Source organism: Triturus cristatus, chromosome 1_1 (assembly GCF_964204655.1).
Source record: "Triturus cristatus chromosome 1_1, aTriCri1.1, whole genome shotgun sequence".
In the NCBI taxonomy this organism is placed as follows: Eukaryota; Metazoa; Chordata; class Amphibia; order Caudata; family Salamandridae; genus Triturus; species Triturus cristatus.
The window spans coordinates 1,104,684,066-1,104,756,154 of record NC_140579.1 but is presented as its reverse complement, the minus strand read 5'-3'; positions in this window follow the sequence as shown (position 1 = coordinate 1,104,756,154).

Genomic DNA, 72,089 nt, shown 5'->3' with positions numbered 1-72,089 from the left:
GTAAATCGGTTGTGTTCAGATCTGACTCAATCAGATGTGTTCAGAGCTGACTCAATCTGTTGTGTTCAAATTTGACTCCATCAGATGTGTTCAGAGCTGACTCAATCTGTTGTGTTCAGATCTGACTCAATCTGTTGTGTTCAGATTTTACTCAATCGGATGTCTTCATAGCTGACTCAGTCTGCTGTGTTCAGATCTGACTCAACCTGCTGTGTTCAGATCTAACTCAATCAGATGTGTGCAGATTTGACTCAATCAGATGTGTTCAGAGCTGACTCAATCTGTTGTGTTCAGATCTGACTCAATCTGTTGTGTTCATATTTTAATCAATCAGATGTCTTCAGAGCTGACTCAGTCTATTGTGTTCAGAACTGACTCAATCTGCTGTGTTCAGATCTAACTCAATCAGATGTTTTCAGATCTGACTCATTCAGATGTGTTCAGAGCTGACTCACTCTGCTGTTTTCAGATCTGACTCAATCAGATGTGTTCAGAGCTGACTCAATCGGTTGTGTTCAGATCTGACTCAATGGGATGTGTTCAGAGGTGACTCAATCTGTTGTGTTCAGAACTGACTCAGTCTGTTGTGTTCAGAGCTGCCTCTGTCTGTTGTGTTCACATCTGACTCAATCTGTTGTATTCAGAACTGACTCCGTCTGTTGTGTTCAGAGCTGCATATGTCTGTTGTGTTCAAATCTGACTCAGTCTGTTGTGTTCAGGACTGACTCAATATGTTGTGTTCAGAGGTGACTCAATCTGTTGTGTTCAGAACTGCCTCAACCTGTTGTCTTCATAACTGACTCAACCTGTTGTGTCCAGATCTGACTTAATCAGATGTGTTCAGAACAGACTCAACCTGTTGTGTCCAGATCTGACTCAATCAGATGTGTTCAGAACTGACTCAACATGTTGTGTTCAGATCTGACTCAATCTGTTGTGTTCAGAACTGACTCAATCTGTTGTGTTTAGATTTGACTCAATCAGATGTGTTCAGAGCTGACTCAATCGGTTGTGTTCAGATCTGACTCAATCTGATGTGTTCAGAGCTGACCCAATCTGTTGTGTTCAGAACTGACTCAATCTGTTGTATTCACATCTGTCTTAGTCTGTTGTGTTCAGAACTGACTCAGTCTGTTGTGTTCAGAGGTGACTCAATCTGTTGTGTTCAGATCTGACTCAATCAGATGATCAGATGTGTTCAGAGGTGACTCAATCTGTTGTGTTCAGAACTGACTCAGTCTGTTGTGTTCAGGGCTGCCTCCGTCGGTAGTGTTCATATCTGACTCAATCTGTTGTGTTCAGATCTGACTCAATCTGCTGTGTTCAGATTCTAACTCAATCAGATGTGTTCAGATTTGACTCAATCAGATGTGTTCAGAGCTGACTCAATCTGTTGTGTTCAGATCTGACTCAATCTGTTGTGTTCAGATTTTACTCAATCAGATGTCTTCAGAGCTGACTCAGTCTGCTGTGTTCAGATCTGACTCAGTCTGCTGTGTTCAGATCTAACTCAATCAGATGTGTTCAGATGTGACTCAATCAGATGTGTTCAGAGCTGACTCAATCTGTTGTGTTCAGATCTGACTCAATCTGTTGTGTTCAGATTTTACTCAATCAGATGTCTTCAGAGCTGACTCAGTCTGCTGTGTTCAGAACTGACTCAATCTGCTGTGTTCAGATCTAACTCAATCAGATGTTTTCAGATCTGACTCATTCAGATGTGTTCAGAGCTGACTCACTCTGCTGTTTTCAGATCTGACTCAATCAGATGTGTTCAGAGCTGACTCAATCGGTTGCGTTCAGAGCTGCCTCTGTCTGTTGTGTCCAAATCTGACTCAATCTGTTGTATTCAGAACTGACTCAGTCTGTTGTGTTCAGAGCTGCATCTGTCTGTTATGTTGAAATCTGACTCAGTCTGTTGTGTTCAGAACTGACTCAATATGTTGTGTTCAGATCTGACTCAATCAGATGTGTTCAGAGCTGACTCAATCTGTTGTGTTTAGAACTGACTCAATCTGTTGTGTTCAAACCTGACTCAATCTGTTGTGTTTAGATCTGACTCACTCTGTTTTGTACAGATCAGACTCATTCAGATGTGTTCAGAGCTGACTCAATCGGTTGTGTTCAGATCTGACTCAATCTGTTGTGTTCAGATTTTACTCAATCGGATGTCTTCATAGCTGACTCAGTCTGCTGTGTTCAGATCTGACTCAATCTGCTGTGTCCAGATCTAACTCAATCAGATGTGTTCAGATGTGACTCAATCAGATGTGTTCAGAGCTGACTCAATCTGTTGTGTTCAGATCTGATTCAATCTGTTGTGTTCAGATTTTACTCAATCAGATGTCTTCAGAGCTGACTCAATCTGTTGTGTTCAGAACCGACTCAATCTATTGTGTTCAGAGCTGACTCAATCTGTTGTGTTCAAAGCTGACTCAATCTGCTGTGTTCAGATCTAACTCAATCAGATGTGTTCAGATTTTACTCAATCAGATGTGTTCAGAGCTGACTCAATCTGTTGTGTTCAGATCTGACTCAATCTGTTGTAATCAGATCTGACTCAATCAGATGTGTTCAGAGCAGACTCAATCTGTTGTGTTCAGAACCGACTCAATCTGTTGTGTTCAAAGCTGACTCAATTTGTTGTGTTTAGATGTGACTCACTCTGTTTTGAACAGCTCTGACGCGTTCAGATGTGTTCAGAGCTGACTCAATCGGTTGTGTTCAGATCTGACTCAATCGGATGTGTTCAGATGTGACTCAATCTGTTGTGTTCAGAACTGACTCAGTCTGTTGTGTTCAGAGCTGCCTCTGTCTGTTGAGTTCAAATCTGACTCAATCTGTTGTATTCAGAACCGACTCAGTCGGTTGTGTTCAAAGCTGCATCTGTCTGTTGTGTTCAAATCTGACTCAGTCTGTTGTGTTCAGAACTGACTCAATATTTTGTGTTCAGAGGTGACTCAATCTGTTGTGTTCAGAACTGCCTCAACCTGTTGTGTTCATAACTGACTCAACCTGTTGTGTCCATATCTGACTCAATCAGATGTGTTCAGAACTGACTCAACATGTTGTGTTCAGATCAGACTCAATCTGTTGTGTTCAGAACTGACTCAATCTGTTGTGTTCAGATTTGACTCAATCAGATGTGTTCAGAGCTGACTCAATCTGTTGTGTTCAGATCTGACTCAATCCGATGTGTTCAGAGCTGACCCAATCTGTTGTGTTCAGAACTGACTCAATCTGTTGTGTTCACATCTGTCTTAGTCTGTTGTGTTCAGAACTGACTCAGTCTGTTGTGTTCAGAGGTGACTCAATCTGTTGTGTTCAGATCTGACTCAATCAGATGATCAGATGTGTTCAGAGTTGACTCAATCTGTTGTGTTCAGAACTGACTCAGTCTGTTGTGTTCAGGGCTGCCTCCGTCGGTAGTGTTCAAATCTGACTCAATCTGTTGTGTTCAGATCTGACTCAATCTGCTGTGTTCAGATTCTAACTCAATCAGATGTGTTCAGATTTGACTCAATCAGATGTGTTCAGAGCTGACTCAATCTGTTGTGTTCAGATCTGACTCAATCTGTTGTGTTCAGATTTTACTCAATCAGATGTCTTCAGAGCTGACTCAGTCTGCTGTGTTCAGATCTGACTCAGTCTGCTGTGTTCAGATCTAACTCAATCAGATGTGTTCAGATGTGACTCAATCAGATGTGTTTAGAGCTGACTCAATCTGTTGTGTTCAGATCTGACTCAATCTGTTGTGTTCAGATTTTACTCAATCAGATGTCTTCAGAGCTGACTCAGTCTGCTGTGTTCAGAACTGACTCAATCTGCTGTGTTGAGATCTAACTCAATCAGATGTTTTCAGATCTGACTCATTCAGATGTGTTCAGAGCTGACTCACTCTGCTGTTTTCAGATCTGACTCAATCAGATGTGTTCAGAGCTGACTCAATCGGTTGCGTTCAGAACTGACTCAGTCTGTTGTGTTCAGAGCTGCCTCTGTCTGTTGTGTCCAAATCTGACTCAATCTGTTGTATTCAGAACTGACTCAGTCTGTTGTGTTCAGAGCTGCATCTGTCTGTTATGTTGAAATCTGACTCAGTCTGTTGTGTTCAGAACTGACTCAATATTTTGTGTTCAGAGGTGACTCAATCTGTTGTGTTCAGAACTGCCTCAACCTGTGTTCAGGTCTGACTCAATATGTTGTGGTGTTCAGAGCTGACTCAATCAGTTGTGTTTAGAACTGACTCAATCTGTTGTGTTCAAACCTAACTCAATCTGTTGTGTTTAGATCTGACTCACTCTGTTTTGTACAGATCTGACTCATTCAGATGTGTTCAGAGCTGACTCAATCGGTTGTGTTCAGATCTGACTCAATCTGTTGTGTTCAGATTTTACTCAATCGGATGTCTTCATAGCTGACTCAGTCTGCTGTGTTCAGATCTGACTCAATCTGCTGTGTCCAGATCTAACTCAATCAGATGTGTTCAGATGTGACTCAATCAGATATGTTCAGAGCTGACTCAATCTGTTGTGTTCAGATCTGATTCAATCTGTTGTGTTCAGATTTTACTCAATCAGATGTCTTCAGAGCTGACTCAGTCTGCTGTGTTCAGAACTGACTCAATCTGCTGTGTTCAGATCTAACTCAATCAGATGTTTTCAGATCTGACTCATTCAGATGTGTTCAGAGCTGACTCACTCTGCTGTTTTCAGATCTGACTCAATCAGATGTGTTCAGAGCTGACTCAATCGGTTATGTTCAGAACTGACTCAGTCTGTTGGGTTCAGAGTTGCCTCTGTCTGTTGTGTCCAAATCTGACTCAATCTGTTGTATTCAGAACTGACTCAGTCTGTTGTGTTCAGAGCTGCATCTGTCTGTTATGTTGAAATCTGACTCAGTCTGTTGTGTTCAGAACTGACTCAATATGTTGTGTTCAGATCTGACTCAATCTGATGTGTTCAGATCTGACCCAATCTGTTGTGTTCAGAACTGACTCAATCTGTTGTGTTCAAATCTGACTCAGTCTGTTGTGTTCAGAACTGACTCAGTCTGTTGTGTTCAGAGGTGACTCAATCTGTTGTGTTCAGATCTGACTCAATCAGATGATCAGATGTTTTCAGAGGTGACTCAATCTGTTGTGTTCAGAACTGACTCAGTCTGTTGTGTTCAGGGCTGCCTCTGTCTGATGTGTTCAAATCTGACTCAATCTGTTGTTCAGAACTGACTCAGTCTGTTGTGTTCAGAGCTGCCTCCGTCGGTAGTGTTCAAATCTGACTCAATCTGTTGTGTTCAGAACTGACTCAATCTGTTTTGTTCAGAGCTCACTCAATCTGTTGTGTTCAGATCTGACTCAATCTGTTGTGTTCAGAGCTGACTCAATCTGTTGAGTTCAAAGCTGAGTCAATCTGTTGTGTTTAGATTTGACTCAATCAGATGTGTTCAGAGCTGAGTAAATCGGGTGTGTTAAGATCTGACTCAATCAGATGTGTTCAGAGCTGACTCAATCTGTTGTGCTCAGATTTGACTCAATCAGATGTGTTCAGAGCTGACTCAATCTGTTGTGTTCAGATCTGACTCAATCTGTTGGGTTCAGACTTTTCTCAATCAGATGTCTTCAGAGCTGACTCAGTCTGCTTTGTTCAGATCTGACTCAATCTGCTGTGTTCAGATCTAACTCAATCAGATGTGTTCAGATCTGACTCAATCAGATGTGTTCAGAGCTGACTCAATCTGTTGTGTTCAGATCTGACTCAATCTGATGTGTTCAGAGCTGACCCAATCTGTTGTGTTCAGAACTGACTCAATCTGTTGTGTTCACATCTGTCGTAGTCTGTTGTGTTCAGAACTGACTCAGTCTGTTGTGTTCAGAGGTGACTCAATCTGTTGTGTTCAGATCTGACTCAATCAGATGATCAGATGTGTTCAGAGGTGACTCAATCTGTTGTGTTCAGAACTGACTCAGTCTGTTGTGTTCAGGGCTGCCTCCGTCGGTAGTGTTCAAATCTGACTCAATCTGTTGTGTTCAGATCTGACTCAATCTGCTGTGTTCAGATTCTAACTCAATCAGATGTGTTCAGATTTGACTCAATCAGATGTGTTCAGAGCTGACTCAATCTGTTGTGTTCAGATCTGACTCAATCTGTTGTGTTCATATTTTAATCAATCAGATGTCTTCAGAGCTGACTCAGTCTATTGTGTTCAGAACTGACTCAATCTGCTGTGTTCAGATCTAACTCATTCAGATGTGTTCAGAGCTGACTCACTCTGCTGTTTTCAGATCTGACTCAATCAGATGTGTTCAGAGCTGACTCAATCGGTTGTGTTCAGATCTGACTCAATGGGATGTGTTCAGAGGTGACTCAATCTGTTGTGTTCAGAACTGACTCAGTCTGTTGTGTTCAGAGCTGCCTCTGTCTGTTGTGTTCAAATCTGACTCAATCTGTTGTATTCAGAACTGACTCAGTCTGTTGTGTTCAGAGCTGCATATGTCTGTTGTGTTCAAATCTGACTCAGTCTGTTGTGTTCAGGACTGACTCAATATGTTGTGTTCAGAGGTGACTCAATCTGTTGTGTTCAGAACTGCCTCAACCTGTTGTGTTCATAACTGACTCAACCTGTTGTGTCCAGATCTGACTTAATCAGATGTGTTCAGAACAGACTCAACCTGTTGTGTCCAGATCTGACTCAATCAGATGTGTTCAGAACTGACTCAACATGTTGTGTTCAGATCTGACTCAATCTGTTGTGTTCAGAACTGACTCAATCTGTTGTGTTTAGATTTGACTCAATCAGATTTGTTCAGAGCTGACTCAATCGGATGTGTTCAGAGCTACCTCTGTCTGTTGTGTTCAGAGCTACCTCTGTCTGCTGTGTTCAAATGTGACTCAGTCTGTTGTGTTCAGAGGTGACTCAATCTGTTGTATTCAGAAATGGCTCAATCTGTTGTGTTCAGACCTGACTCAATCTGTTATGTTCAGATCTGACTCAATGAGATGATCAGATGTGTTCAGAACTAACTCAATCTGTTGTGTTCAGAACTGACTCAGTCTGTTGTGTTCAGAGCTGCCTCTGTCCATTGTGTTCAAATCTGACTCAGTCTGTTGTGTTCAGAACTGACTTAATCTGTTGTGTTCAGAGGTGACACAATCTGTTGTGTTCAGAACTGACTCAACCTGTTGTGTTCATAACTGACTCAACCTTTTGTGTCCAGATCTGACTCAATCAGATGTGTTCAAAACTGACTCAACATGTTGTGTTCAGAACTGACTCAATCTGTTTTGTTCAGAGCTCACTCAATCTGTTGTGTTCGGATCTGACTCAATCTATTGTGTTCAGAGCTGACTCAATCTGTTGTGTTCAAAGCTGACTCAATCTGCTGTGTTCAGATCTAACTCAATCAGATGTGTTCAGATTTTACTCAATCAGATGTGTTCAGAGCTGACTCAATCTGTTGTGTTCGGATCTGACTCAATCTGTTGTAATCAGATCTGACTCAATCAGATGTGTTCAGAGCTGACTCAATCTGTTGTGTTCATATCTGACTCAATCTGATGTGTTCAGAGCTGACCCAATCTGTTGTGTTCAGAACTGACTCAATCTGTTGTGTTCACATCTGTCTTAGTCTGTTGTGTTCAGGGCTGCCTCTGTCTGTTGTGTTCAAATCTGACTCAAACTGTTGTTCAGAACTGACCCACTCTGCTGTTTTCAGATCTGACTCAATCAGATGTGTTCAGAGCTGACTCAATCGGTTGTGTTCAGATCTGACTCAATGGGATGTGTTCAGAGGTGACTCAATCTGTTGTGTTCAGAACTGACTCAGTCTGTTGTGTTCAGAGCTGCCTCTGTCTGTTGTGTTCAAATCTGACTCAATCTGTTGTATTCAGAACTGACTCAGTCTGTTGTGTTCAGAGCTGCATATGTCTGTTGTGTTCAAATCTGACTCAGTCTGTTGTGTTCAGGACTGACTCAATATGTTGTGTTCAGAGGTGACTCAATCTGTTGTGTTCAGAACTGCCTCAACCTGTTGTGTTCATAACTGACTCAACCTGTTGTGTCCAGATCTGACTTAATCAGATGTGTTCAGAACAGACTCAACCTGTTGTGTCCAGATCTGACTCAATCAGATGTGTTCAGAACTGACTCAACATGTTGTGTTCAGATCTGACTCAATCTGCTGTGTTCAGAACTGACTCAATCTGTTGTGTTTAGATTTGACTCAATCAGATGTGTTCAGAGCTGACTCAATCGGATGTGTTCAGAGCTACCTCTGTCTGTTGTGTTCAGAGCTACCTCTGTCTGCTGTGTTCAAATGTGACTCAGTCTGTTGTGTTCAGAGGTGACTCAATCTGTTGTATTCAGAAATGGCTCAATCTGTTGTGTTCAGACCTGACTCAATCTGTTATGTTCAGATCTGACTCAATGAGATGATCAGATGTGTTCAGAACTAACTCAATCTGTTGTGTTCAGAACTGACTCAGTCTGTTGTGTTCAGAGCTGCCTCTGTCCATTGTGTTCAAATCTGACTCAGTCTGTTGTGTTCAGAACTGACTTAATCTGTTGTGTTCAGAGGTGACACAATCTGTTGTGTTCAGAACTGACTCAACCTGTTGTGTTCATAACTGACTCAACCTGTTGTGTCCAGATCTGACTCAATCAGATGTGTTCAAAACTGACTCAACATGTTGTGTTCAGAACTGACTCAATCTGTTTTGTTCAGAGCTCACTCAATCTGTTGTGTTCGGATCTGACTCAATCTATTGTGTTCAGAGCTGACTCAATCTGTTGTGTTCAAAGCTGACTCAATCTGCTGTGTTCAGATCTAACTCAATCAGATGTGTTCAGATTTTACTCAATCAGATATGTTCAGAGCTGACTCAATCTGTTGTGTTCAGATCTGACTCAATCTGTTGTAATCAGATCTGACTCAATCAGATGTGTTTAGAGCAGACTCAATCTGTTGTGTTCAGAACCGACTCAATCTGTTGTGTTCATAGCTGACTCAATTTGTTGTGTTTAGATTTGACTCACTCTGTTTTGTACAGCTCTGACGCGTTCAGATGTGTTCAGAGCTGACTCAATCGGTTGTGTTCAGATCTGACTCAATCGGATGTGTTCAGATGTGACTCAATCTGTTGTGTTCAGAACTGACTCAGTCTGTTGTGTTCAGAGCTGCCTCTGTCTGTTGAGTTCAAATCTGTCTCAATCTGTTGTATTCAGAACTGACTCAGTCTGTTGTGTTCAAAGCTGCATCTGTCTGTTGTGTTCAAATCTGACTCAGTCTGTTGTGTTCAGAACTGACTCAATATTTTGTGTTCAGAGGTGACTCAATCTGTTGTGTTCAGAACTGCCTCAACCTGTGTTCAGGTCTGACTCAATATGTTGTGGTGTTCAGAGCTGACTCAATCAGTTGTGTTCAGAACTGACTCAATCTGTTGTGTTCAGATTTGACTCAATCAGATGTGTTCAGAGCTGACTCAATCTGTTGTGTTCAGATCTGACTCAATCTGATGTGTTCAGAGCTGACCCAATCTGTTGTGTTCAGAACTGACTCAATCTGTTGTGTTCACATCTGTCTTAGTCTGTTGTGTTCAGAACTGACTCAGTCTGTTGTGTTCAGAGGTGACTCAATCTGTTGTGTTCAGATCTGACTCAATCAGATGATCAGATGTGTTCAGAGGTGACTCAATCTGTTGTGTTCAGAACTGACTCAGTCTGTTGTGTTCAGGGCTGCCTCTGTCTGTTGTGTTCAAATCTGACTCAATCTGTTGTTCAGAACTGACCCAGTCTGTTGTGTTCAGAGCTGCCTCCGTCGGTAGTGTTCAAATCTGACTCAATCTGTTGTGTTCAGATCTGACTCAATCTTCTGTGTTCAGATCTAACTCAATCAGATGTGTTCAGATTTGACTCAATCAGATGTGTTCAGAGCTGAATCAATCTGTTGAGTTCAGATCTGACTCAATCTGTTGTGTTCAGATTTTACTCAATCAGATGTCTTCAGAGCTGACTCAGTCTGCTGTGTTCAGAACTGACTCAATCTGCTGTGTTCAGATCTAACTCAATCAGATGTTTTCAGATCTGACTCATTCAGATGTGTTCAGAGCTGACTCATTCTGCTGTTTTCAGATCTGACTCAATGAGATGTGTTCAGAGCTGACTCAATCGGTTGTGTTCAGATCTGACTCAATCGGATGTGTTCAGAGATGACTCAATCTGTTGTGTTCAGAACTGACTCAGTCTGTTGTGTTCAGAGCTGCCTCTGTCTGTTGTGTTCAAATCTGACTCAATCTGTTGTATTCAGAACTGACTCAGTCTGTTGTGTTCAGAGATGCATCTGTCTGTTGTGTTCAAATCTGACTCAATCTGTTGTTCAGAACTGACTCAGTCTGTTGTGTTCAGAGCTGCCTCCGTCGGTAGTGTTCAAATCTGACTCAATCTGTTGTGTTCAGAACTGACTCAATCTGTTTTGTTCAGAGCTCACTCAATCTGTTGTGTTTAGATTTGACTCAATCAGTGGGTTCAGAGCTAAGTAAATCGGTTGTGTTCAGATCTGACTCAATCAGATGTGTTCAGAGCTGACTCAATCTGTTGTGTTCAAATGTGACTCAATCAGATGTGTTCAGAGCTGACTCAATCTGTTGTGTTCAGATCTGACTCAATCTGTTGTGTTCAGATTTTACTCAATCAGATGTCTTCAGAGCTGACTCAGTCTGCTGTGTTCAGAACTGACTCAATCTGCTGTGTTCAGATCTAACTCAATCAGATGTTTTCAGATCTGACTCATTCAGATGTGTTCAGAGCTGACTCATTCTGCTGTTTTCAGATCTGACTCAATCAGATGTGTTCAGAGCTGACTCAATCGGTTGTGTTTAGATCTGACTCAATCGGATGTGTTCAGCGGTGACTCAATCTGTTGTGTTCAGAACTGACTCAGTCTGTTGTGTTCAGAGCTGCCTCTGTCTGTTGTGTTCAAATCTGACTCAATCTGTTGTATTCAGAACTGACTCAGTCTGTTGTGTTCAGAGCTGCATCTGTCTGTTGTGTTCAAATCTGACTCAGTCTGTTGTGTTCAGAACTGACTCAATATGTTGTGTTCAGAGGTGACTCAATCTGTTGTGTTCAGAACTGCCTCAACCTGTTGTGTTCATAACTTACTCAACCTGTTGTGTCCAGATCTGACTCAATCAGATGTATTCAGAACTGACTCAACATGTTGTGTTCAGATCAGACTCAATCTGTTGTGTTCAGAACTGACTCAATCTGTTGTGTTTAGATTTGACTCAATCAGATGTGTTCAGAGTTGATTCAATCGGTTGTGTTCAGATCTGACTCAATCAGATGTGTTCAGAGCTGCCTCTGTCTGTTGTGTTCCGAGCTGCCTCTGTCTGCTGTGTTCAAATGTGTCTCAATGAGATGATCAGATGTGTTCAGAACTGACTCAATCTGTTGTGTTCAGAACTGGCTCAATCTGTTGTGTTCAGACCTGACTCAATCTGTTGTGTTCAGATCTGACTCAGTCGGTTGTGCTCAGAACTGACTCAATCTTTTGTGTTCAGAGGTGACACAATCTGTTGTGTTCAGAACTGACTCAGTCTGTTGTGTTCATAACCGACTCAATCAGTTGTGTTCAGAGCTGACTCAATCTGTTGTGTTCAGATCTGACTCAATATGTTGTGGTGTTCCGAGCTGACTCAATCTGTTGTGTTCAGAATTGACTCAATCAGATGTGTTCAGAGCTGACTCAATCTGTTGTGTTCAGATCTGACTCAAACTGATGTGTTCAGAACTGACTCAGTCTGTTGTGTTCAGAGCTGCCTCTGTCGGTAGTGTTCAAATCTGACTCAATCTGTTGTGTTCAGAACTGACTCAATCTGTTTTGTTCAGAGCTCACTCAATCTGTTGTGTTCAGATCTGACTCAATCTGTTGTGTTCAGAGCTGACTCAATCTGTTGTGTTCAAAGCTGAGTCAATCTGTTGTCTTTAGATTTGACTCAATCAGAGTGTTCAAAGCTGACTCAATCGGTTGTGTTCAGATCTGACTCAATCGGATGTGTTCAGAGGTGACTCAATCTGTTGTGTTCAGAACTGACTCAGTCTGTTGTGTTCAGAGCTGCCTCTGTCTGTTGTGTTCAAATCTGACTCAATCTGTTGTATTCAGAACTGACTCAGTCTGTTGTGTTCAGAGATGCATCTGTCTGTTGTGTTCAAATCTGACTCAATCTGTTGTTCAGAACTGACTCAGTCTGTTGTGTTCAGAGCTGCCTCCGTCGGTAGTGTTCAAATCTGACTCAATCTGTTGTGTTCAGAACTGACTCAATCTGTTTTGTTCAGAGCTCACTCAATCTGTTGTGTTTAGATTTGACTCAATCAGTGTGTTCAGAGCTAAGTAAATCGGTTGTGTTCAGATCTGACTCAATCAGATGTGTTCAGAGCTGACTCAATCTGTTGTGTTCAAATGTGACTCAATCAGATGTGTTCAGAGCTGACTCAATCTGTTGTGTTCAGATCTGACTCAATCTGTTGTGTTCAGATTTTACTCAATCAGATGTCTTCAGAGCTGACTCAGTCTGCTGTGTTCAGAACTGACTCAATCTGCTGTGTTCAGATCTAACTCAATCAGATGTTTTCAGATCTGACTCATTCAGATGTGTTCAGAGCTGACTCATTCTGCTGTTTTCAGATCTGACTCAATCAGATGTGTTCAGAGCTGACTCAATCGGTTGTGTTTAGATCTGACTCAATCGGATGTGTTCAGAGGTGACTCAATCTGTTGTGTTCAGAACTGACTCAGTCTGTTGTGTTCAGAGCTGCCTCTGTCTGTTGTGTTCAAATCTGACTCAATCTGTTGTATTCAGAACTGACTCAGTCTGTTGTGTTCAGAGCTGCATCTGTCTGTTGTGTTCAAATCTGACTCAGTCTGTTGTGTTCAGAACTGACTCAATATGTTGTGTTCAGAGGTGACTCAATCTGTTGTGTTCAGAACTGCCTCAACCTGTTGTGTTCATAACTTACTCAACCTGTTGTGTCCAGATCTGACTCAATCAGATGTATTCAGAACTGACTCAACATGTTGTATTCAGATCAGACTCAATCTGTTGTGTTCAGAACTGACTCAATCTGTTGTGTTTAGATTTGACTCAATCAGATGTGTTCAGAGTTGATTCAATCGGTTGTGTTCAGATCTGACTCAATCAGATGTGTTCAGAGCTGCCTCTGTCTGCTGTGTTCCGAGCTGCCTCTGTCTGCTGTGTTCAAATGTGACTCAATGAGATGATCAGATGTGTTCAGAACTGACTCAATCTGTTGTGTTCAGAACTGGCTCAATCTGTTGTGTTCAGACCTGACTCAATCTGTTTTGTTCAGATCTGACTCAGTCGGTTGTGCTCAGAACTGACTCAATCTGTTGTGTTCAGAGGTGACACAATCTGTTGTGTTCAGAACTGACTCAGTCTGTTGTGTTCATAACCGACTCAATCAGTTGTGTTCAGAGCTGACTCAATCTGTTGTGTTCAGATCTGACTCAATATGTTGTGGTGTTCCGAGCTGACTCAATCAGTTGTGTTCAGAACTGACTCAATCTGTTGTGTTCAGAATTGACTCAATCAGATGTGTTCAGAGCTGACTCAATCTGTTGTGTTCAGATCTGACTCAAACTGATGTGTTCAGAACTGACTCAGTCTGTTGTGTTCAGAGCTGCCTCTGTCGGTAGTGTTCAAATCTGACTCAATCTGTTGTGTTCAGAACTGACTCAATCTGTTTTGTTCAGAGCTCACTCAATCTGTTGTGTTCAGATCTGACTCAATCTGTTGTGTTCAGAGCTGACTCAATCTGTTGTGTTCAAAGCTGAGTCAATCTGTTGTCTTTAGATTTGACTCAATCAGAGTGTTCAAAGCTAAGTAAATCGGTTGTGTTCAGATCTGACTCAATCAGATGTGTTCAGAGCTGACTCAATCTGTTGTGTTCAAATTTGACTCAATCAGATGTGTTCAGAGCTGACTCAATCTGTTGTGGTCACATCTGACTCAATCTGTTGTGTTCAGATTTTACTCAATCGGATGTCTTCATAGCTGACTCAGTCTGCTGTGTTCAGATCTGACTCAATCTGCTGTGTTCAGATCTAACTCAATCAGATGTGTTCAGATTTGACTCAATCAGATGTGTTCAGAGCTGACTCATTCTGCTGTTTTCAGATCTGACTCAATCAGATGTGTTCAGAGCTGACTCAATCGGTTGTGTTTAGATCTGACTCAATCGGATGTGTTCAGAGGTGACTCAATCTGTTGTGTTCAGAACTGACTCAGTCTGTTGTGTTCAGAGCTGCCTCTGTCTGTTGTGTTCAAATCTGACTAAATCTGTTGTATTCAGAACTGACTCAGTCTGTTGTGTTCAGAGCTGCATCTGTCTGTTGTGTTCAAATCTGACTCAGTCTGTTGTGTTCAGAACTGACTCAATATGTTGTGTTCAGAGGTGACTCAATCTGTTGTGTTCAGAACTGCCTCAACCTGTTGTGTTCATAACTTACTCAACCTGTTGTGTCCAGATCTGACTCAATCAGATGTATTCAGAACTGACTCAACATGTTGTGTTCAGATCAGACTCAATCTGTTGTGTTCAGAACTGACTCAATCTGTTGTGTTTAGATTTGACTCAATCAGATGTGTTCAGAGTTGACTCAATCGGTTGTGTTCAGATCTGACTCAATCAGATGTGTTCAGAGCTGCCTCTGTCTGTTGTGTTCCGAGCTGCCTCTGTCTGCTGTGTTCAAATGTGACTCAATGAGATGATCAGATGTGTTCAGAACTGACTCAATCTGTTGTGTTCAGAACTGGCTCAATCTGTTGTGTTCAGACCTGACTCAATCTGTTGTGTTCAGATCTGACTCAGTCGGTTGTGCTCAGAACTGACTCAATCTGTTGTGTTCAGAGGTGACACAATCTGTTGTGTTCAGAACTGACTCAGTCTGTTGTGTTCATAACCGACTCAATCAGTTGTGTTCAGAGCTGACTCAATCTGTTGTGTTCAGATCTGACTCAATATGTTGTGGTGTTCCGAGCTGACTCAATCAGTTGTGTTCAGAACTGACTCAATCTGTTGTGTTCAGAATTGACTCAATCAGATGTGTTCAGAGCTGACTCAATCTGTTGTGTTCAGATCTGACTCAAACTGATGTGTTCAGAAATGACTCAGTCTGTTGTGTTCAGAGCTGCCTCTGTCGGTAGTCTTCAAATCTGACTCAATCTGTTGTGTTCAGAACTGACTCAATCTGTTTTTTTCAGAGCTCACTCAATCTGTTGTGTTCAGATCTGACTCAATCTGTTGTGTTCAGAGCTGACTCAATCTGTTGTGTTCAAAGCTGAGTCAATCTGTTGTCTTTAGATTTGACTCAATCAGAGTGTTCAAAGCTAAGTAAATCGGTTGTGTTCAGATCTGACTCAATCAGATGTGTTCAGAGCTGACTCAATCTGTTGTGTTCAAATTTGACTCAATCAGATGTGTTCAGAGCTGACTCAATCTGTTGTGGTCACATCTGACTCAATCTGTTGTGTTCAGATTTTACTCAATCGGATGTCTTCATAGCTGACTCAGTCTGCTGTGTTCAGATCTGACTCAATCAGATGTGTTCAGAGCTGACTCAATCTGTTGTGTTCAAATTTGACTCAATCGGATGTGTTCAGAGGTGACTCAATCTGTTGTGTTCAGAGCTGCATCTGTCTGTTGTGTTCAAATCTGACTCAGTCTGTTGTGTTCAGAACTGACTCAATATGTTGTGTTCAGAGGTGACTCAATCTGTTGTGTTCAGAACTGCCTCAACCTGTTGTGTTCATAACTGACTCAACCTGTTGTGTCCATATCTGACTCAATCAGATGTGTTCAGAACTGACTCAACATGTTGTGTTCAGATCAGACTCAATCTGTTGTGTTCAGAACTGACTCAATCTGTTGTGTTTAGATTTGACTCAATCAGATGTGTTCAGAGCTGACTCAATCGGTTGTGTTCAGATCTGACTCAATCAGATGTGTTCAGAGCTGCCTCTGTCTGTTGTGTTCAGAGCTGCCTGTCTGCTGTGTTCAAATGTGACTCCGTCTGTTGTGTTCAGAGGTGACTCAATCTGTTGTGTTCAGAGCTGCTTCTGTCTGTTGTGTTCAGAGCTGCCTCTGTCTGCTGTGTTCAAATGTGACTCAATGAGATGATCAGATGTGTTCAGAACTGACTCAATCTGTTGTGTTCAGAACTGGCTCAATCTGTTGTGTTCAGACCTGACTCAATCTGTTGTGTTCAGATCTGACTCAGTCGGTTGTGCTCAGAACTGACTCAATCTGTTGTGTTCAGAGGTGACACAATCTGTTGTGTTCAGAATTGACTCAGTCTGTTGTGTTCAGAACTGACTCAGTCTGTTGTGTTCATAACCGACTCAAACTGTTGTGTTCAGAGCTGACTCAATCTGTTGTGTTCAGATCTGACTCAATATGTTGTGTTGTTCCGAGCTGACTCAATCAGTTGTGTTCAGAAATGACTCAATCTGTTGTTTTCAGAATTGACTCAATCAGATGTGTTCAGAGCTGACTCAATCTGTTGTGTTCAGATCTGACTCAAACTGATGTGTTCAGAACTGACTCAGTCTGTTGTGTTCAAAACTGCCTCTGTCGGTAGTGTTCAAATCTGACTCAATCTGTTGTGTTCAGAACTGACTCAATCTGTTTTGTTCAGAGCTCACTCAATCTGTTGTGTTCGGATCTGAATCAATCTGTTGTGTTCAGAGCTGACTCAATCTGTTGTGTTCAAAGCTGAGTCAATCTGTTGTGTTTAGATTTGACTCAATCAGAGTGTTCATAGCTAAGTAAAATGGTTGTGTTCAGATCTGACTCAATCAGATGTGTTCAGAGCTGACTCAATCTGTTGTGTTCAAATTTGACTCAATCAGATGTGTTCAGAGCTGACTCAATCTGTTGTGTTCAGATCTGACTCAATCTGTTGTGTTCAGATTTTACTCAATCGGATGTCTTCATAGCTGACTCAGTCTGCTGTGTTCAGATCTGACTCAATCTGCTGTGTTCAGATCTAACTCAATCAGATGTGTTCAGATTTGACTCAATCAGATGTGTTCAGAGCTGACTCAATCAGTTGTGTTCAGATCTGACTCAATCTGTTGTGTTCAGATTTTACTCAATCAGATGTCTTCAGAGCTGACTCAGTCTGTTGTGTTCAGAACTGACTCAATCTGCTGTGTTCAGATCTAACTCAATCAGATGTTTTCAGATCTGACTCATTCAGATGTGTTCAGAGCTGACTCACTCTGCTGTTTTCAGATATGACTCAATCAGATGTGTTCAGAGCTGACTCAATCGGTTGTGTTCAGATCTGACTCAATCAGATGTGTTCAGAACTGCCTCTGTCTGTTGTGTTCAGAGCTGCCTCTGTCTGTTGAGTTCAAATCTGACTCAATCTGTTGTATTCAGAACTGACTCAGTCTGTTGTGTTCAGAGCTGCATCTGTCTGTTGTGTTCAAATCTGACTCAGTCTGTTGTGTTCAGAACTGACTCAATATGTTGTGTTCAGAGGTGACTCAATCTGTTGTGTTCAGAACTGCCTCAACCTGTGTTCAGGTCTGACTCAATATGTTGTGGTGTTCAGAGTTGACTCAATCAGTTGTGTTCAGAACTGACTCAATCTGTTGTGTTCAGATTTGACTCAATCAGATGTGTTCAGAGCTGACTCAATCTGTTGTATTCACATCTGTCTTAGTCTGTTGTGTTCAGAACTGACTCAGTCTGTTGTGTTCAGAGGTGACTCAATCTGTTGTGTTCAGATCTGACTCAATCAGATGATCAGATGTGTTCAGAGGTGACTCAATCTGTTGTGTTCAGAACTGACTCAGTCTGTTGTGTTCAGGGCTGCCTCTGTCTGTTGTGTTCAAATCTGACTCAATCTGTTGTTCAGAACTGACCCAGTCTGTTGTGTTCAGAGCTGCCTCCGTCGGTAGTGTTCAAATCTGACTCAATCTGTTGTGTTCAGAACTGACTCAATCTGTTTTGTTCAGAGCTCACTCAATCTGTTGTGTTCAGATCTGAATCAATCTGTTGTGTTCAGAGCTGACTCAATCTGTTGTGTTCAAAGCTGAGTCAATATGTTGTGTTTAGATTTAACTCAATCAGAGTGTTCAGAGCTAAGTAAATCAGTTGTGTTCAGATCTGACTCAATCAGATGTGTTCAGAGCTGACTCAATCTGTTGTGTTCAAATTTGACTCAATCAGATGTGTTCAGAGCTGACTCAATCTGTTGTGTTCAGAACTGACTCAATCTGTTGTGTTCAGAACTGACTCAATCTGTTTTGTTCAGAGCTCACTCAATCTGTTGTGTTCAGATCTGAATCAATCTGTTGTGTTCAGAGCTGACTCAATCTGTTGTGTTCAAATTTGACTCAATCAGATGTGTTCAGAGCTGACTCAATCTGTTGTGTTCAGATCTGACTCAATCTGTTGTGTTCAGATTTTACTCAATCAGATGTCTTCATAGCTGACTCAGTCTGCTGTGTTCAGATCTGACTCAATCTGCTGTGTTCAGATCTAACTCAATCAGATGTGTTCAGATTTGACTCAATCAGATGTGTTCAGAGCTGACTCAATCTGTTGTGTTCAGATCTGACTCAATCTGTTGTGTTCAGATTTTACTCAATCAGATGTCTTCAGAGCTGACTCAGTCTGTTGTGTTCAGAACTGACTCAATCTGCTGTGTTCAGATCTAACTCAATCAGATGTTTTCAGATCTGACTCATTCAGATGTGTTCAGAGCTGACTCACTCTGCTGTTTTCAGATGTGACTCAATCAGATGTGTTCAGAGCTGACTCAATTGGTTGTTTTCAGATCTGACTCAATCGGATGTGTTCAGAGGTGACTCAATCTGTTGTGTTCAGAACTGACTCAGTCTGTTGTGTTCAGAGCTGCCTCTGTCTGTTGTGTTCAGAGGTGACTCAATCTGTTGTGTTCAGATCTGACTCAATCAGATGATCAGATGTGTTCAGAGGTGACTCAATCTGTTGTGTTCAGAACTGACTCAGTCGGATGTGTTCAGGGCTGCCTCTGTCTGTTGTGTTCAAATCTGACTCAATCTGTTGTTCAGAACTGACCCAGTCTGTTGTGTTCAGAGCTGCCTCCATCGGTAGTGTTCAAATCTGACTCAATCTGTTGTGTTCAGAACTGACTCAATCTGTTTTGTTCAGAGCTCACTCAATCTGTTGTGTTCAGATCTGAATCAATCTGTTGTGTTCAGAGCTGACTCAATCTGTTGTGTTCAAAGCTGAGTCAATCTGTTGTGTTTAGATTTGACTCAATCAGAGTGTTCAGAGCTAAGTAAATTGGTTGAGTTCAGATCTGACTCAATCAGATGTGTTCAGAGCTGACTCAATCTGTTGTGTTCAAATTTGACTCAATCAGATGTGTTCAGAGCTGACTCAATCTGTTGTGTTCAGATCTGACTCAATCTGTTGTGTTCAGATTTTACTCAATCGGATGTCTTCATAGCTGACTCAGTCTGCTGTGTTCAGATCTGACTCAATCTGCTGTGTTCAGATCTAACTCAATCAGATATGTTCAGATTTGACTCAATCAGATGTGTTCAGAGCTGACTCAATCAGTTGTGTTCAGATCAGACTCAATCTGTTGTGTTCAGATTTTACTCAATCAGATATCTTCAGAGCTGACTCAGTCTGTTGTGTTCAGAACTGACTCAATCTGCTGTGTTCAGATCTAACTCAATCAGATGTTTTCAGATCTGACTCATTCAGATGTGTTCAGAGCTGACTCACTCTGCTGTTTTCAGATATGACTCAATCAGATGTGTTCAGAGCTGACTCAATCGGTTGTGTTCAGATCTGACTCAATCGGCTGTGTTCAGAGGTGACTCAATCTGTTGTGTTCAGAACTGACTCAGTCTGTTGTGTTCAGAGCTGCCTCTGTCTGTTGAGTTCAAATCTGACTCAATCTGTTGTATTCAGAACTGACTCAGTCTGTTGTGTTCAGAGCTGCATCTGTCTGTTGTGTTCAAATCTGACTCAGTCTGTTGTGTTCAGAACAGACTCAATCTGTTTTGTTCAGAGCTCACTCAATCTGTTGTGTTCAGATCTGACTCAATCTGTTGTGTTCAGAGCTGACTCAATCTGTTGTGTTCAAAGCTGAGTCAATCTGTTGTCTTTAGATTTGACTCAATCAGAGTGTTCAAAGCTAAGTAAATCGGTTGTGTTCAGATCTGACTCAATCAGATGTGTTCAGAGCTGACTCAATCTGTTGTGTTCAAATTTGACTCAATCAGATGTGTTCAGAGCTGACTCAATCTGTTGTGGTCACATCTGACTCAATCTGTTGTGTTCAGATTTTACTCAATCGGATGTCTTCATAGCTGACTCAGTCTGCTGTGTTCAGATCTGACTCAATCTGCTGTGTTCAGATCTAACTCAATCAGATGTGTTCAGATTTGACTCAATCAGATGTGTTCAGAGCTGACTCATTCTGCTGTTTTCAGATCTGACTCAATCAGATGTGTTCAGAGCTGACTCAATCGGTTGTGTTTAGATCTGACTCAATCGGATGTGTTCAGAGGTGACTCAATCTGTTGTGTTCAGAACTGACTCAGTCTGTTGTGTTCAGAGCTGCCTCTGTCTGTTGTGTTCAAATCTGACTCAATCTGTTGTATTCAGAACTGACTCAGTCTGTTGTGTTCAGAGCTGCATCTGTCTGTTGTGTTCAAATCTGACTCAGTCTGTTGTGTTCAGAACTGACTCAATATGTTGTGTTCAGAGGTGACTCAATCTGTTGTGTTCAGAACTGCCTCAACCTGTTGTGTTCATAACTTACTCAACCTGTTGTGTCCAGATCTGACTCAATCAGATGTATTCAGAACTGACTCAACATGTTGTGTTCAGATCAGACTCAATCTGTTGTGTTCAGAACTGACTCAATCTGTTGTGTTTAGATTTGACTCAATCAGATGTGTTCAGAGTTGACTCAATCGGTTGTGTTCAGATCTGACTCAATCAGATGTGTTCAGAGCTGCCTCTGTCTGTTGTGTTCCGAGCTGCCTCTGTCTGCTGTGTTCAAATGTGACTCAATGAGATGATCAGATGTGTTCAGAACTGACTCAATCTGTTGTGTTCAGAACTGGCTCAATCTGTTGTGTTCAGACCTGACTCAATCTGTTGTGTTCAGATCTGACTCAGTCGGTTGTGCTCAGAACTGACTCAATCTGTTGTGTTCAGAGGTGACACAATCTGTTGTGTTCAGAACTGACTCAGTCTGTTGTGTTCATAACCGACTCAATCAGTTGTGTTCAGAGCTGACTCAATCTGTTGTGTTCAGATCTGACTCAATATGTTGTGGTGTTCCGAGCTGACTCAATCAGTTGTGTTCAGAACTGACTCAATCTGTTGTGTTCAGAATTGACTCAATCAGATGTGTTCAGAGCTGACTCAATCTGTTGTGTTCAGATCTGACTCAAACTGATGTGTTCAGAAATGACTCAGTCTGTTGTGTTCAGAGCTGCCTCTGTCGGTAGTGTTCAAATCTGACTCAATCTGTTGTGTTCAGAACTGACTCAATCTGTTTTGTTCAGAGCTCACTCAATCTGTTGTGTTCAGATCTGACTCAATCTGTTGTGTTCAGAGCTGACTCAATCTGTTGTGTTCAAAGCTGAGTCAATCTGTTGTCTTTAGATTTGACTCAATCAGAGTGTTCAAAGCTAAGTAAATCGGTTGTGTTCAGATCTGACTCAATCAGATGTGTTCAGAGCTGACTCAATCTGTTGTGTTCAAATTTGACTCAATCAGATGTGTTCAGAGCTGACTCAATCTGTTGTCGTCACATCTGACTCAATCTGTTGTGTTCAGATTTTACTCAATCGGATGTCTTCATAGCTGACTCAGTCTGCTGTGTTCAGATCTGACTCAATCAGATGTGTTCAGAGCTGACTCAATCTGTTGTGTTCAAATTTGACTCAATCGGATGTGTTCAGAGGTGACTCAATCTGTTGAGTTCAGAGCTGCATCTGTCTGTTGTGTTCAAATCTGACTCAGGCTGTTGTGTTCAGAACTGACTCAATATGTTGTGTTCAGAGGTGACTCAATCTGTTGTGTTCAGAACTGCCTCAACCTGTTGTGTTCATAACTGACTCAACCTGTTGTGTCCATATCTGACTCAATCAGATGTGTTCAGAACTGACTCAACATGTTGTGTTCAGATCAGACTCAATCTGTTGTGTTCAGAACTGACTCAATCTGTTGTGTTTAGATTTGACTCAATCAGATGTGTTCAGAGCTGACTCAATCGGTTGTGTTCAGATCTGACTCAATCAGATGTGTTCAGAGCTGCCTCTGTCTGTTGTGTTCAGAGCTGCCTGTCTGCTGTGTTCAAATGTGACTCCGTCTGTTGTGTTCAGAGGTGACTCAATCTGTTGTGTTCAGAACTGGCTCAATCTGTAGTGTTCAGATCTGACTCAATCAGATGATCAGGTGTGTTCAGAGGCGACTCAATCTGTTGTGTTCAGAGCTGCCTCTGTCTGTTGTGTTCAGAGCTGCCTCTGTCTGCTGTGTTCAAATGTGACTCAATGAGATGATCAGATGTGTTCAGAACTGACTCAATCTGTTGTGTTCAGAACTGGCTCAATCTGTTGTGTTCAGACCTGACTCAATCTGTTGTGTTCAGATCTGACTCAGTCGGTTGTGCTCAGAACTGACTCAATCTGTTGTGTTCAGAGGTGACACAATCTGTTGTGTTCAGAATTGACTCAGTCTGTTGTGTTCAGAACTGACTCAGTCTGTTGTGTTCATAACCGACTCAAACTGTTGTGTTCAGAGCTGACTCAATCTGTTGTGTTCAGATCTGACTCAATATGTTGTGGTGTTCCGAGCTGACTCAATCAGTTGTGTTCAGAAATGACTCAATCTGTTGTTTTCAGAATTGACTCAATCAGATGTGTTCAGAGCTGACTCAATCTGTTGTGTTCAGATCTGACTCAAACTGATGTGTTCAGAACTGACTCAGTCTGTTGTGTTCAAAACTGCCTCTGTCGGTAGTGTTCAAATCTGACTCAATCTGTTGTGTTCAGAACTGACTCAATCTGTTTTGTTCAGAGCTCACTCAATCTGTTGTGTTTGGATCTGAATCAATCTGTTGTGTTCAGAGCTGACTCAAACTGTTGTGTTCAAAGCTGAGTCAATCTGTTGTGTTTAGATTTGACTCAATCAGAGTGTTCAGAGCTAAGTAAAACGGTTGTGTTCAGATCTGACTCAATCAGATGTGTTCAGAGCTGACTCAATCTGTTGTGTTCAAATTTGACTCAATCAGATGTGTTCAGAGCTGACTCAATCTGTTGTGTTCAGATCTGACTCAATCTGTTGTGTTCAGATTTTACTCAGTCGGATGTCTTCATAGCTGACTCAGTCTGCTGTGTTCAGATCTGACTCAATCTGCTGTGTTCAGATCTAACTCAATCAGATGTGTTCAGATTTGACTCAATCAGATGTGTTCAGAGCTGACTCAATCAGTTGTGTTCAGATCTGACTCAATCTGTTGTGTTCAGATTTTACTCAATCAGATGTCTTCAGAGCTGACTCAGTCTGTTGTGTTCAGAACTGACTCAATCTGCTGTGTTCAGATCTAACTCAATCAGATGTTTTCAGATCTGACTCATTCAGATGTGTTCAGAGCTGACTCACTCTGCTGTTTTCAGATATGACTCAATCAGATGTGTTCAGAGCTGACTCAATCGGTTGTGTTCAGATCTGACTCAATCAGATGTGTTCAGAACTGCCTCTGTCTGTTGTGTTCAGAGCTGCCTCTGTCTGTTGAGTTCAAATCTGACTCAATCTGTTGTATTCAGAACTGACTCAGTCTGTTGTGTTCAGAGCTGCATCTGTCTGTTGTGTTCAAATCTGACTCAGTCTGTTGTGTTCAGAACTGACTCAATATGTTGTGTTCAGAGGTGACTCAATCTGTTGTGTTCAGAACTGCCTCAACCTGTGTTCAGGTCTGACTCAATATGTTGTGGTGTTCAGAGCTGACTCAATCATTTGTGTTCAGAACTGACTCAATCTGTTGTGTTCAGATTTGACTCAATCAGATGTGTTCAGAGCTGACTCAATCTGTTGTGTTCACATCTGTCTTAGTCTGTTGTGTTCAGAACTGACTCAGTCTGTTGTGTTCAGAGGTGACTCAATCTGTTGTGTTCAGATCTGACTCAATCAGATGATCAGATGTGTTCAGAGGTGACTCAATCTGTTGTGTTCAGAACTGACTCAGTCTGTTGTGTTCAGGGCTGCCTCTGTCTGTTGTGTTCAAATCTGACTCAATCTGTTGTTCAGAACTGACCCAGTCTGTTGTGTTCAGAGCTGCCTCCGTCGGTAGTGTTCAAATCTGACTCAATCTGTTGTGTTCAGAACTGACTCAATCTGTTTTGTTCAGAGCTCACTCAATCTGTTGTGTTCAGATCTGAATCAATCTGTTGTGTTCAGAGCTGACTCAATCTGTTGTGTTCAAAGCTGAGTCAATATGTTGTGTTTAGATTTAACTCAATCAGAGTGTTCAGAGCTAAGTAAATCAGTTGTGTTCAGATCTGACTCAATCAGATGTGTTCAGAGCTGACTCAATCTGTTGTGTTCAAATTTGACTCAATCAGATGTGTTCAGAGCTGACTCAATCTGTTGTGTTCAGAACTGACTCAATCTGTTGTGTTCAGAACTGACTCAATCTGTTTTGTTCAGAGCTCACTCAATCTGTTGTGTTCAGATCTGAATCAATCTGTAGTGTTCAGAGCTGACTCAATCTGTTGTGTTCAAATTTGACTCAATCAGATGTGTTCAGAGCTGACTCAATATGTTGTGTTCAGAGGTGACTCAATCTGTTGTGTTCAGAACTGCCTCAACCTGTTGTGTTCATAACTGACTCAACCTGTTGTGTCCATATCTGACTCAATCAGATGTGTTCAGAACTGACTCAACATGTTGTGTTCAGATCAGACTCAATCTGTTGTGTTCAGAACTGACTCAATCTGTTGTGTTTAGATTTGACTCAATCAGATGTGTTCAGAGCTGACTCAATCGGTTGTGTTCAGATCTGACTCAATCAGATGTGTTCAGAGCTGCCTCTGTCTGTTGTGTTCAGAGCTGCCTGTCTGCTGTGTTCAAATGTGACTCCGTCTGTTGTGTTCAGAGGTGACTCAATCTGTTGTGTTCAGAACTGGCTCAATCTGTTGTGTTCAGATCTGACTCAATCAGATGATCAGGTGTGTTCAGAGGCGACTCAATCTGTTGTGTTCAGAGCTGCCTCTGTCTGTTGTGTTCAGAGCTGCCTCTGTCTGCTGTGTTCAAATGTGACTCAATGAGATGATCAGATGTGTTCAGAACTGACTCAATCTGTTGTGTTCAGAACTGGCTCAATCTGTTGTGTTCAGACCTGACTCAATCTGTTGTGTTCAGATCTGACTCAATCTGTTGTGTTCAGATTTTACTCAATCAGATGTCTTCAGAGCTGACTCAGTCTGTTGTGTTCAGAACTGACTCAATCTGCTGTGTTCAGATCTAACTCAATCAGATGTTTTCAGATCTGACTCATTCAGATGTGTTCAGAGCTGACTCACTCTGCTGTTTTCAGATATGACTCAATCAGATGTCTTCAGAGCTGACTCAATCGGTTGTGTTCAGATCTGACTCAATCAGATGTGTTCAGAACTGCCTCTGTCTGTTGTGTTCAGAGCTGCCTCTGTCTGTTGAGTTCAAATCTGACTCAATCTGTTGTATTCAGAACTGACTCAGTCTGTTGTGTTCAGAGCTGCATCTGTCTGTTGTGTTCAAATCTGTCTCAGTCTGTTGTGTTCAGAACTGACTCAATATGTTGTGTTCAGAGGTGACTCAATCTGTTGTGTTCAGAACTGCCTCAACCTGTGTTCAGGTCTGACTCAATATGTTGTGGTGTTCAGAGCTGACTCAATCAGTTGTGTTCAGAACTGACTCAATCTGTTGTGTTCAGATTTGACTCAATCAGATGTGTTCAGAGCTGACTCAATCTGTTGTGTTCACATCTGTCTTAGTCTGTTGTGTTCAGAACTGACTCAGTCTGTTGTGTTCAGAGGTGACTCAATCTGTTGTGTTCAGATCTGACTCAATCAGATGATCAGATGTGTTCAGAGGTGACTCAATCTGTTGTGTTCAGAACTGACTCAGTCTGTTGTGTTCAGGGCTGCCTCTGTCTGTTGTGTTCAAATCTGACTCAATCTGTTGTTCAGAACTGACCCAGTCTGTTGTGTTCAGAGCTGCCTCCGTCGGTAGTGTTCAAATCTGACTCAATCTGTTGTGTTCAGAACTGACTCAATCTGTTTTGTTCAGAGCTCACTCAATCTGTTGTGTTCAGATCTGAATCAATCTGTTGTGTTCAGAGCTGACTCAATCTGTTGTGTTCAAAGCTGAGTCAATATGTTGTGTTTAGATTTAACTCAATCAGAGTGTTCAGAGCTAAGTAAATCAGTTGTGTTCAGATCTGACTCAATCAGATGTGTTCAGAGCTGACTCAATCTGTTGTGTTCAAATTTGACTCAATCAGATGTGTTCAGAGCTGACTCAATCTGTTGTGTTCAGAACTGACTCAATCTGTTGTGTTCAGAACTGACTCAATCTGTTTTGTTCAGAGCTCACTCAATCTGTTGTGTTCAGATCTGAATCAATCTGTAGTGTTCAGAGCTGACTCAATCTGTTGTGTTCAAATTTGACTCAATCAGATGTGTTCAGAGCTGACTCAATATGTTGTGTTCAGAGGTGACTCAATCTGTTGTGTTCAGAACTGCCTCAACCTGTTGTGTTCATAACTGACTCAACCTGTTGTGTCCATATCTGACTCAATCAGATGTGTTCAGAACTGACTCAACATGTTGTGTTCAGATCAGACTCAATCTGTTGTGTTCAGAACTGACTCAATCGGTTGTTTTCAGATCTGACTCAATCAGATGTGTTCAGAGCTGCCTCTGTCTGTTGTGTTCAGAGCTGCCTGTCTGCTGTGTTCAAATGTGACTCCGTCTGTTGTGTTCAGAGGTGACTCAATCTGTTGTGTTCAGAACTGGCTCAATCTGTTGTGTTCAGATCTGACTCAATCAGATGATCAGGTGTGTTCAGAGGCGACTCAATCTGTTGTGTTCAGAGCTGCCTCTGTCTGTTGTGTTCAGAGCTGCCTCTGTCTGCTGTGTTCAAATGTGACTCAATGAGATGATCAGATGTGTTCAGAACTGACTCAATCTGTTGTGTTCAGAACTGGCTCAATCTGTTGTGTTCAGACCTGACTCAATCTGTTGTGTTCAGATCTGACTCAGTCGGTTGTGCTCAGAACTGACTCAATCTGTTGTGTTCAGAGGTGACACAATCTGTTGTGTTCAGAATTGACTCAGTCTGTTGTGTTCAGAACTGACTCAGTCTGTTGTGTTCATAACCGACTCAAACTGTTGTGTTCAGAGCTGACTCAATCTGTTGTGTTCAGATCTGACTCAATATGTTGTGGTGTTCCGAGCTGACTCAATCAGTTGTGTTCAGAAATGACTCAACCTGTTGTTTTCAGAATTGACTCAATCAGATGTGTTCAGAGCTGACTCAATCTGTTGTGTTCAGATCTGACTCAAACTGATGTGTTCAGAACTGACTCAGTCTGTTGTGTTCAAAACTGCCTCTGTCGGTAGTGTTCAAATCTGACTCAATCTGTTGTGTTCAGAACTGACTCAATCTGTTTTGTTCAGAGCTCACTCAATCTGTTGTGTTTGGATCTGAATCAATCTGTTGTGTTCAGAGCTGACTCAATCTGTTGTGTTCAAAGCTGAGTCAATCTGTTGTGTTCAAATTTGACTCAATCAGATGTGTTCAGAGCTGACTCAATCTGTTGTGTTCAGATCTGACTCAATCTGTTGTGTTCAGATTTTACTCAGTCGGATGTCTTCATAGCTGACTCAGTCTGCTGTGTTCAGATCTGACTCAATCTGCTGTGTTCAGATCTAACTCAATCAGATGTGTTCAGATTTGACTCAATCAGATGTGTTCAGAGCTGACTCAATCAGTTGTGTTCAGATCTGACTCAATCTGTTGTGTTCAGATTTTACTCAATCAGATGTCTTCAGAGCTGACTCAGTCTGTTGTGTTCAGAACTGACTCAATCTGCTGTGTTCAGATCTAACTCAATCAGATGTTTTCAGATCTGACTCATTCAGATGTGTTCAGAGCTGACTCACTCTGCTGTTTTCAGATATGACTCAATCAGATGTGTTCAGAGCTGACTCAATCGGTTGTGTTCAGATCTGACTCAATCAGATGTGTTCAGAACTGCCTCTGTCTGTTGTGTTCAGAGCTGCCTCTGTCTGTTGAGTTCAAATCTGACTCAATCTGTTGTATTCAGAACTGACTCAGTCTGTTGTGTTCAGAGCTGCATCTGTCTGTTGTGTTCAAATCTGACTCAGTCTGTTGTGTTCAGAACTGACTCAATATGTTGTGTTCAGAGGTGACTCAATCTGTTGTGTTCAGAACTGCCTCAACCTGTGTTCAGGTCTGACTCAATATGTTGTGGTGTTCAGAGCTGACTCAATCAGTTGTGTTCAGAACTGACTCAATCTGTTGTGTTCAGATTTGACTCAATCAGATGTGTTCAGAGCTGACTCAATCTGTTGTGTTCACATCTGTCTTAGTCTGTTGTGTTCAGAACTGACTCAGTCTGTTGTGTTCAGAGGTGACTCAATCTGTTGTGTTCAGATCTGACTCAATCAGATGATCAGATGTGTTCAGAGGTGACTCAATCTGTTGTGTTCAGAACTGACTCAGTCTGTTGTGTTCAGGGCTGCCTCTGTCTGTTGTGTTCAAATCTGACTCAATCTGTTGTTCAGAACTGACCCAGTCTGTTGTGTTCAGAGCTGCCTCCGTCGGTAGTGTTCAAATCTGACTCAATCTGTTGTGTTCAGAACTGACTCAATCTGTTTTGTTCAGAGCTCACTCAATCTGTTGTGTTCAGATCTGAATCAATCTGTTGTGTTCAGAGCTGACTCAATCTGTTGTGTTCAAAGCTGAGTCAATATGTTGTGTTTAGATTTAACTCAATCAGAGTGTTCAGAGCTAAGTAAATCAGCTGTGTTCAGATCTGACTCAATCAGATGTGTTCAGAGCTGACTCAATCTGTTGTGTTCAAATTTGACTCAATCAGATGTGTTCAGAGCTGACTCAATCTGTTGTGTTCAGAACTGACTCAATCTGTTGTGTTCAGAACTGACTCAATCTGTTTTGTTCAGAGCTCACTCAATCTGTTGTGTTCAGATCTGAATCAATCTGTAGTGTTCAGAGCTGACTCAATCTGTTGTGTTCAAATTTGACTCAATCAGATGTGTTCAGAGCTGACTCAATCTGTTGTGTTCAGATCTGACTCAATCTGTTGTGTTCAGATTTTACTCAATCAGATGTCTTCATAGCTGACTCAGTCTGCTGTGTTCAGATCTGACTCAATCTGCTGTGTTCAGATCTAACTCAATCAGATGTGTTCAGATTTGACTCAATCAGATGTGTTCAGAGCTGACTCAATCTGTTGTGTTCAGATCTGACTCAATCTGTTGTGTTCAGATTTTACTCAATCAGATGTCTTCAGAGCTGACTCAGTCTGTTGTGTTCAGAACTGACTCAATCTGCTGTGTTCAGATCTAACTCAATCAGATGTTTTCAGATCTGACTCATTCAGATGTGTTCAGAGCTGACTCACTCTGCTGTTTTCAGATGTGACTCAATCAGATGTGTTCAGAGCTGACTCAATCGGTTGTTTTCAGATCTGACTCAATCGGATGTGTTCAGAGGTGACTCAATCTGTTGTGTTCAGAACTGACTCAGTCTGTTGTGTTCAGAGCTGCCTCTGTCTGTTGTGTTCAGAGGTGACTCAATCTGTTGTGTTCAGATCTGACTCAATCAGATGATCAGATGTGTTCAGAGGTGACTCAATCTGTTGTGTTCAGAACTGACTCAGTCGGATGTGTTCAGGGCTGCCTCTGTCTGTTGTGTTCAAATCTGACTCAATCTGTTGTTCAGAACTGACCCAGTCTGTTGTGTTCAGAGCTGCCTCCATCGGTAGTGTTCAAATCTGACTCAATCTGTTGTGTTCAGAACTGACTCAATCTGTTTTGTTCAGAGCTCACTCAATCTGTTGTGTTCAGATCTGAATCAATCTGTTGTGTTCAGAGCTGACTCAATCTGTTGTGTTCAAAGCTGAGTCAATCTGTTGTGTTTAGATTTGACTCAATCAGAGTGTTCAGAGCTAAGTAAATCGGTTGTGTTCAGATCTGACTCAATCAGATGTGTTCAGAGCTGACTCAATCTGTTGTGTTCAAATTTGACTCAATCAGATGTGTTCAGAGCTGACTCAATCTGTTGTGTTCAGATCTGACTCAATCTGTTGTGTTCAGATTTTACTCAATCGGATGTCTTCATAGCTGACTCAGTCTGCTGTGTTCAGATCTGACTCAATCTGCTGTGTTCAGATCTAACTCAATCAGATGTGTTCAGATTTGACTCAATCAGATGTGTTCAGAGCTGACTCAATCAGTTGTGTTCAGATCTGACTCAATCTGTTGTGTTCAGATTTTACTCAATTAGATATCTTCATAGCTGACTCAGTCTGTTGTGTTCAGAACTGACTCAATCTGCTGTGTTCAGATCTAACTCAATCAGATGTTTTCAGATCTGACTCATTCAGATGTGTTCAGAGCTGACTCACTCTGCTGTTTTCAGATATGACTCAATCAGATGTGTTCAGAGCTGACTCAATCGGTTGTGTTCAGATCTGACTCAATCGGCTGTGTTCAGAGGTGACTCTATCTGTTGTGTTCAGAACTGACTCAGTCTGTTGTGTTCAGAGCTGCCTCTGTCTGTTGAGTTCAAATCTGACTCAATCTGTTGTGTTCAGAACTGACTCAATCTGTTGTGTTCAGAGCTGACTCAATCTGTTGTGTTCAAAGCTGAGTCAATATGTTGTGTTTAGATTTAACTCAATCAGAGTGTTCAGAGCTAAGTAAATCAGTTGTGTTCAGATCTGACTCAATCAGATGTGTTCAGAGCTGACTCAATCTGTTGTGTTCAAATTTGACTCAATCAGATGAGTTCAGAGCTGACTCAATCTGTTGTGTTCAGAACTGACTCAATCTGTTGTGTTCAGAACTGACTCAATCTGTTTTGTTCAGAGCTCACTCAATCTGTTGTGTTCAGATCTGAATCAATCTGTTGTGTTCAGAGCTGACTCAATCTGTTGTGTTCAAATTTGACTCAATCAGATGTGTTCGGAGCTGACTCAATCTGTTGTGTTCAGAACTGACTCAATCTGTTGTGTTCAGATTTGACTCAATCAGATGTGTTCAGAGCTGACTCAATCTGTTGTGTTCAGATCTGACTCAATCTGATGTGTTCAGAGCTGACCAAATCTGTTGTGTTCAGAACTGACTCAATCTGTTGTGTTCACATCTGTCTTAGTCTGTTGTGTTCAGAACTGACTCAGTCTGTTGTGTTCAGAGGTGACTCAATCTGTTGTGTTCAGATCTGACTCAATCAGATGATCAGATGTGTTCAGAGGTGACTCAATCTGTTGTGTTCAGAACTGACTCAGTCTGTTGTGTTCAGGGCTGCCTCTGTCTGTTGTGTTCAAATCTGACTCAATCTGTTGTTCAGAACTGACCCAGTCTGTTGTGTTCAGAGCTGCCTCCGTCGGTAGTGTTCAAATCTGACTCAATCTGTTGTGTTCAGAACTGACTCAATCTGTTTTGTTCAGAGCTCACTAAGTCTGTTGTGTTCAGATCTGAATCAATCTGTTGTGTTCAGAGCTGACTCAATCTGTTGTGTTCAAAGCTGAGTCAATATGTTGTGTTTAGATTTAACTCAATCAGAGTGTTCAGAGCTAAGTAAATCAGTTGTGTTCAGATCTGACTCAATCAGATGTGTTCAGAGCTGACTCAATCTGTTGTGTTCAAATTTGACTCAATCAGATGTGTTCAGAGCTGACTCAATCTGTTGTGTTCAGAACTGACTCAATCTGTTGTGTTCAGAACTGACTCAATCCGTTTTGTTCAGAGCTCACTCAATCTGTTGTGTTCAGATCTGAATCAATCTGTTGTGTTCAGAGCTGACTCAATCTGTTGTGTTCAAATTTGACTCAATCAGATGTGTTCAGAGCTGACTCAATCTGTTGTGTTCAGATCTGACTCAATCTGTTGTGTTCAGATTTTACTCAATCGGATGTCTTCATAGCTGACTCAGTCTGCTGTGTTCAGATATGACTCAATCTGCTGTGTTCAGATCTAACTCAATCAGATGTGTTCAGATTTGACTCAATCAGATGTGTTCAGAGCTGACTCAATCTGTTGTGTTCAGATCTGACTCAATCTGTTGTGTTCAGATTTTACTCAATCAGATGTCTTCAGAGCTGACTCAGTCTGCTGTGTTCAAATGTGACTCAGTCTGTTGTGTTCAGAACTGACTCAGTCTGTTGTGTTCAGAGCTGCATCTGTCTGTTGTGTTCAAATCTGCCTCAGTCTGTTGTGTTCAGAACTGACTCAATATGTTGTGTTCAGATGTGAATCAATCTGTTGTGTTCAGAACTGCCTCAACCTGTTGTGTTCATAACTGACTCAACCTGTTGTGTCCAGATCTGACTCAATCAGATGTATTCAGAACTGACTCAACATGTTGTGTTCAGATCAGACTCAATCTGTTGTGTTCAGAACTGACTCAATCTGTTGTGTTTAGATTTGACTGAATCAGATGTGTTCAGAGCTGACTCAATCGGTTATTTTCAGATCTGACTCAATCAGATGTGTTCAGAGCTGCCTCTGTCTGCTGTGTTCAAATGTGACTCAGTCTGTTGTGTTCAGAGGTGACTCAATCTGTTGTGTTCAGAACTGGCTCAATCTGTTGTGTTCAGACCTGACTCAATCTGTTGTGTTCAGTTCTGAATCAATGAGATGATCAGATGTGTTCAGAACTGACTCAATCTGTTGTGTTCAGAACTGGCTCAATCTGTTGTGTTCAGAGGTGACACAATCTGTTGTGTTCAGAACTGACTCAGTCTGTTGTGTTCAGAACTGACTCAGTCTGTTGTGTTCAGAGCTGCCTCCGTCTGTAGTGTTCAAATCTGACTCAATCTGTTGTGTTCAGAACCGACTCAGTCTGTTGTGTTCATAACCAACTCAATCTGTTGTGTTCAGAGCTGACTCAATCTGTTGTGTTCAGATCTAACTCAATATGTTTTGGTGTTCAGAGCTGACTCAATCAGTTGTGTTCAGAACTGACTCAATCTGTTGTGTTCAGATTTGACTCAATCAGATGTGTTCAGAGCTGACTCAATCTGTTGTGTTCAGATATGACTCAATCAGATGTGTTCAGAGCTGACTCAATCTGTTGTGCTCAGAACTGACTCAATCTGTTGTGTTCAGAGGCGACACAATCTGTTGTGTTCAGAACTGACTCAGTCTGTTGTGTTCAGAACTGACTCAGTCTGTTGTGTTCAGAGCTGCCTCCGTCTGTAGTGTTCAAATCTGACTCAATCTGTTGTGTTCAGAACTGACTCAGTCTGTTGTGTTCATAACCGACTCAATCTGTTGTGTTCAGAGCTGACTCAATCTGTTGTGTTCAGAACTGACTCAATCTGTTTTGTTCAGAGCTCACTCAATCTGTTGTGTTCAGATCTGAATCAATCTGTTGTGTTCAGAGCTGACTCAATCTGTTGTGTTCAAAGCTGAGTCAATCTGTTGTGTTTAGATTTAACTCAATCAGAGTGTTCAGAGCTAAGTAAATCAGTTGTGTTCTGATCTGACTCAATCAGATGTGTTCAGAGCTGACTCAATCTGTTGTGTTCAAATTTGACTCAATCAGATGTGTTCAGAGCTGACTCAATCTGTTGTGTTCAGATCTGACTCAATCTGTTGTGTTCAGAACTGACTCAATCTGTTTTGTTCAGAGCTCACTCAATCTGTTGTGTTCAGATCTGAATCAATCTGTTGTGTTCAGAGCTGACTCAATCTGTTGTGTTCAAAGCTGAGTCAATCTGTTGTGTTTAGATTTGACTCAATCAGAGTGTTCAGAGCTAAGTAAATCGGTTGTGTTCAGATCTGAATCAATCAGATGTGTTCAGAGCTGACTCAATCTGTTGTGTTCAAATTTGACTCAATCAGATGTGTTCAGAGCTGACTCAATCTGTTGTGTTCAGATCTGACTCAATCTGTTGGGTTCAGATTTTACTCAATCGGATGTCTTCATAGCTGACTCAGTCTGCTGTGTTCAGATCTGACTCAATCTGCTGTGTTCAGATCTAACTCAATCAGATGTGTTCAGATTTGACTCAATCAGATGTGTTCAGAGCTGACTCAATCTGTTGTGTTCAGATCTGACTCAATCCGTTGTGTTCAGATTTTACTCAATCAGATGTCTTCAGAGCTGACTCAGTCTGTTGTGTTCAGAACTGACTCAATCTGCTGTGTTCAGATCTAACTCAATCAGATGTTTTCAGATCTGACTCATTCAGATGTGTTCAGAGCTGACTCACTCTGCTGTTTTCAGATGTGACTCAATCAGATGTGTTCAGAGCTGACTCAATCGGTTGTTTTCAGATCTGACTCAATCGGATGTTTTCAGAGGTGACTCAATCTGTTGTGTTCAGAACTGACTCAGTCTGTTGTGTTCAGAGCTGCCTCTGTCTGTTGTGTCAAATCTGACTCAATCTGTTGTATTCAGAACTGACTCAGTCTGTTGTGTTCAGAGCTGCATCTGTCTGTTGTGTTCAAATCTGACTCAGTCTGTTGTGTTCAGAACTGACTCAATATGTTGTGTTCAGAGGTGACTCAATCTGTTGTGTTCAGAACTGCCTCAACCTGTTGGGTTCATAACTGACTCAATCTGTTGTGTCCAGATCTGACTCAATCAGATGTATTCAGAACTGACTCAACATGTTGTGTTCAGATCAGTCTCAATCTGTTGTGTTCACAACTGACTCAATCTGTTGTGTTTAGATTTGACTGAATCAGATGTGTTCAGAGCTGACTCAATCGGTTGTTTTCAGATCTGACTCAATCAGATGTGTTCAGAGCTGCCTCTGTCTGTTGTGTTCAGAGCTGCCTCTGTCTGCTGTGTTCAAATGTGACTCAGTCTGTTGTGTTCAGAGGTGACTCAATCTGTTGTGTTCAGAACTGTCTCAATCTGTTGTGTTCAGACCTGACTCAATCTGTTGTGTTCAGATCTGACTCAATGAGATGATCAGATGTGTTCAGAACTGACTCAATCTGTTGTGTTCAGAACTGACTCAATCTGTTGTGTTCAGAGTTGACACAATCTGTTGTGTTCAGAACTGACTCAGTCGGTTGTGTTCAGAACTGACTCAGTCTGTTGTGTTCAGAGCTGCCTCCGTCGGCAGTGTTCAAATCTGACTCAATCTGTTGTGTTCAGAACTGACTCAATCTGTTTTGTTCAGAGCTCATTCAATCTGTTGTGTTCAGATCTGACTCAGTCTGTTGTGTTCAGAGCTGACCCAATCTGTTGTGTTCAAAGATGAGTCAATCTGTTGTGTTTAGATTTGACTCAATCTGTTGTGTTCAGAGCTGACTCAATCTGTTGTGTTCAGATCTGACTCAATATGTTGTGGTGTTCAGAGCTGACTCAATCAGTTGTGCTCAGAACTGACTCAATCTGTTGTGTTCAGATTTGACTCAATCAGATGTGTTCAGAGCTAAGTAAATCGGTTGTGTTCAGATCTGACTCAATCTGTTGTGTTCAGAGCTGACTTAATCTGTTGTGTTCAGGTCTGACTCAATATGTTGTGGTGTTCAGAGCTGACTCAATCAGTTGTGTTCAGAACTGACTCAATCTGTTGTGTTCAGAGGTGACACAATCTGTTGTGTTCAGAACTGACTCAGTCTGTTGTGTTCAGAACTGACTCAGTCTGTTGTGTTCAGAGCTGCCTCCGTCTGTAGTGTTCAAATCTGACTCAATCTGTTGTGTTCAGAACCGACTCAGTCTGTTGTGTTCATAACCAACTCAATCTGTTGTGTTCAGAGCTGACTCAATCTGTTGTGTTCAGATCTGACTCAATATGTTGTGGTGTTCAGAGCTGACTCAATCAGTTATGTTCAGAACTGACTCAATCTGTTGTGTTCAGATTTGACTCAATCAGATGTGTTCAGAGCTGACTCAATCTGTTGTGTTCAGATATGACTCAATCAGATGTGTTCAGAGCTGACTCAATCTGTTGTGCTCAGAACTGACTCAATCTGTTGTGTTCAGAGGCGACACAATCTGTTGTGTTCAGAACTGACTCAGTCTGTTGTGTTCAGAACTGACTCAGTCTGTTGTGTTCAGAGCTGCCTCCGTCTGTAGTGTTCAAATCTGACTCAATTTGTTGTGTTCAGAACTGACTCAGTCTGTTGTGTTCATAACCGACTCAATCTGTTGTGTTCAGATCTGAATCAATCTGTTGTGTTCAGAGCTGACTCAATCTGTTGTGTTCAAAGCTGAGTCAATCTGTTGTGTTTAGATTTAACTCAATCAGAGTGTTCAGAGCTAAGTAAATCAGTTGTGTTCAGATCTGACTCAATCAGATGTGTTCAGAGCTGACTCAATCTGTTGTGTTCAAATTTGACTCAATCAGATGTGTTCAGAGCTGACTCAATCTGTTGTGTTCAGATTTGACTCAATCTGTTGTGTTCAGAACTGACTCAATCTGTTTTGTTCAGAGCTGACTCAATCTGTTGTGTTCAGATCTGAATCAATCTGTTGTGTTCAGAGCTGACTCAATCTGTTGTGTTCAAAGCTGAGTCAATCTGTTGTGTTTAGATTTGACTCAATCAGAGTGTTCAGAGCTAAGTAAATCGGTTGTGTTCAGATCTGACTCAATCAGATGTGTTCAGAGCTGACTCAATCTGTTGTGTTCAAATTTGACTCAATCAGATGTGTTCAGAGCTGACTCAATCTGTTGTGTTCAGAGCTGACTCAATCTGTTGTGTTCAGATTTTACTCAATCGGATGTCTTCATAGCTGACTCAGTCTGCTGTGTTCAGATCTGACTCAATCTGCTGTGTTCAGATCTAACTCAATCGGATGTGTTCAGATTTGACTCAATCAGATGTGTTCAGAGCTGACTCAATCTGATGTGTTCAGATCTGACTCAATCTGTTGTGTTCAGATCTGACTCAATCTGTTGTGTTCAGATTTTACTCAATCAGATGTCTTCAGAGCTGACTCAGTCTGTTGTGTTCAGAACTGACTCAAGCTGCTGTGTTCAGATCTAACTCAATCAGATGTTTTCAGATCTGACTCATTCAGATGTGTTCAGAGCTGACTCACTCTGCTGTTTTCAGATGTGACTCAATCAGATGTGTTCAGAGCAGACTCAATCGGTTGTTTTCAGATCTGACTCAATCGGATGTTTTCAGAGGTGACTCAATCTGTTGTGTTCAGAACTGACTCAGTCTGTTGTGTTCAGAGCTGCCTCTGTCTGTTGTGTCAAATCTGACTCAATCTGTTGTATTCAGAACTGACTCAGTCTGTTGTGTTCAGAGCTGCATCTGTGTGTTGTGTTCAAATCTGACTCAGTCTGTTGTGTTCAGAACTGAGTCAATATGTTGTGTTCAGAGGTGACGCAATCTGTTGTGTTCAGAACTGCCTCAACCTGTTGTGTTCATAACTGACTCAATCTGTTGTGTCCAGATCTGACTCAATCAGATGTATTCAGAACTGACTCAACATGTTGTGTTCAGATCAGACTCAATCTGTTGTGTTCAGAATTGACTCAATCTGTTGTGTTTAGATTTGACTGAATCAGATGTGTTCAGAGCTGACTCAATCGGTTGTTTTCAGATCTGACTCAATCAGATGTGTTCAGAGCTGCCTCTGTCTGTTGTGTTCAGAGCTGCCTCTGTCTGCTGTGTTCAAATGTGACTCAGTCTGTTGTGTTCAGAGGTGACTCAATCTGTTGTGTTCAGAACTGTCTCAATCTGTTGTGTTCAGACCTGACTCAATCTGTTGTGTTCAGATCTGACTCAATGAGATGATCAGATGTGTTCAGAACTGACTCAATCTGTTGTGTTCAGAACTGACTCAATCTGTTGTGTTCAGAGGTGACACAGTCTGTTGTGTTCAGAACTGACTCAGTCTGTTGTGTTCAGAACTGACTCAGTCTGTTGTGTTCAGAGCTGCCTCCGTCGGCAGTGTTCAAATCTGACTCAATCTGTTGTGTTCAGAACTGACTCAATCTGTTTTGTTCAGAGCTCATTCAATCTGTTGTGTTCAGATCTGACTCAATCTGTTGTGTTCAGAGCTGACCCAATCTGTTGTGTTCAAAGATGAGTCAATCTGTTGTGTTTAGATTTGACTCAATCTGTTGTGTTCAGAGCTGACTCAATCTGTTGTGTTCAGATCTGACTCAATATGTTGTGGTGTTCAGAGCTGACTCAATCAGTTGTGCTCAGAACTGACTCAATCTGTTGTGTTCAGATTTGACTCAATCAGATGTGTTCAGAGCTAAGTAAATCGGTTGTGTTCAGATCTGACTCAATCTGTTGTGTTCAGAGCTGACTTAATCTGTTGTATTCAGGTCTGACTCAATATGTTATGGTGTTCAGAGCTGACTCAATCAGTTGTGTTCAGAACTGACTCAATCTGTTGTGTTCAGATTTGACTCAATCAGATGTGTTCAGAGCTGACTCAATCTGTTGTGTTCCGATCTGACTCAATCAGATGTGTTCAGAGCTGACTCAATCTGTTGTGTTCAGAACTGACTCAATCTGTTGTGTTCAAATCTGACTCAGTCTGTTGTGTTCAGAACTGACTCAGTCTGTTGTGTTCAGAGGTGACTCAGTCTGTTGTGTTCAGATCTGACTCAATCAGATGATCAGATGTGTTCAGAGGTGACTCAATCTGTTGTGTTCAGAACTGACTCAGTCCGTTGTGTTCAGGGCTGCCTCTGTCTGTTGTGTTCAAATCTGACTCAATCTGTTGATTAGAACGGACTCAGTCATTCAATCTGTTGTGTTCAGATCTGACTCAATCTGTTGTGTTCAGAGCTGACTCAATCTGTTGTGTTCAAAGCTGAGTCAATCTGTTGTGTTTAGATTTGACTCAATCAGAGTGTTCAGAGCTAAGTAAATCGGTTGTGTTCAGATCTGACTCAATCAGATGTGTTCAGAGCTGACTCAATCTGTTGTGTTAAAATTTGACTCAATCTGTTGTGTTCAGATCTGACTCAATCTGTTGTGTTCAGATTTTACTCAATCAGATGTCTTCAGAGCTGACTCAGTCTGTTGTGCTCAGAACTGACTCAATCTGTTGTGTTCAGAGGCGACACAATCTGTTGTGTTCAGAACTGACTCAGTCTGTTGTGTTCAGAACTGACTCAGTCTGTTGTGTTCAGAGCTGCCTCCGTCTGTAGTGTTCATAACCGACTCAATCTGTTGTGTTCAGAGCTGACTCAATCTGTTGTGTTCAGAACTGACTCAATCTGTTTTGTTCAGAGCTCACTCAATCTGTTGTGTTCAGATCTGAATCAATCTGTTGTGTTCAGAGCTGACTCAATCTGTTGTGTTCAAAGCTGAGTCAATCTGTTGTGTTTAGATTTGACTCAATCAGAGTGTTCAGAGCTAACTAAATCGGTTGTGTTCAGATCTGACTCAATCAGATGTGTTCAGAGCTGACTCAATCTGTTGTGTTCAAATTTGACTCAATCAGATGTGTTCAGAGCTGACTCAATCTGTTGTGTTCAGATCTGACTCAATCTGTTGTGTTCAGATTTTACTCAATCGGATGTCTTCATAGCTGACTCAGTCTGCTGTGTTCAGATCTGACTCAATCTGCTGTGTTCAGATCTAACTCAATCAGATGTGTTCCGATTTTACTCAATCAGATGTCTTCAGAGCTGACTCAGTCTGTTGTGTTCAGAACTGACTCAATCTGCTGTGTTCAGATCTAACTCAATCAGATGTTTTCAGATCTGACTCATTCAGATGTGTTCAGAGCTGACTCACTCTGCTGTTTTCAGATGTGACTCAATCAGATGTGTTCAGAGCTGACTCAATCGGTTGTTTTCAGATCTGATTCAATCGGATGTTTTCAGAGGTGACTCAATCTGTTGTGTTCAGAACTGACTCAGTCTGTTGTGTTCAGAGCTGCCTCTGTCTGTTGTGTCAAATCTGACTCAATCTGTTGTATTCAGAACTGACTCAGTCTGTTGTGTTCCGAGCTGCATCTGTCTGTTGTGTTCAAATCTGACTCAGTCTGTTGTGTTCAGAACTGACTCAATATGTTGTGTTCAGAGGTGACTCAATCTGTTGTGTTCAGAACTGCCTCAACCTGTTGTGTTCATAACTGACTCAATCTGTTGTGTCCAGATCTGACTCAATCAGATGTATTCAGAACTGACTCAACATGTTGTGTTCAGATCAGACTCAATCTGTTGTGTTCAGAACTGACTCAATATGTTGTGTTTAGATTTGACTGAATCAGATGTGTTCAGAGCTGACTCAATCGGTTGTTTTCAGATCTGACTCAATCAGATGTGTTCAGAGCTGCCTCTGTCTGTTGTGTTCAGAGCTGCCTCTGTCTGCTGTGTTCAAATGTGACTCAGTCTGTTGTGTTCAGAGGTGACTCAATCTGTTGTGTTCAGAACTGTCTCAATCTGTTGTGTTCAGACCTGACTCAATCTGTTGTGTTCAGATCTGACTCAATGAGATGATCAGATGTGTTCAGAACTGACTCAATCTGTTGTGTTCAGAACTGACTCAATCTGTTGTGTTCAGAGGTGACACAATCTGTTGTGTTCAGAACTGACTCAGTCTGTTATGTTCAGAACTGACTCAGTCTGTTGTGTTCAGAGCTGCCTCCGTCGGCAGTGTTCAAATCTGACTCAATCTGTTGTGTTCAGAACTGACTCAATCTGTTTTGTTCAGAGCTCATTCAATCTGTTGTGTTCAGATCTGACTCAATCTGTTGTGTTCAGAGCTGACCCAATCTGTTGTGTTCAGATCTGACTCAATCAGATGTGTTCAGAGCTGACTCAATCTGTTGTGTTCAGAACTGACTCAATCTGTTGTGTTCAAATCTGACTCAGTCTGTTGTGTTCAGAACTGACTCAGTCTGTTGTGTTCAGAGGTGACTCAATCTGTTGTGTTCAGATCTGACTCAATCAGATGATCAGATGTGTTCAGAGGTGACTCAATCTGTTGTGTTCAGAACTGACTCAGTCCGTTGTGTTCAGGGCTGCCTCTGTCTGTTGTGTTCAAATCTGACTCAATCTGTTGATTAGAACGGACTCAGTCATTCAATCTGTTGTGTTCAGATCTGACTCAATCTGTTGTGTTCAGAGCTGACTCAATCTGTTGTGTTCAAAGCTGAGTCAATCTGTTGTGTTTAGATTTGACTCAGAGTGTTCAGAGCTAAGTAAATCGGTTGTGTTCAGATCTGACTCAATCAGATGTGTTCAGAGCTGACTCAATCTGTTGTGTTCAAATTTGACTCAATCAGATGTGTTCAGAGCTGACTCAATCTGTTGTGTTCAGATCTGACTCAATCTGTTGTGTTCAGATTTTACTCAATCGGATGTCTTCATAGTTGACTCAGTCTGCTGTGTTCAGATCTGACTCAATCTGCTGTGTTCAGATCTAACTCAATCAGATGTGTTCAGATTTTACTCAATCAGATGTCTTCAGAGCTGACTCAGTCTGTTGTGTTCAGAACTGACTCAATCTGCTGTGTTCAGATCTAACTCAATCAGATGTTTTCAGATCTGACTCATTCAGATGTGTTCAGAGCTGACTCACTCTGCTGTTTTCAGATGTGACTCAATCAGATGTGTTCAGAGCTGACTCAATCGGTTGTTTTCAGATCTGATTCAATCGGATGTTTTCAGAGGTGACTCAATCCGTTGTGTTCAGAACTGACTCAGTCTGTTGTGTTCAGAGCTGCCTCTGTCTGTTGTGTCAAATCTAACTCAATCTGTTGTATTCAGAACTGACTCAGTCTGTTGTGTTCCGAGCTGCATCTGTCTGTTGTGTTAAAATCTGACTCAGTCTGTTGTGTTCAGAACTGACTCAATATGTTGTGTTCAGAGGTGACTCAATCTGTTGTGTTCAGAACTGCCTCAACCTGTTGTGTTCATAACTGACTCAATCTGTTGTGTCCAGATCTGACTCAATCAGATGTATTCAGAACTGACTCAACATGTTGTGTTCAGATCAGACTCAATCTGTTGTGTTCAGAACTGACTCAATCTGTTGTGTTTAGATTTGACTGAATCAGATGTGTTCAGAGCTGACTCAATCGGTTGTTTTCAGATCTGACTCAATCAGATGTGTTCAGAGCTGCCTCTGTCTGTTGTGTTCAGAGCTGCCTCTGTCTGCTGTGTTCAAATGTGACTCAGTCTGTTGTGTTCAGAGGTGACTCAATCTGTTGTGTTCAGAACTGTCTCAATCTGTTGTGTTCAGACCTGACTCAATCTGTTGTGTTCAGATCTGACTCAATGAGATGATCAGATGTGTTCAGAACTGACTCAATCTGTTGTGTTCAGAACTGACTCAATCTGTTGTGTTCAGAGGTGACACAATCTGTTGTGTTCAGAACTGACTCAGTCTGTTATGTTCAGAACTGACTCAGTCTGTTGTGTTCAGAGCTGCCTCCGTCGGCAGTGTTCAAATCTGACTCAATCTGTTGTGTTCAGAACTGACTCAATCTGTTTTGTTCAGAGCTCATTCAATCTGTTGTGTTCAGATCTGACTCAATCTGTTGTGTTCAGAGCTGACCCAATCTGTTGTGTTCAGATCTGACTCAATCAGATGTGTTCAGAGCTGACTCAATCTGTTGTGTTCAGAACTGACTCAATCTGTTGTGTTCAAATCTGACTCAGTCTGTTGTGTTCAGAACTGACTCAGTCTGTTGTGTTCAGAGGTGACTCAATCTGTTGTGTTCAGATCTGACTCAATCAGATGATCAGATGTGTTCAGAGGTGACTCAATCTGTTGTGTTCAGAACTGACTCAGTCCGTTGTGTTCAGGGCTGCCTCTGTCTGTTGTGTTCAAATCTGACTCAATCTGTTGATTAGAACGGACTCAGTCATTCAATCTGTTGTGTTCAGATCTGACTCAATCTGTTGTGTTCAGAGCTGACTCAATCTGTTGTGTTCAAAGCTGAGTCAATCTGTTGTGTTTAGATTTGACTCAGAGTGTTCAGAGCTAAGTAAATCGGTTGTGTTCAGATCTGACTCAATCAGATGTGTTCAGAGCTGACTCAATCTGTTGTGTTCAAATTTGACTCAATCAGATGTGTTCAGAGCTGACTCAATCTGTTGTGTTCAGATCTGACTCAATCTGTTGTGTTCAGATTTTACTCAATCGGATGTCTTCATAGCTGACTCAGTCTGCTGTGTTCAGATCTGACTCAATCTGCTGTGTTCAGATCTAACTCAATCAGATGTGTTCAGATTTTACTCAATCAGATGTCTTCAGAGCTGACTCAGTCTGTTGTGTTCAGAACTGACTCAATCTGCTGTGTTCAGATCTAACTCAATCAGATGTTTTCAGATCTGACTCATTCAGATGTGTTCAGAGCTGACTCACTCTGCTGTTTTCAGATGTGACTCAATCAGATGTGTTCAGAGCTGACTCAATCGGTTGTTTTCAGATCTGATTCAATCGGATGTTTTCAGAGGTGACTCAATCTGTTGTGTTCAGAACTGACTCAGTCTGTTGTGTTCAGAGCTGCCTCTGTCTGTTGTGTCAAATCTGACTCAATCTGTTGTATTCAGAACTGACTCAGTCTGTTGTGTTCAGAGCTGCATCTGTCTGTTGTGTTAAAATCTGACTCAGTCTGTTGTGTTCAGAACTGACTCAATATGTTGTGTTCAGAGGTGACTCAATCTGTTGTGTTCAGAACTGCCTCAACCTGTTGTGTTCATAACTGACTCAATCTGTTGTGTCCAGATCTGACTCAATCAGATGTATTCAGAACTGACTCAACATGTTGTGTTCAGATCAGACTCAATCTGTTGTGTTCAGAACTGACTCAATCTGTTGTGTTTAGATTTGACTGAATTAGATGTGTTCAGAGCTGACTCAATCGGTTGTTTTCAGATCTGACTCAATCAGATGTGTTCAGAGCTGCCTCTGTCTGTTGTGTTCAGAGCTGCCTCTGTCTGCTGTGTTCAAATGTGACTCAGTCTGTTGTGTTCAGAGGTGACTCAATCTGTTGTGTTCAGAACTGTCTCAATCTGTTGTGTTCAGACCTGACTCAATCTGTTGTGTTCAGATCTGACTCAATGAGATGATCAGATGTGTTCAGAACTGACTCAATCTGTTGTGTTCAGAACTGACTCAATCTGTTGTGTTCAGAGGTGACACAATCTGTTGTGTTCAGAACTGACTCAGTCTGTTATGTTCAGAACTGACTCAGTCTGTTGTGTTCAGAGCTGCCTCCGTCGGCAGTGTTCAAATCTGACTCAATCTGTTGTGTTCAGAACTGACTCAATCTGTTTTGTTCAGAGCTCATTCAATCTGTTGTGTTCAGATCTGACTCAATCTGTTGTGTTCAGAGCTGACCCAATCTGTTGTGTTCAAATATGAGTCAATCTGTTGTGTTTAGATTTGACTCAATCTGTTGTGTTCAGAGCTGACTCAATCTTATGTGTTCAGATCTGACTCAATATGTTGTGGTGTTCAGAGCTGACTCAATCAGTTGTGCTCAGAACTGACTCAATCTGTTGTGTTCAGATTTGACTCAATCAGATGTGTTCAGAGCTAAGTAAATCGGTTGTGTTCAGATCTGACTCAATCTGTTGTGTTCAGAGCTGCCTTAATCTGTTGTGTTCAGGTCTGACTCAATATGTTGTGGTGTTCAGAGCTGACTCAATCAGTTGTGTTCAGAACTGACTCAATCTGTTGTGTTCAGATTTGACTCAATCAGATGTGTTCAGAGATGACTCAATCTGTTGTGTTCAGATCTGACTCAATCAGATGTGTTCAGAGCTGACTCAAACTGTTGTGTTCAGAACTGACTCAATCTGTTGTGTTCAAATCTGACTCAGTCTGTTGTGTTCAGAACTGACTCAGTCTGTTGTGTTCAGAGGTGACTCAATCTGTTGTGTTCAGATCTGACTCAATCAGATGATCAGATGTGTTCAGAGGTGACTCAATCTGTGGTGTTCAGAACTGACTCAGTCCGTTGTGTTCAGGGCTGCCTCTGTCTGTTGTGTTCAAATCTGACTCAATCTGTTGTTTAGAACGGACTCAGTCTGTTGTATTCAGAGCTGCCTCCGTCGGTAGTGTTCAAATCTGACTCAATCTGTTGTGTTCAGAACTGACTCAATCTGTTTTGTTCAGAGCTCATTCAATCTGTTGTGTTCAGATCTGACTCAATCTGTTGTGTTCAGAGCTGACTCAATCTGTTGTGTTCAAAGCTGAGTCAATCTGTTGTGTTTAGATTTGACTCAATCAGAGTGTTCAGAGCTAAGTAAATCGGTTGTGTTCAGATCTGACTCAATCAGATGTGTTCAGAGCTGACTCAATCTGTTGTGTTCAAATTTGACTCAATCTGTTGTGTTCAGATCTGACTCAATCTGTTGTGTTCAGATTTTACTCAATCAGATGTCTTCAGAGCTGACTCAGTCTGTTGTGTTCAGAACTGACTCAATCTGCTGTGTTCAGATCTAACTCAATCAGATGTTTTCAGATCTGATTCATTCAGATGTGTTCAGAGCTGACTCACTCTGCTGTTTTCAGATCTGACTCAATCAGATGTGTTCAGATCTGACTCAATCTTCTGTGTTCAGATCTGACTCAATCTGCTGTGTTCAGATCTGACTCAATCAGATGTGTTCAGATCTGACTCAATCAGATGTGTTCAGATCTGACTCATTCAGATGTTCTCAGAGCTGACTTACTCTGCTGTGTTCAGATCTAAATCAATCTGTTGTGTTCAGAGCTGACTCAATCTGTTGTGTTCAAAGCTGAGTCAATCTGTTGTGTTTAGATTTAACTCAATCAGAGTGTTCAGAGCTAAGTAAATCAGTTGTGTTCAGATCTGACTCAATCAGATGTGTTCAGAGCTGACTCAATCTGTTGTGTTCAAATTTGACTCAATCAGATGTGTTCAGAGCTGACTCAATCTGTTGTGTTCAGATCTGACTCAATCTGTTGTGTTCAGAACTGACTCAATCTGTTTTGTTCAGAGCTCACTCAATCTGTTGTGTTCAGATCTGAATCAATCTGTTGTGTTCAGAGCTGACTCAATCTGTTGTGTTCAAAGCTGAGTCAATCTGTTGTGTTTAGATTTGACTCAATCAGAGTGTTCAGAGCTAACTAAATCGGTTGTGTTCAGATCTGACTCAATCAGATGTGTTCAGAGCTGACTCAATCTGTTGTGTTCAAATTTGACTCAATCAGATGTGTTCAGAGCTGACTCAATCTGTTGTGTTCAGATCTGACTCAATCTGTTGTGTTCAGATTTTACTCAATCGGATGTCTTCATAGCTGACTCAGTCTGCTGTGTTCAGATCTGACTCAATCTGCTGTGTTCAGATCTAACTCAATCAGATGTGTTCAGATTTGACTCAATCAGATGTGTTCAGAGCTGACTCAATCTGTTGTGTTCAGATCTGACTCAATCTGTTGTGTTCAGATTTTACTCAATCAGATGTCTTCAGAGCTGACTCAGTCTGTTGTGTTCAGAACTGACTCAATCTGCTGTGTTCAGATCTAACTCAATCAGATGTTTTCAGATCTGACTCATTCAGATGTGTTCAGAGCTGACTCACTCTGCTGTTTTCAGATGTGACTCAATCAGATGTGTTCAGAGCTGACTCAATCGGTTGTTTTCAGATCTGACTCAATCGGATGTTTTCAGAGGTGACTCAATCTGTTGTGTTCAGAACTGACTCAGTCTGTTGTGTTCAGAGCTGCCTCTGTCTGTTGTGTCAAATCTGACTCAATCTGTTGTATTCAGAACTGACTCAGTCTGTTGTGTTCAGAGCTGCATCTGTCTGTTGTGTTCAAATCTGACTCAGTCTGTTGTGTTCAGAACTGACTCAATATGTTGTGTTCAGAGGTGACTCAATCTGTTGTGTTCAGAACTGCCTCAACCTGTTGTGTTCAGAACTGACTCAATCTGTTGTGTCCAGATCTGACTCAATCAGATGTATTCAGAACTGACTCAACATGTTGTGTTCAGATCAGACTCAATCTGTTGTGTTCAGAACTGACTCAATCTGTTGTGTTTAGATTTGACTGAATCAGATGTGTTCAGAGCTGACTCAATCAGTTGTTTTCAGATCTGACTCAATCAGATGTGTTCAGAGCTGCCTCTGTCTGTTGTGTTCAGAGCTGCCTCTGTCTGCTGTGTTCAAATGTGACTCAGTCTGTTGTGTTCAGAGGTGACTCAATCTGTTGTGTTCAGAACTGTCTCAATCTGTTGTGTTCAGACCTGACTCCATCTGTTGTGTTCAGATCTGACTTAATGAGATGATCAGATGTGTTCAGAACTGACTCAATCTGTTGTGTTCAGAACTGACTCAATCTGTTGTGTTCAGAGGTGACACAATCTGTTGTGTTCAGAACTGACTCAGTCTGTTGTGTTCAGAACTGACTCAGTCTGTTGTGTTCAGAGCTGCCTCCGTCGGCAGTGTTCAAATCTGACTCAATCTGTTGTGTTCAGAACTGACTCAATCTATTTTGTTCAGAGCTCATTCAATCTGTTGTGTTCAGATCTGACTCAATCTGTTGTGTTCAGAGCTGACCCAATCTGTTGTGTTCAAAGATGAGTCAATCTGTTGTGTTTAGATTTGACTCAATCTGTTGTGTTCAGAGCTGACTCAATCTGTTGTGTTCAGATCTGACTCAATATGTTGTGGTGTTCAGAGCTGACTCAATCAGTTGTGCTCAGAACTGACTCAATCTGTTGTGTTCAGATTTGACTCAATCAGATGTGTTCAGAGCTAAGTAAATCGGTTGTGTTCAGATCTGACTCAATCTGTTGTGTTCAGAGCTGACTTAATCTGTTGTGTTCAGGTCTGACTCAATATGTTGTGGTGTTCAGAGCTGACTCAATCAGTTGTGTTCAGAACTGACTCAATCTGTTGTGTTCAGATTTGACTCAATCAGATGTGTTCAGAGATGACTCGATCTGTTGTGTTCAGATCTGACTCAATCAGATGTGTTCAGAGCTGACTCAATCTGTTGTGTTCAGAACTGACTCAATCTGTTGTGTTCAAATCTGACTCAGTCTGTTGTGTTCAGAACTGACTCAGTCTGTTGTGTTCAGAGGTGACTCAATCTGTTGTGTTCAGATCTGACTCAATCAGATGATCAGATGTGTTCAGAGGTGACTCAATCTGTGGTGTTCAGAACTGACTCAGTCCGTTGTGTTCAGGGCTGCCTCTGTCTGTTGTGTTCAAATCTGACTCAATCTATTTTGTTCAGAGCTCATTCAATCTGTTGTGTTCAGATCTGACTCAATCTGTTGTGTTCAGAGCTGACCCAATCTGTTGTGTTCAAAGATGAGTCAATCTGTTGTGTTTAGATTTGACTCAATCTGTTGTGTTTAGAGCTGACTCAATCTGTTGTGTTCAGATCTGACTCAATATGTTGTGGTGTTCAGAGCTGACTCAATCAGTTGTGCTCAGAACTGACTCAATCTGTTGTGTTCAGATTTGACTCAATCAGATGTGTTCAGAGCTAAGTAAATCGGTTGTGTTCAGATCTGACTCAATCTGTTGTGTTCAGAGCTGACTTAATCTGTTGTGTTCAGGTCTGACTCAATATGTTGTGGTGTTCAGAGCTGACTCAATCAGTTGTGTTCGGAACTGACTCAATCTGTTGTGTTCAGATTTGACTCAATCAGATGTGTTCAGAGATGACTCGATCTGTTGTGTTCAGATCTGACTCAATCAGATGTGTTCAGAGCTGACTCAATCTGTTGTGTTCAGAACTGACTCAATCTGTTGTGTTCAAATCTGACTCAGTCTGTTGTGTTCAGAACTGACTCAGTCCGTTGTGTTCAGAGGTGACTCAATCTGTTGTGTTCAGATCTGACTCAATCAGATGATCAGATGTGTTCAGAGGTGACTCAATCTGTGGTTTTCAGAACTGACTCAGTCCGTTGTGTTCAGGGCTGCCTCTGTCTGTTGTGTTCAAATCTGACTCAATCTGTTGTTTAGAACGGACTCAGTCTGTTGTGTTCAGAGCTGCCTCCGTCGGTAGTGTTCAAATCTGACTCAAACTGTTGTGTTCAAAGCTGAGTCAATCTGTTGTGTTTAGATTTGACTCAATCAGAGTGTTCAGAGCTAAGTAAATTGGTTGTGTTCAGATCTGACTCAATCAGATGTGTTCAGAGCTGACTCAATCTGTTGTGTTCAAATTTGACTCAATCTGTTGTGTTCAGATCTGACTCAATCTGTTGTGTTCAGATTTTACTCAATCAGATGTCTTCAGAGCTGACTCAGTCTGTTGTGTTCAGAACTGACTCAATCTGCTGTGTTCAGATCTAACTCAATCAGATGTTTTCAGATCTGATTCATTCAGATGTGTTCAGAGCTGACTCACTCTGCTGTTTTCAGATCTGACTCAATCAGATGTGTTCAGATCTGACTCAATCTTCTGTGTTCAGATCTGACTCAATCTGCTGTGTTCAGATCTGACTCAATCAGATGTGTTCAGATCTGACTCAATCAGATGTGTTCAGATCTGACTCATTCAGATGTTCACAGAGCTGACTTACTCTGCTGTGTTCAGATCTGACTCAATCAGATGTGTTCACAGCTGACTCAATCTGTTGTATTCAGATCTGACTTAATCTGTTGTGTTCAGATTTTACTCAATCGGATGTCTTCATAGCTGACTCAGTCTGCTGTGTTCAGATCTGACTCAATCTGCTGTGTTCAGATCTAACTCAATCAGATATTCAGATTTGACTCAATCGGATGTGTTCAGAGCTGACTCAATCTGTTGTGTTCAGATCTGACTCAATCTGTTGTGTTCAGATTTTACTCAATCAGATGTCTTCAGAACTGACTTAATCTGCTGTGTTCAGATCTAACTCAATCAGATGTTTTCAGATCTGTCTCATTCAAATGTGTTCAGAGCTGACTCACTCTGCTGTTTTCAGAACTGACTCAATCAGATGTGTTCAGATCTGACTCAATCTGCTGTGTTCAGATCTGACTCAATCTGCTGTGTTCAGATCTGACTCAATCAGATGTGTTCAGATCTGACTCATTCAGATGTTTTCAGAGCTGACTTACTCTGCTGTGTTCAGATCTGACTCAATCAGATGTGCTCAGATCTGACTCATTCAGATGTGTTCAGAGCTGACTCAATCAGATATGTTCAGAAATGACTCATTCAGATGTATTGAGAGCTGACTCAGTCTGTTGTGTTCAGAGCTGACTCAGTCTGTTGTGTTCAGAGCTGACTCAATTAGTTGAGTTCAGAGTTGACTCAATCTGTTGTGTTCAGAGCTGACTCAACCATTGTGTGTGAACATGGCATTATGTGGCCAACAGGGAGATATTGGATTTCATGACTGGGCAATCAGTGCCTCTGAGAGGTAGGTCATTCTGGAGCAGTCAGTTAAGCAAAGCCTTGTTATGTGATTACTACAGTCCCTCTCGTCTCTCAAGTCTACTGGCCTGAGGTAAATTTCCAAGCTCAGATTTCTTACATGCCAGACTGCTACTAGTCATACGTGTTTAGTATTGTTTGTAGGTAGTGAGCAGGCACCAAACAGTCTCAAAGGTGAACTAGCCTACCAAAAATGAGGGGATTGCTAGGCAGGGCAGGGCCTTGGAATAAGTAGGGCTGGGGTAGTGTTAATTACATGCCAGGTGGAGCTGACTATCCCATAGTTCTAGTCATTTTAACCCCTTGTGTGCCCATGACGAGCTGGACTCGTCATGGGCCGCGGTTGCGCTGTGCCCATGACGAGTCCAGCTCGTCATGAACCCCGCCCGCTAATGCAACGGCCGGCACAGGGCGGGGAAAGGGCGTGGCACACAAGGGGTTAAAGGTTCTAGATATTTAGGGAATTCACAGATTTTTAGGTAGAGCTTACCAGACAGCACAAGCTCTCAGTTTGCAAATGAAATATTGTAGACTTACTAAGAATTTGGCTTGGGGCCTTGGAGCTAACCCATAGCTCATCATTGATTGGCTTTGCTGTCACTCCCATTTGGCTGCTTCTTACTTAACATCTTTTTTGTCAACCCTACATTTGTCCCTCCCAAGGAGTATAACCTCTTTATCATCTCTTTGATTGGATGGCTTCTATACTTCTTCTACTCGCGTTTAAAGTTCTACTTTTTTATTTTGTTTAGGCACTCTATAAGAGTACATGTATTTTCCAACTGTCTCCCCATGTGTTTCTCTCCCACACCTGCACTCATGTTGCCTTCGCTTGCCCATGTTCTTCTGCCTCCCGCTCTCTACATTGCTAACTTTCGCAGGTGTTATCTCCCCTCTTTTTGCATATCCCTTGCATACTGTGTTGTTTCATAGCAGCCTGCAACCCGCTCACCTATAAATTCTTTTTAGGTCTCGTGCATGCGCTGCATAGGAGGGGACCTTTTGGAATCGATCAGCATTTTGGCAAAAAGCGTGCAGGTTTCGCATTGCTTTCTATTGCAACGCGTGCACATTTGGCGTTTCCCTTGCGGGAGCGAGCTTTGGCACCATCTGTTTGTAATTATCTTGAAAACAGATGGTGCCCCTGCTCGCTCCCGCAAGGAAAACGCTGTGTGTGTCTGGTCCACCCCATCTTCTCCGTACACACCCTGATCCTTGTTTTATTTTTAGCGATGTAAATCTTCAATACAGCTGCCTCAAATTTTGTTTACCACACATGGCCTTTGAACTTTTGCCACGCTGCATGCCGCACCTCTACCCTCTTTTGTCCTTTTGCTCTCTGCCCCTCCCGTGCTGCGATTGCCTCTGTATATTTTTAATCTTTTACTTTGATTTGTGCTCGCCCCTCTCTTCCAGTTGCGCGCGCCATATGCGGCTCTGTAAACGCGATGTCTTCAGTTTTAACGAATGATATTTTGTCATCTCAGTCCTTTCTTTCCTGATTCCTCGGTAACGTGGACAGAAATATCAGCAGCTAAGGACCGAGAGAAGGCGAACACACTGAGGGAGGCGCCGGGCTGTCTGCCGTCTGCCGTCTACAGGGCCCACGCCCGCCTGACCCACCTCCATTCAACTAAAGTGTGAAATGCACACTTGAGCAAGAGGTTCTTACGTCCGCTCGCTCTTTCTACCATGTCTTAAACATATACCATAAAAAATGAGCTGCACCATCTCCCTGGCTCCTTTTTATTGTACATTTTGAACAGATGAAAACTTGCGGCTTTGTAAAGTCACAACATATGACCAGGTTCAGGTTACTGACTTATAAACCATTACAATTCAATCTGCCATAAAAGTTTGTTTTGAATAAGTTCTTCAAATCTTACAACATTGCAGAACACTAAATCTCATGCGAATATCCTGTATGAGTTAACACCGAATACAAGTAAATTAATATTGATTTATACAATTTACATAACAAGAAAATATTCTTTACATTTTATACATCTTCAATGTCAATAACACATAATTACACGTCACATAATTACACTCTATTAAATGAAACATATATACACTCCACATAATACCACTCAGTGCCACAGAATTAAACACAACATAATTACACTCCACTCAATGCAACATAAATACACTCCACAAAATACCACTCAGTACCACATAATTACACGTCACTTATTTACACTCTTTTCAATGCAACATATACACTACACATACCACTAAGTTCCACATAATTACACGCCACTCAATGCAACATAAATACACTCAACGTAATACCACTCAATGCCACATAAATACACGTCATAATTACATTCTATTCAATGCAACAAATACACTCCACATAATACCACTATGCCACATAAGTTTACAAAAAATAGAAGACATTTTTTATGTTAAAATATTTTTTTAATCTGGTTGTTCAGTTGTATATAATGTTGTCTTGGTTTTTATAAAGCTAACAAAAATGCTTAACACTTTTTATTATAACTTTTAAACATAACGCACATCATCCACAATGCTATACAACATAGCCAAAACTTCAGGATAAACACATAAGGTCCCAAAAGCGAGACCTATTGGCTATGCCAATGCTTGTTTTTAGGTGCTTTCGTGCTACTTTAAAAAAAAAATGGTTCCATCACATTTCAGTAAAATAAAAATAAAAACTGTTCTTTTGTACGCGTTCGAGCGTCTGTTGAATGGTTGAATGCATGCACACGCCTTCCAGATGGAAACAACTGTTGTGCAATTGTGACTTTTTTTTTAGCCTTGCTGCACAGAAGTCGCTATGCTGTACAGCATGGCTAAAAATCATTACCGAAACCAATAGGCGGGACCTATTGCCTTTGTCAATTCTTGTTCTGTAGGCAAGATGTCTCTGGAATGAGGCTGGCTTTACTGTAGTAATTAACAAAGTGAAAAACGATCATGTTGTGTTGTCATGTACATATACTTTTATGATAAAAGTAATTGATAAAAAATGTATATATTTAGAATTAATTATACTTTTAATACATCTGATAAGCAAGAATGTAGGTGCATTGATATTGGAGGGATCTCCCTCCCTTCAGGTGGTGTATTTGGTCTGTGGTGTCACTGTAGTGTTTGGCGCCAGTAGGATGAGACTCTCTCAGGAGGGAATTTGACTGCACTGACATACGTATTTCAATCAAACCTCTCAGGTAACCCCTATTTGGGGATATTGTGTAAATAACTTGGCTTAATTGTGAGCCTTCTTGCTGTATAAATAATATATTGTGTGAATCGCACTTTTGTTCATTCACTCCCTCATCCTCACCTCAATCACAATACCCCCATCTTTCCTCTCCCCTCCTGGGGCACTGTTCTGACACTGTGTTAACAAATGTTATGAATCATCTTGAGTCCAGTGTGATTAAATAACACTGCACACTAAGTATAATACGTCTTATTCATCCTTTGTTGTAAATGTTGTCTCTCTTTATGTATATGCAATTTTGCACTGGGACCACTGTTCCTATGCACTGTTTGATACCCAGGTCCCAGTGACTCTATTTGGGTTTACCCTTCTAGGTAAGTAACATTGATGGCAGCACCTCCTCTCTCAAAATTTTTCCAGCACCATTGATTTAAGTCCAGTTTGTGGGTGGGTGTTTATAACTGGCCACGATGGAAAGCTCTGGAGTTGATGCTGCAAGTTTCTCACACTGCCTGTAATGGGTTATAAAGATGTTCACAATACATGCTCATCCAGTCCTTGGCCTCTTTACAGAGCAATGGTCATATGTGCCAATTGTAGCTGTGATTCTCTGCAAAAGTTTGTGAAGGAGGTACACAAATGTTGAAATTATTAACAGAGTGAAATTAAAATAAAATGGAGTGGATATGTTGTGTGTGTGGGGATGATGAAGTGAAGGAGATAAAAGGAAGTATGTGTAGAAGAGAGCGAAAAGAGGGTGATGAAGAAGAAAGAGATGAGATGTAAGATATGCAGGTGGCGGATTTCAGAGAGATGTGCAAAGATGAGGAGAAAAAGGGCAAATGTGTCTAACAGAGAAAGAGCCTGCAGAGGAAAGTGGAGTGAAAGGAAGAATAGGAGTTATCAAAACACTCTGAAGACAAGTATCCTTTCTGCAGTCCTTATAACGTTTAATTCTAAGTCTCATATTTTCAGATTTCAAATATTTTCAATTCAACTCTAATTATTCACATTAAATTATTGTTATTCATTTATCCAAAAGTGCTAACAAGCATTGGCAAAGCCAATAAGTTCCACCTGTTTTATGTGCATGTCCGCTACTGTGTCGTATGTCTGGATGCAACAACAAAATGGCATAAAAATTCTGATCACGTGGTACTCTAAGGAAAGCACAGGATTTTAGTTTACAAGTTTGAAGCCACTCCTTTAATTATATAGGTGACACCTCTTGAAAAGAATGCCCAGTTAGCTTCTTAGGCCATCATACTGTTAGATACTCACCCTCCTATACACACTTTTTTAAACAGACTTAAGGCCTAAATAAGGTTGAGGCATTCTTTATTGCCCCTGATAAATAACGATATCATGGGGTATGTTATTTATCGGGTGCGATAAATAAGACCTATTACAAGTTTATGGGGAATAACATGCCAATTTCGGGGCTTAATGCACCAAAATCCACTTGATGTGGTAAATACCTTATGTTTTCCTCTATTAAATTTAATCTGATTTGACTTGCTGGAATTTAATAATGGCTGAGTTATTTAACACATGCGATAAATATTGGAAGCGTTAAATACCTTCAAACTCGTAATCAGGCCCTTAAAGGACTGTGGTGGCCCGAAAGAAAGCCAGATCAGGGAGTATGCGCGCCACTCATGCTAACACAAGATATACTATGTCATTGGCCCTACACTAATTAGCCCTCAACTGTTACAGCTAAAAAAGCTTATTTTGTGAGGAGATTAGAGTAGAGTAGCGGCTCGTCCAAGGAACTTTTTAAGATAGTCAAGGAAGTTTCTCAGCTTATAGCTTTGAGCCTAAATATCCCAGTTCCAGCCCAGCGGTGCGAACATCTGGCTGAATTTTTCCATGAGAAGATCAATAAGATCTACTCTACTTTCGACACCCAACCCTCCTTGGCAGAGTCTTTCCTGGAAAAGGTTAATCCTCACCCCGGAACGTGTATCCACTGGGGTGAATTTCTGGAACTCATACAAGGAATGGTGGAAAAAACTATTAAGGAGGTGAAATTGGGCTCTCCATTGGACCCTTGCCCTCATTTTATTTTCTCCAGGCTAGCCTCTATTTTCAGCCCCGTGTCACCTGGTTGTTCAACTCCTCCCTGAAAATGCAGATTTCCCATCAAGCCAAAATCTGCTCTTGTGCTGCCTCTATTAAAGAAGGCTGGAGCCGAAGCTGCCTATCTTTCCAACAACCACCCTATTTCTCTTTTGCCCTATTGGAAAGGCTAGTTAATGCTCAGCTCTTGCAGGTTTGGAAGCCAATAACATTTTGGACGTGTCTCAACCAGGCTTTAGAGCTTTCAACTGTACGGAGTCTACCTTGTTGGCAGTAGTGGACAGAATTAGATCAGAGGCTGATCAGGGTAAGGCAGTTGCCCATATATTATTAGATCTGTCTGCTACCTTTGATACTGTCTGACACTTCCAGTTAGTCCATAGGCTACATAAAGCAGGTTTGCACTCAACCACCCTACAATAATTTGGAGCGTTTTTGTCTAGCATATCTCATTCTGTCTATCTGGCTCCATTTAAATCGACCCCCTTGCAGGCCAACTGTGGAGCCCCTCATTGTTCAATATCTATGTCACCCCCTGGCGAATATTAAGTCCTGGGGCTTCGACATATTTTCTTTTGCAGATGATACCGAGCTTATCATCTCCATCGATGAAAGTCAGCCTCGTATTATATGACTCCCTCTCGATGCAAGACCAGGTAAATTCGGTGTGTGAGAGGTGTTGTGTAAGTTAATGGATCCTTATAACTTGGCGTAGGACAGTTACGCAGGCTCTTCAGCCAGGATAGCTTGATTTGAGTTGCATGGAGAGCACGGGACCTACGTCTGGGCAAACCCGTCCCACTCGGGGTGACAAATGCAAAAACAGTTGATGGACAGAATGCAGAACAATGTCATACATTCATCCCAGTACAGAGATCTGGGCCTAAATCCATCGTTTTTTTGCTCACCATGCCATTCCAGTTTGGACCCAGCCATATGCAATTCAGTCTTGACCCTGTGTCCAATAGTAACAGTCCTGCTCTAACTGCCAAGCCAGGTCCTCCCTGGACTGGAAAAAAGCATCCTAGGACCGGTTTCGGGGTTTCACCCCTCTTCAGCCAGGATAGCTTGATTCCAATGGCATGGAGTGGACAGGACCCACATCTGGGCAAACCCGTCCCACTCGGGGTGACAAAAGAACGATGGATTTAACCCAGATCTTTTGACTGGGGGAGAATGTTTGCATTGTCAGCATTCCGTCCATCATTTGTTTGTTGTAACACTTTTCGCCCTAAGTGGGATGGGTATGCCCAAACGTGGGTCCCTTGCTCACTGTGCCACTGGATTCAAGCTAGCCTGGCTGAAGAAGGACGACATACCCTGAAACCGGTCCCAGGATGCTTGTTTCCAGTCCAGGGAGGACTTGGCCTGGCAGTTCGGTCTGGACTGTTCCTGTGAGGCATAGGGACAAGACTGATTTGCATATGGCTGGGTCCAAACTGGGGTGGCGTAGTGGGCAAAAGAACAATGGATTTAACCCAGATGTTTTGACTGGGGGAGAATGTTTGCATTGTCAGCATTCCGTCCATCATTGGTTTGTTGTAACACTTTTCGCCCTAAGTGGGATGGGTATGCCCAGACGTGGGTCCCTTGCTCACTGTGCCACTGGATTCAAGCTAGCCTGGCTGAAGAAGGGTGACATACCCTGAAACCGGTCCCAGGATGCTTGTTTCTGGTCCAGGGAGGATTTGGCCTGGCAGTTCGGTCTGGACTGTTCCCATGAGGCACAGGGTCAAGACTGATTTGCATAGGGCTGGGTCCAAACTGGGTTGGCTTAGTGGGCAAAAGAACGATGGATTTAACCCAGATCTTTTGACTGGGGGAGAATGTTTGCATTGTCAGCATTCCGTCCATAATTTGTTTGTTGTAACACTTTTCCCCCTAAGTGGGATGGGTATGCCCAGACATGAGTCCCTTGCTCACTGTGCCACTGGATTCAAGCTAGCCTGGCTGAAGAAGGGTGACATACCCTGAAACCGGTCCCAGGATGCTTGTTTCCGGTCCAGGGAGGACTTGGCCTGGCAGTTCGGTCTGGACTTTTCCCATGAGGCACAGGGTCAAGACTGATTTGCATATGGCTGGGTCCAACATGGGGTGGCGTAGTGGGCAAAAAAACGATGGATTTAACCCAGATCTTGTGACTGGGGGAGAATGTTTGCATTGTCAGCATTCCGTCCATCATTTGTTTGTTGTAACATGTTTCCACTTCAGGGGCATTAATATGCAGAGTTTCATTGTTTTGGTACAAGCGCTGAGATGTTCCTTTGGGGATGATGTGTGCGTTTTATAAATAAAATAAACTGTTACAGCTATTTTCAGGTTAATAGACCTTGTGTTTGTGTTAGGTGGATGGCCTTGTTCCCCTGATGGAAGGATGCACCTACATAGCATCCTACAGTGAAATATGAAACTCCACTGTAAGCCAAGAATAAGTCAGCTTTGCCAAAATGCACAGGATGGAGTCCGTCAAAGCTGAGCTATCACCTGGGGGAGCACACAGAGCCCGTGCGCCTGCCACTCACACCGCAACCGCCGCAGCCCTTGCCCTCCACCATCATCGCTGGTGGGAGGTAGGCAACTACACCTCCCAGCATGCTTTGCGGCAGGGATGCTGCAACAGACCAAAGGATGTGCCAGGAGGCGCTTTAAAAAACGCTCAGGGCTCCCGCGGCGCAGGAGTCCGTCAAAGCTGAGCCATCACCTGGGGAAGCACACAGAGCCTGTGCGCCTGCCACTCACACCGCAACCGCCGCAGCCCTTGCCCTCCACCATCATCGCTGCTGGGAGATAGGAAACTACACCTCCCGCAGTGCCTTGCGGCAGAGACGCCGCGACAGACCGAAGGATGCGCCAGGAGGCGCTTTAAAAAATGCTCAGGGCTTTGGTGGTGTGGGACGCGTGCGGGCGTGGCCGGGAAAAGCCCGGGCCAAGGGCAGGCCCGTCTGCGCCAATCAGAGTCCGGAGGAGGCTGGGCTGGGCCACCCCTCTGACAGGCTCCATCCACTAAGCGCTGTTGAGGTGAGTCACACATATCTAGTAACTGCATGTGCTGAAATATCACGTTATGGGGAAACGTACCATCATATCAAGCTCCCGCCCCTCTACCTCCATAGACAGTATGCTGGAAAGAGCAGTTAATATTGTTGCCACTGAGACTGAGCTAACCGAGAGGCGACTGTCCTTGGGACTGGCAGCTCCACAGTCTGCTTCTTTGGCAGGGGAAGATCAAGAAAATTGTATTAGCCCCCCTGACGCCGAATTTATTGTTCAGTACCACTAAGCATTCACCAATTTTGGGAAGTGGCTGTAACAAGGAAAGTAATCAGGGCAATGAGAGTAATGGGGCTATTGAGGATTTCCCAGCAGTGGTTTGCAACAAGGATATTGTACCAAACATGGCTGTCTCCCCGAACCCAGTCATCACAGGGGCAAAAAGAAAAAGAAAACTTACTAAACCCAATAGCTCCAAGAGGAAACAACCACCCCCGTTTAAAACAACAACACACCGCCCTGAGATCATGGATTCAAGGTACAGTGACCCCTGTGAACACGGAGACTGCTGATGTCACTATCGATTTAACTTCATCTAAAACATTAATTCATTCCATCCACACAGTCCACAGCAGCTCCTTCAACTCGTCTTAGACTTGGTGATACTTCAATTGCCATTATAGTGGACACTGTATTTGAGCGTATCAGAGACCTTGTAGATAAGAATTTCACTGCACTTTGGAAACGCTTAGATTGTTTGGAGTCTTTGGCAAATAAACTAAGCACACACACCAATATCCCTAAATCGACCGTCCAACAAGAGGAGGTTTCCAAATTGCAGTCCTCTAGTCTACTGAGCTCAAATCAACCACGGCAATCCCCGACACCTCTGCCCGTTCCCTCACTCAGTGCCTGTGATACTTGTAGCAAAGTCAAGGAATGTTTTTTATCCAAATCCATTCCCGCCCAGAAAAAATCATTGACCACAGGATGCACTAATAGTCCACACCCACCAACTCACCAAACCGATTATGCAGCCACCACAAATCCCGCAAATAAAGCCACTCCAGGGTGTAACATTCAGAGCGTGACCGCTACTGTAGAAAACCATGCTAGCGGGATGTTTGCTGAGGCCAGTAAAGAAGTCCTTAGCCTACCACCGGCAGCATGTCCCTATGTCTTAGTCTTAGCAGGCGTTCCCCCTCTAAGAAAAAATCAGACTGAGACTTGGGACCAATTGCGAAATAAAAGCTCTGATAGGCTTGGCAAACATAAAGGGTTTAGGGTGGCAAACATTAGCGACATCATAATGGTACGCAGGGTAGGGTGGGTCCGATCCTCACTAAAGAACATTGAGGGTGATTGTGTTGTCATTAACTTTCGATGACCGTCAATGGTAAGATCGATATTAATGACACAGGAACTCATCAGTACTATCCCAACTCTTATCTGGTCACTGCCCCTGGCTTTTTTCTACAAACCGACCCCGGTGCCAAACACCTTTGCTATTACCCAGCATATGGTGTATAACAGGTTTTCAGCCCTGTCTGGATTAGATAGCCCGGATTGACTGTTGCCTATTCCAACATCAATTGAGCCCGTTCTCACTAGACCCATGCTCAATTCCTTAGGACATGACATCTCAGAACCACATGACCCAAACTTACATGTGCTAAGCTGGAATGTTGCCGGCCTAGCTTCTAAGATAAGTTCTGAAGATTGGGTGAACATAGTTCAAAAATATGATATCCTCATGTTTCAAGAAACTTGGGCTACAAGGGATTTATATCTAGAAGAGTTTGTTTGTTTTAACATCATTGTACCAGTCCCCAAAGTAGGCCGCCCATCTGGCGGTCCCTCTATTTGGGTCAATATTTCCTCAGGTGGTAGTGCTAAGACTCTTTCCTCAAACAATGATAACTTTCAAGCCCTGATCTACACACGGAGGCCCCCAATTTGTTTCATTAACTTTTATAACAACGACTTTCTGACCTCACCAAATACGAATTGTATTAATTTGTTTAATTTTATTTCTAATTTACAAAGTCAAAGGCGTCCCACAACTTAGTTGGAATCTGCTTAGGTGGCGATTTCAACGCAAGGATCCCCAGGGAAAATGAATTAGTAACTGTTCCTCTGGCTTACGTGCACCCATGTAAAAGGGGGACAGAACTGCTGGATCACTTGTCTAACCACAATTTATTACATGTGATGGAAATTGCGGCGATACATCATAATGGCACCTGTTTAATACCAACTTATAGAGGTCATGGTTGTGCTTCAACCATAGATTATGTTTTTATATCTGCCTCACTAGAAGACTTCTTATTAAAGGCTGAGGTCATATCTACTGTGCAGGGCGACCATAACCCAATCTCGACTACAAGCAGATTTTCCTCTAGACCGGACTTTGACAAAGAGCTTGGGGCTAGTAATGTACGCCCTTGACTGATAACTTGAGTGATTTGGAAAGGCATTGATAACAACAATTTGTTTTCTAAAATGCTAACAGCATACCCATCACTCATTGACATTTGTCTGTCATCTATCGACCCCAGCCCAGAGGCAATTAATGCTTTTAGCCATCTATGCGTCGGCATTAAACGACTGATCTCCAGGCCTCCATTAGACACTAACCAGAGCCCAAGTTGGTTTAACAATGCTTGCTCATGAGCAAACAGAGCTCCGAGCAGCACTTGCAGCGACACCAAGGGATGCAACTCTTGTTAAGTCTCTGAGGTGACATTATAAACAAGTGGCCAGGCAGCACAAAGATGAGATCCTAAAAGAACGCTGGGACAATCTTGCTTGTGCTGCTAGACTTAACAATGGAAATGTTTTTTGGGCAGCAGTGAAAGATATGAAATCTATGGGTCTCACACTCACCCCCTTAAGCTGTAACATAACTAGTGAAGCTTGGGAAGCCCACTTTTCTAAGATTTACACAGCCCCATCCCAGAGTGAGGACCCCTTTAACCTTCATGCTGCTTCGCGGATTCAGATATCCGTGTCAGACGTGGAGGACGCCATTCACCAAAGCTTAGGTAACAAGGCTGGGCTTTCCATTGCCCTTATCAAGCATAAACCAGAGTTTTGGGCGCCCCTTTTACTTAACATTTTTAATAATTTAACAAATACTTTTATTCCCAGCACATGGTCCACCAGCATTATCGTTCCGATTTCTAAAAAAGGGGACCGATCCAACCCTAGCTGTTACATACCGATCTACCTGATTGATAACACTCTGAAGATTCTTGGGAGGATCCTGTTTAAGAAAATCAGGTCTTGGGTGGAGGAGGAATACATTTTAAATAAGTGCCAGCTAGATTTTAGAAGTAAATTGGGAACCGTGGAACAGTGCCTAAATCTTAATCTGATTGTCGGCAAATACACTGTAGCTCGGAAATCTCCTATTTACTTGGCTTTTATGGACCTCACATCAGCCTTTGACTTTATCAACAGGTCACGCTTGTGGTCGTTCCTTTTAAAGAATGAGTTGGATGAGGTTTTAGTTCACTTTTTAGCTTATTTCAACAAGGACTTGAATGCACGGGTGAGGATCGGTAAGGACGGGGAGGTCTCAGGGGACATTAATATTAGTAGAGGGGTCAGGCAGGGGTACGTACTGGCCCCTCTCCTATTTATTTTATACATTAATGATTTACATAATGTATTGTCTAAACTTTCCAACGACGTCCCAAGAATTAATGGTAATACACTCCCTGCCCTACTGTATGCGGATGATGCGGTCCTAATGGGCCGCACACTCAACGCACTATGCACTTTAGTTAGGGGCTTTGTAGATTTTATGGCTGGTTTAGATCTTTGCACTAATTTTAAAAAATCGTTTATAATGACCAGTGGCCCCAAAAAGCGCCTTATTAACTCAATTACCTCAGGATCTGAACGCTTGTTACGCATTTGCACTTTCCCATATTTAGGGCTAGTATTCTCAGGCAACGGTTCTTGGGCAGCCCATGTGGCTCATAGTAGGAGTACATTTTTAAAGGCCACTAACTCAAATTTGTGCCTTCCGCAACCTAAAAGAACTGAAGTAGTGCTATCTATAACTAAAATTTATAAAACACAGTGCATCCCCACCGCAACATACGGCGCTGAAGTTTGGGGCTTTGCAAAATGTAGGGAGAGGAAAACAGATTCTGCCGGAAACTTTTTGGGGGCCCCAATTTCCTCCTCACATTTTGTCTGCCACAAGTAATTAAAACTGTTTTATATTAAAGACTATATAAGGGCTCGTCCCACCATATTTTGGCTAAAAGTTTGGCAAAACCCGGCAGCGACCTTAACGAGAGACATAATAGCTGACTGCCTTAAATGTGATAAGGGCGGGGACATACCTTGGTTTGCCGCTGTTAGAAAAAGTTTGATCAGCGTTAATCTCGAACATATCTTTTTAAATCCAAGTGACTTGGAGGGTATAAATAAAAAGACCCTTCAGGAGGCTCTATATGAACAATACAGTAATACACGAAATGCAACAGAACTCTCGAAACCGTCAGTTGCAAGGTATATGTCTTTGGTGGATGCTAATTGCCTCCCATCACATTTGCCAGCCAGCTATTTTTTAAAGAATATAGGTCACTGGGAGAGAAGTTTGCTCTTCCACCTTAGGGCTGGCACCCTAAAATATTCACTTTGCTTCCCTATAGGCTTTAATATCAATCTTGGGCAAACGCCCTGCCCTTGCGGCAACCGCAGCAATCAATCAATGTTACATTTTTATTCTTCTGCAATTTTTATCAAATATACACTGAACAATTCTTGATCCCTTTCTTCAAGGCAACTGCCATCACTGATTATAGAATAGCCTACATGGAAATTCTAAAGCTGAAGAGGGATGATTTGATTTTTTGTGTAAGTTCCTTTTTGAAAGTGGCATTTCGCTCACGTGCCTCAATGAGCACCCCTTAAAATATCTGATTGCATTTAATTACATCATGCTGCTAATCGATATGAGTTATAAACTCTTATTTTGTATGGTGTTCTGTAAGAAACTGCTGCTCTTTATACTATGTTCTTGTTTTTACAGCTTATATTTGACTGCACTTTATATACTATGCTGCAATTTGTTTACATCTGAGTGCACCTTAATATATTATGCTGCTATTTGTTAAACATCTGATTGCACTTTATTATATTATGCTGCTACCTGTCAAGGGCCATTTTGCCAAAGCTTTTTATGAAGTTGCTGCTCTGCATATCATGTCCTCTTTTAGAATATATGTATTTTTATTGTTGTTTTTTTCTATACATATTACGAGCCCCCTTTTATATTGTTTATAAATGTATGTATTTCTGCTGGTATTTTGACCTGTGCTTTTATGGATATTTTTTATCCGAATAAAGATAAATTAAACATTGCGCAATGTAATTATAATGCAGACACATAGGTTACTAGTGACATTTGTGAACATAAAATTTAAACTTTCCAAAGTTTGGTAAATTAAGAACCATCTCCGTCCTGAGACCATAATGCCATTTACATCTCCTAGCAATTAAAGAAAGAAATGCTCCTGGTAGCATGTAGGCACAAGCTTCTGCATTGCAGGGGCCCCAACCCGTCAGGGGTCTCTCAACCCTTTAATGGACCACATGCAGTTGAAGACCAATGAATGTGAGATTTATTTATTTAAAAAATGTATAAAGTATAACACTCATCCCCTAGGGAATATTACGGCGCTGTATAACTCCCTAACGTTCAGCCGAGAGAACTACAGAAGAAGTGTCATATGCAGAAACGCACTAACTTGAGAGTAACCAGGCTTTCAGTTTCTTTCTAAACCATAAATGGTTCTCCATAAAGTGAAGCTCCAGGGGTAGCAAATTCCACTAGGCCACAGCCTGATGTGATACAGAGCGACCTCCTGGTCTAGCTTTCTTTATTCTGATTGTTTTCTCTAAATCTGGATTACGCGATCTCAAATCACGAGATGGTTAGTAAAATCGTTAGTAAAATTCCACTCTGGCATGTAGAATTTTGGGATCAGTGTTTTACAAGGCCTTATGTGCCTATCATAGGAGTTTGAAACCAGCTCTGTTCCGCATTGGTATCCAATGTAAAGAGGACAAACATGCTGAGGCTGATCTAAATCTGTCTATTTTGCAGATTAACTTGGTGGTAGCATTTTGAATCACCTGCAATTTCGAAAACAGGTAATCTGCTGTTAGAAATGGGGTCTCTAGTTAGCAGTGGTTTGCACCCTGTCTAAGTAGGAACCCTCACTCTAGTCAGTGTAAGTTACACACCTCAGATAACGCCTGCTCACCCCCTTGGTAGCTAGGCACGAGCAGGCAGGCTTATCCCACCAGTTTAGAAAAATAGCCAATATGTATCTGAATAAGACAAGACCACGACATAAATCCAACATACACAAGTCAAGATATTAATTTTCAAAGATTAAATAAAGTTGTAGTTTTAAAAAATCAATGGTTGCGCTTATCAAGACAAAGTACCTTATATGCATCAAAAATCAAAGTTGAAGCAAAGCGCGGTGGAGGTGAGGCGTCGAAAAAGCAGGTGATGCGTCGGTTCCTTACTGCTGGGCAGGGGAGGTGATGCATCATTTGCGGACACGGAACCTCAGTTCCTTACTGCGGCACGGTGGCAATGAAGAAATTGGCACCCAGGGATGAGGTGTCGAAAGTCAAACTGCGCTGAGTCAATACAACAGCGTTGAAGCAGGCGCTGCGTCAGAGTTGGGGCAATGTGTCATGGACTTTGGTGATCTGGTGATCAAGACTCACGCAGCCGTGGTTCTTCAGACATGCTGGGATGAAAATCTGGGGCCTGCATCGTAAGCCACAGTTTTTGCATGCAGCGGGGACCATGCTCCAGTGCAGGCAGCGGTGATGCGTCATGTTTTAGTGATGATGTGCCGGTACCGAATGACACTTGGAGTCGATGTATGGAATTTATTCTTTGTATCACCAGAACTCACTTGCAAGGGCCCAGGAACTGGATATGGCACCACTTGGCAGAGTAGGACTCAGAGCAGTAGAGTCCAGGTTATTGCAGGTGAAGTCTCTGATGGCCCTGAGACATCTTAACAGGAGGCAAGCTCAACTCAAGCCCTTGGAGAACCTTGGAATCATGAAGTAGAAAGCAAAGTCCAGTCCTTTCACTCCTAGGACAGAAGCAGCAACCAGCAGGCCAACACAGCAAAGCAAACTTCAAAGTGACAGTCCCTCCTGACAACAGTCCAGCTCTTTTTCCTGGCAGAATGTCCTCAGCCCAGAACTCTTCTGAGTATATGGTGTCAGAGGTCCAGTACTTATACCCAATTCAGCTTTTGAAGTAGGCAAACTTCAAAGGGAAGTCTTTGTAGTGTTCCAGGCCCTTCCTTTACCTGCCCTGGCTCCAGATACACTACAGGTAGTGGAGACTTCTTTGTGTGAGGACAGGCACAACCCTATTCAGGTGTCAGTGGCAACTCCTCCCACCACTCTAGCCTAATAAGGCCCATCAGCCTGGTGATGGGCCATCAGGATATGAGGGGCACACCTCAGCACCCTTTGTGTGACTGTCTAGAATGAATGCACAAACAGCCCAAATGTCATCCTGGCCCAGATGTGTATTCAGAGACAGGCAGAGGCATAGAATGGTTAAAGTAAGAACATTCCAACTTTCTAAAAGTGTCGGTTTCAGACCTGGGATTTAAAAAACAACTTTGTTAAAAGATGAATTTTTAAATTGTGAATCCAGAGTCACCAAACTCCAATTCTCTATCAGCTCCCAATTGGCAGATACACTTGTAAGATGTTACAAGGCAGCTCCAATGCTAACCTATGGGAGAGATAGGCCTTGCTGTAGTGAAAAAACTAAATTAGCAATATTTCACAACCAGGACATGTAAAACACAATAGTACATGTCCTACCTTTTAAATACACTGCGCCCTGTCCATGGCCCTACCTTGGGACTACCTTAGGGGTGCCTTATGTATAATAAAAGGTAAGGGTTGGGCCTGGCAAGTAGGTGCATTTGCCAGGTCAAAATGGCAATTTAAACTGCATTCACAGATACTGCAGTGTCAGGCCTGAGACATGTTTGAAGGACTACTCATGTGGGTGGCAAACTCAGATCTGTAGGCCCACTAGTAGCATTTGACATACAGGACCTGGGCACACCTGGCACACTGTACTAGGGACTTATTGGTAAATCAAATATGCCAATCAGAGAGAAACCAATCATACCATGTTTTAGAGGCGACAGCATATGCACTTAAGTACTGATTAGCAGTGGTAAAGTGCCCAGAGTCCCAAAGCCAACAAAAAGATGGTCAGGAAAGCAGGAGGAAAAAGACAAAAAGAAAAGGTGTAGGAAGAACCCGTAAAAAGGGCCAGGTCCAACATTTGCCATGCCCACAAAGAGGTCATTGGCATAGTCCAGGAGGCTGGTGATCAAAGCCAGTAGGATGGTTTTCCGCTAAGATATTGGCAACCACTTAAACAACCTTCTCGGAAATTTGAGGGTTCCAAAACATTTCCCGCAGGTAACTCTAATGTGTTCCTGCATGGAAAGGTAGTCTGTGTCTGTTGAGTGTAACTACACCAGTATTACCTATCTGCAGTGTGATGCAATGTTTATTAAATTATATTGTATGTCTGTGCAGTGGCAAGTAGTTTTAATTTCATTAGCATGACTGAAGTAGTATTGTATATCTGTGCAGTGTGATGCAGTGTAACTGAACTAGTATATATGCAGTGTGCAGTTTGATGCAGTGAAACTGAACTAGTACTGCATATCTGTGCAGTGGGATGCAGGGTAACTGAACTAGTATGACACCTGCACAGTGTGAGGCAGTGGAACTAAACTAGTATTGTATATCTGCAGAGTGTGAGGCGGTGCATCTGAACTGGTATTGTATTTCTGCACAGTGGAAGGCAGTGTAACTGAACTAATATTGTATATCTGCACAGTGTGAGGCAATGTTACTGAACTACTATTCTATATCAGTACAATGTGAGGCAGTGTAATAGAACTAGTATTGCACATCTGCACAGTGCGTGAAAGTGTAACTGAGCTAGTATCTACATCTGAACAGTGCGAAGCAGTGTAACTGAACTGGTATTGTATATCTGCAAAGTGCGAGGAAGTGTAATCGAGCTAGTATTTTATATCTGCACAGTGTGAGGCACTGTAACTGAGCTAGTATTGTATATCTGCACAGTGCAAGGCAGTGTAACTGAACTAGTATGGTATATCTGCACAGTGCGATGAAGTGTAACTGAGCTAGTATTCTGTATCTGCACAGTGTGAGGCAGTGTAACTGAACTAGTATTGTAGGTCTGTACAGTGTGATGCAGTTTAACTGAACTAGTAAAACACCTGCACAGTCCGAGGCAGTGTAATTGAGCTAGTACTGTATATCTACACAGTGCGAGGCAGTGTAACTGAACTAATATTGGATATCTGCACAGCGCAAGGCAATGTAACTGAACTAGTATTATATATCTGCGCAGTGCGAGGCAGTGTGACGGAACTAGAAATGTGTATCTGCACAGTGCGAGGCACTTTAACGGAACTAGTATTGTATATCTGCACAGTGCGAGGATGTGTAACTAAGCTAGTATTCTATATCTGCACAATGTGAGGCAGTGTAACTGAACTAGTATTGTAGGTCTGTGTAGTGTGATGCAGTTTAACTGAACTAGTAAAACACCTGCATAGTGTGAGGCAGTGTAACTGAACTAGTATTGTATATCTGCACTGTGTGAGGCAGTGTAACTGAGTTAGTATTCTTTAGCTGCACAGTGTGAGGCAGTGTAACTGAACTTGTGTAGTATGCCTGTGCAGTGTGATGCAATGTAACTGAACTAGTAAAACACCTGCACAGTGCGAGGCAGTGCAACTGAGCTAGTATTGTTTATTTGCATAGTGCGAGGCAATGTCACTGAACTAGTATTGTATATCTGAACAGTGAGAGGCAGTGTAACTGAACTAGTATTGTATATCCCCACAGTGCGAGGAAGTGTAGCTGAGCTAGTATTCTATATCTGAACAGTCTGAGGCAGTGTAACTGAACTAGTATTTTATGTCTGTGCAGTGTGATGCAGTGTAACTGATCTAATAAAACACCTGTTCAGTGTGAGGCAGTGTAGCAGAACTAGTATTGTACATCGGCACAGCACGAGACAGTGTAATAGAACTAGATTTGTATATATTCACAGTGCGAGGGAGTGTAAATGAACCAGTATTGTATATCTGCACAGTGCGAGGCAGTGTAACTGAACTAGTATTATATATCTGCACAGCACGAGGAAGTGTAATTGAACTAGAATTGTATATCTGCACAGTGTGAGGCAGTGTAACTGAACTAGTATTGTAGGTCTGTACAGTGTGATGCAGTTTAACTGAACTAGTGAAACACCTGCACAGTGTGAGACAGTGTAACTGAACTAATATTGTATATCTGCACAGTGGGAGGCAGTGTAACTGAACTGGTATTGTATATCTGCACAGTGCGAGGAAGTATAACTGAGCTAGTATTCTATATCTGCACAGTGTGAGACAGAGTAACTGAACTAGTATTGTAGGTCTGAGCAGTGTGAGGCAGTGTAATTGAACTAGAATTGCATATCTGCATAGTGCGAGGGAGTTTAAATGAACTAGTATTGTATATATGCACAGTTAGAGGCAGTGTAACAGAACTAGTATTGGATATCTGCACAGCGCGAGGTAGTGTAACTGAACTAGTAGTGTATATCTGCTCAGTTTGAGGCAGTGTAACTGAACTAGTATTGTATATCAGCACTACACGAGGAAGTGTAATTGAACTAGAATTGTATATCTGCACAGTGCGAGGCAGTGTAACTGAACTAGTATTGTAGGTCTGTACAGTGTAATGCAGTTTAACTGAACTAGTGAAACACCTGCACAGTGCGAGGCAGTGTAACAGAACTAGTACATCTGCACCGCGCGAGGCAGTGTAACTCAACTAGTATTGTATATCTGCATAGTTTGAGGCAGTGTAACTGAACCAGGGCTGTATATCTGCACAGCACGAGGAAGTGTAACTGAGCTAGTATTCTGTATCTGCTCAGTGTGAGGCAGTGTAACTGAACTAGTATTGTAGGGCTGTACAGTGTGATGCAGTTTAACTTAACTAGTGAAACACCTGCACAGTGTGAGGCAGTGTAACTGAACTAGTATTGTATATCTGCACAGTCGGAGGCAGTGTAACTGAACTAATATCATTGCGAGGAAGTGTAACTGAGATAGATTTCTATATCTGCACAGTCTGAGGCAGTGTTACTGAACTAGTATTGTATGTCTGTGCAATGTGATGCAGTGTAACTGATCTAATAAAACACCTGTTCAGTGAGAGACAGTGTAGCAGAACTAGTATTGTATATCTGCACAGTGCGAGGAAGTGTAACTGAGCTAGTATTCCATATCTGCACAGTGTGAGGCAGTGTAACTGAACTAGTATTGTAGGTCTGTGCAGTGTGATGCAGTTTAACTTAACTAGGAAAACACCTGCACAGTGCAAGGCAGTGTAACTGAACTAGTATTGTATATCTGCACTGTATGAGGCCGTGTAACTGAGCTGGTATTGTATATCTGCACATTGCGAGGAAGTATAACTGAGCTAGATTTCTATATCTGCACAGTGTGAGGCAGTGTAACTGAACTAGTATTGTATTTTTGTGCAGTGTGATGCTGTGTAACTGATCTAATAAAACACCTGTTTAGTGCAAGGCAGTGTAGCAGAACTAGTATTGTATATCTGCACAGCACGAGGAAGTGTAATTGAACTAGAATTGTATATCTGCACAGCACGAGGAAGTGTAATTGAACTAGAATTGTATATCTGCACTGTGCGAGGCAGTGTAACTGAACTAGTATTGTATATCTGCACAGCGCAAGGCAGTGTAGCTGAACTAGTATTGTATATCTGCACAGCTCGAGGCAGTGTACCTGAACTAATATTGAATATATGCACAGCTCGAGGAAGTGTAATTGAACTAGAGTTGTATATCTGCACGGTGCGAGGAAGTGTAACTGAGCTAGTATTCTATATCTGCAGTCTGAGGCAGTGTAACTGAACTAGTATTGTGTATCTGCAAAGTGCAAGGCAGTGTAACTGAACTAATATTGTATATCTGCACATTGCGAGGAAGTGTAACTGAGCTAGATTTCTAGATCTGCACAGTCTGAGGCAGTGTTACTGAACTAGTATTGCATGTCTGTGCAGTGTGATGCAGTGTAACTGATCTAATAAAACACCTGTTCAGTGAGAGACAGTGTAGCAGAACTAGTATTGTATATAGGCACAGCACGAGACAGTGTAATTGAACTAGAATTGTATATCCTCACAGCACGAGGCAGTGAAACTGAACAAGTATTGTATATATGTGCAGTGTGATGCTATATAGTGTCCTCCAGTTGACTCCAGTCTCTCATCGAGGGTGGGTGATTCCAGTCTAGTTGTCTAGGCATGGGTCAGGATGGGTCTCAGGTCTCCTGTCTAAATGAGCAGTGAGTGCTATGAGTAGTAATACTGTCAGGATTGCATGCTATGTGAAACTGGCCAGGTGTCTACTTTCATATGTAAGACACAAGCTATGTCAGACCTTCCCTTCCTTGGGTATGATTCATGCCTACTTCGGCAAGTGAAGTGCATCTGGGCCAGGCTGGGTCTCTAGCCATGACCGGGAAGAGGTTCTGTGCACACTCCTGTTCCTAGCACTCAAAGTCTGTGCATTATATAGAGCGCGGCCTCACCTTGTTGGTCCTTTCAGTGCAACGCCATAAACATGAGGTTAGCTGGCAGCTTCAAATTTGTCCTTGTATCTAAATGGGTGGTCGCATCACTGTAGAAGCCTGGTTCCTTCTCAGGCTGGAGTTAAGATCCTGTGGACATTATTTTTTCAGCCCTGTTCTCTCTTGTTATTCATATTGCTGCAGTTATGTGTGTTAAAATGGTACATCTCTGTGGACACAAAAGCACAAACGAGTACTCTTTATTATAGGGGCTTTTGGACCATTCTCTTTATGCATTGGTCTATTATTGAGTTCTTCACGTGTTTGTTCCGCCTACCTCAGCATACAGCATGGGGACCAGGGCCAACCCTCTTAAGCCATTGGCTTGCCTCACTTTGAGTGGAAGCATTCTGCTATTCCACAATGTCCACTTATGCACAAAGGTAGTCCCTTCAGTGCCAAGGACTACAAGCCCAATATGTACTTTTTGATAAAAAT